The sequence below is a fragment of the Lytechinus variegatus genome, chromosome 4, assembly GCF_018143015.1.
Source record: "Lytechinus variegatus isolate NC3 chromosome 4, Lvar_3.0, whole genome shotgun sequence".
NCBI lineage: Eukaryota > Metazoa > Echinodermata > Echinoidea > Temnopleuroida > Toxopneustidae > Lytechinus > Lytechinus variegatus.
In genome coordinates this window covers 36,380,478-36,441,843 of record NC_054743.1, presented here as the reverse complement: position 1 = coordinate 36,441,843, position 61,366 = coordinate 36,380,478, and the positions used below count along the sequence as shown (strand labels likewise).

At 37.5% G+C, this 61,366-nt stretch overlaps 2 protein-coding genes across 3 annotated transcripts; both read right to left on the bottom strand.

Annotated features, from left to right (window-relative positions):
* Positions 1-8,417: 8,417 nt before the first annotated feature.
* LOC121413958 (uronyl 2-sulfotransferase-like) lies at positions 8,418-30,649 on the bottom strand. 2 transcript variants are annotated; one of them, XM_041606981.1, is made up of 8 exons: positions 30,202-30,649; positions 21,004-21,482; positions 19,341-19,493; positions 17,353-17,432; positions 14,574-14,709; positions 12,768-12,865; positions 12,131-12,288; positions 8,418-8,980 (listed from the first exon to the last, which is right to left on the bottom strand). In XM_041606981.1, exons 1-8 carry the CDS (start codon positions 30,425-30,427, stop codon positions 8,811-8,813), a joined length of 1,500 nt encoding a protein of 499 aa, XP_041462915.1. In that variant the 5' UTR covers positions 30,428-30,649; the 3' UTR covers positions 8,418-8,810. The 2 variants fall into 2 exon arrangements, with proteins under 2 accessions (XP_041462915.1, XP_041462916.1); XM_041606982.1 differs by lacking the exon at positions 30,202-30,649 and adding an exon at positions 29,961-30,148.
* Positions 30,650-40,852: 10,203 nt separating this feature from the next.
* LOC121413957 (kin of IRRE-like protein 2) lies at positions 40,853-51,219 on the bottom strand. Its single transcript, XM_041606980.1, has 3 exons — positions 50,934-51,219; positions 48,650-50,541; positions 40,853-42,867 (listed from the first exon to the last, which is right to left on the bottom strand). Exons 2-3 carry the CDS (start codon positions 49,208-49,210, stop codon positions 41,719-41,721), a joined length of 1,710 nt encoding a protein of 569 aa, XP_041462914.1. The 5' UTR covers positions 49,211-50,541; positions 50,934-51,219; the 3' UTR covers positions 40,853-41,718.
* Between the last annotated feature and the right edge of the window lie 10,147 nt (positions 51,220-61,366).

Sequence of the window (61,366 nt, the reverse complement as noted above, 5' to 3'; positions counted from 1 at the left end):
CCATACAGCCTTGTAGATTACATCGCACACTACCAGCGTGCAAATTTTTGCGTCGCTCGCGCGATCGGCGGCCGAGATCTTAAGGGGGGCCCATAATGGCCCCCCCCCCCCCCCCGGGAATGACAAGAATCAAAATACCCCGGAAGATTTAGGGTTAAGATGGGGTAACCAAGAAACCTATAAAGGGTGATTAACCTGAGCTTAATTACAGTGACATGAAATCCATAACTCTGGGCCATATCAGTATGAAAAATTCAATAACTTTATTTGTTACCCTATTTTGATGAAATTTTCAGCATTTGCTCTGTGAACCTTACTCTTATTTATATTTTCTGCCCGGACCATCCCTTTAACTTTTCATTTTGGTTGAGCTATTGTTAGTTTCGAGCAGTGCACAGTCACACAAAACCATGCTTGAAATATTGATATCCAATACAAGAATGTGTCCAACTGTCAAACATATATCACAGAAAACAATACAATAAATGATAATAATAATAATAATAAGACATTTATAATGCGCAGACATATCCACCCTATTAGGGGTGCTCAAGGCGCTTACAGTAAACTTAACTCACTACTGGTACAACTTACAATTTGGTCATTAGATAAGTTTTCGAACTGGCCTTGAAATGTTCTACTGATCTACAGTCCTTTAGTTTAGTTGGAAGATTGATCCATAGACGGGGAGCTGCTGATGCAAATGCATGATCTCCCCATGACCGTCTGGTTTTTAGAATAAAGAGATCGAGAGCAGAAGTCTTAGAAGAGCGAAGACCAGAGCGACCAGGTTTACGAAAATCAAGAAGAGATGAGATGTGTTCTGGTGAAGAGAAGGTCAGCGCACGACATGCTATGAGAAGAATTTTATAGGTGATACGATGTTGAACAGGAAGCCAATGAAGGGACTTAAGGACTGGTGTGATATGGTAAGACCTTCGCGTATAGGTAACTAGACGTGCAGCGGCATTCTGAACAAGTTGGAGCCTCTTTACTTGACAAGGGAATGCCGTACAATAAAGAGTTACAACAATCAACTATATGAATAAGACAAAAAGTTCATATGGTTTGGCCATCGTAAGGTCATTTTCTTTGACAGAAATTTGGAGAAAGGTGGTAGTGGTGGTGGGGGGGGGTCCATCATATCCTTGTTATATATCAGTTTGCTCGTGGTCACCTCATGGAGGACCCCATTCTACATTACACACGAGCTGATGTAGAAAAGTCAGTGGGTAAGAAACAATGTGGGCTTGGTTTCCTAAACATAAATAATCTGATGGAAACGCAACTATCAAAATGCTGACATGATATTGAAGATGTTACTTTCTCAAATTAATGGCCTGTTCAGTTTCAAAATTTCCTATGATTAAATACATGAATATGCTCATGTGCAAATTTTTCCAACTACCGCAGTTCTGTGTTATTTTTTAAATATGTAGCGTGTTTTTCATTGTTTGATACAATGAATACCTGGTGACAGTTAGAGAAAGGGGAAAAAAGAAAAAAAAATACTGACTTCATGAAGTGAAAAAGTACATACTCAAAAATTCTTGTAATGAACTCATGATTCCTATTGAAAGACAAAACACATGTAATGTGTTTTTCTAGGCGAATTGCCAATTTAAAAAAAATATATACAGTTACATGTATCTTTGTATCCATTTTTGGGCCATGTTACTAAGGTCTATAAACCTTTAGCAATTGATCATACATGTAGCTTTTATTTATATGATTGCTTGCATTGGTACTTTTGTATGTTCAGTTTTAAAAGTCAGTCCTATGATCAGTTACGAAGGTTTGTGGGGGGGGGCTAAGGCATTTATTCTTACTACCAAGAGCATCATCTCACAATGCTGTCAGGGTGGTTATCTTGTGGGGAGGGGGGGGGGGGGGGCAGGGAGATATGTCCCACCCTTTAATTTCAAATTGTCTGCAGGGATCTATGGGAGGTTGTCCCTCCCCCTTTCCCTCCGTTGGGGAAACAAGTCTCATGAAGCAACCACGTATGGGCCTCTCCTCTTACTATGAACATCTTGGTTCTTACTCAGAATCCACATCACATTTTCACTAAAAAAAAATGTTTACGTCTCGCTCCCTCATAAAATTGCCAGAAGCTCCTGCCATCTTTTGAGGTATATATTCAAACATCACAACTCCACAGACACCCGCATCATAGCTGTGAAATCTTATGTAAATTCCTACCAAGTTAGAAGAAATACCCCATATTTCTTTTAAAAAAACAAAAAAAAACAAACCTACAACTTCCATCTTTCTCGGCTCTTCCTAAGAATCCTCATAATAATAATAGGCATTTACTGTATATAGCGCCATCTATCTAGAAATATTCTATTCCGAGGCAGGTTGTTGTTATTATTACCCCGGCTTTAGCTCGAGCTGCCTCTCAGCGCTCATGCATTCAAGGAATTAATCCTGCCAGGTACCCATTTACCTCACCTGGGTTCTGGTGCAGCACAATGTGGATAAATTTCATGCTGAAGGAAATAATGCCACGGCTGGGATTCGAACCCACGACCCTCTGTTTCAAAGTCAGAAGACTTATCCAACTGGGCCACAACGCTCCATGTTAGACATCTCATCACATTATTACTCAAACAGTATATCTCACTTCACAGTTTCTTTAAAGGACAAGTCCACCCCAACAAAAAGTTTATTTGAAAAAAAGGAGAAAAATCCAACAAGCAAAACACTGAATGTTAAATAAGAAAGTTATGACATTTTAAAGTTTCGCTTAATTTCACAAAAGAGTTATAAGCACATCCTAGTCGGTATGCAAATTGGCAGGCTGATGACGTCACCCACTCACTATTTCTTTTGTATTTTATTATATGAAATATTCAATTTTCTTTTCCTTGTCAAGTGAAACAAAGTTTTATTTCTCCCTGAACATGTGGAATTACCAGTATTTAACAGATGATGGTTAAGTTAAGTTGGTCCTTATTGTCAAATTTGTAAAAATTGAAATATAGTATTATTCAAACAATAAAAAACAAAAGAAATAGTGAGTGATGGACATCGACTCTCATTTGCATGTCGCTGAGTTGTGCATTTACCTATTTTGTGAAAAATAAGTGAAACCTAAAAATGTCAAAATTTTACATCCGATTTCAATGAAATTTGCAGTGATATCACTGTTTGATTTTTCTCTATGATTCAAATCAACAATGTTCTTGGGTGGACTTGACCTTCAACTCTCCATGCACCCTCACTGTCAAAGCTGTGAATCTTGTGCAATGCTTAAACCCCCATTCCACAGAGAACAAGACTGCTGAAAGACCTTTGAAAGACCATGAATTTTGGTTGATCTTTCAGAGGTCTTTCAGTGACCTATAATGGTCTTTGAGGTCTTACACGAGTCCTGACCAATCTTTCAGTAGTCTTCGTGGGCTCCAAAACTTTTTGAAACGGTTCAAAACAGTTTTACAAAGGTCTTACAGGAAAATGGTCTTTCAGTGGTCTTTCTGCATAATGGTCCTTCAGCGGTCTTTCGATAAACTTTCAAAGGTCTTAATAGTCTTTCAATGATCTTTCGGCAGTCTCTCAAGATTTTTACGGGGATCACTGTAAGACTAATGAGAGATCATTGAAAGACCAGGCAAAGTCCATGGAAAGAATTCTGAAAGATCACTTGTTGCATACAAGATCTCTGAAAGACCATTGAAAGATCTCTATAGGACTAGTGTAAGACCAGTAAGACAAGAAATATCCATCAGTCTTTCAGAGTTCTTTGAGGAGTCTTTCTGAGCCATTCCACAGAGATGACAAATTTCAGTGATCTTGAAGACCGCTGTAAGACCTCTCCAATTTTAAGTCTTCAGTGGTCTTTCAACGGTCTCCGTTCTGTGGAATGGGTAAGAAACATCCCATCTTTCTGAAAGAAAACCACTAACCAACCCCCTACATCTTTCACTATATATGAAGCACAAAATGAGACAACACTCGATATTCTATTTTCAAAAAAGATAATAATTTTCTTAATTATAACAGAATAATTGTGATTCAACACTGGAAGACGGTTTAAAGGCAAGATCGGAGGTGTGAGTCACAATAATGCTTAACTTTTGAAATACACTTCTGCCGCGATTGCAGACCGATTTCTTGCACCTTCATTTATAACCATTTATTTCAGCTTTAGTGGACATTTCATTTATTATAAAGGCAAGACTTCATACATAAACTGAGTAAAACAAAATTCACACTTTTTTAAAATAATACTAATGTTACAAATGAGGTATTGTTATGAGGTGTAGAGGATGTTTCATTACAGCAAGAATGGAAGTTGGATGAAATACCCTGCATAAGCCAACCTTCAAAAATTTGATTAATCACCAAACGGCAAACCCCAAGCATTATTTCAGACCAGGAGGGTAATTCAAAGTCAAGTGTGACTTAGGCCCGTATTCTGAAGTCATAACTTAGACCATGGTCTAACTCTGTGGTCAAATTATGGGAAGCCAAGTGTTTCAAAATTTTGTTTACAATGAATGCTTCACATGTTCACTGTTCTCTTTCCTAATTCTTTATACAACTACTTTATTCATCTTTCCCAGACAGTTAATGTTTCTTGAGTCAAATGAGCTGGTAAACTGAACCTCTACTGTTAGAAATTTATGTCACAACTGGCTTTCCATAGTTAAACCACAACTTTAGGCAAGAGTTTAAATTAAACCCGACTTCAGTATACGGGCCTTGGAATCGTACATAAATGCCAACGCATGCATGTTCTTTAACGTGTAACTTGATTGATGTGTATGTGGTAATGTGCATCATGTTAGCATGATTGTAACTATATGGCGATGGTGCGTTTTACACCACACGTAAATGGAAATTTAAGTATGACTCTTCTTACGTCGTGCTCAACTTTCTGTGAAGCAGCCTCCAAAATACTATACCAAACATGTATTAATAGTATCTGCTCAAGTTGATTTTCGCCTAATTTGAAGAAATTTCTGTGGTCGCAAGAAATTTAACTCGTGCAGATCGAGTCACCTATACTTAATGTATTTCAGTACATGTACACAATTATAATATCAAGAAAATCATGAAAAGCTCTAAAAGAAGACCTTTCATTATGGCAAGATAGAGGGCTGTAAACCCGGTCAAATGTTTGACTTTTAAAACAACAATACAGGTAAAACTTAATATCATAATGCCTTAGAAAATATTGCATTATAGCAAGATTGAAGCGTGAGTCCATGGTAATAATACTACAAGTGAATTTGCATCACCCTTTTGTACATGTATGTCGAGTAATTGCCTAGGTCGAAACAAATTTAGACTAGATTATATTCCTCTTCTAAATCATATATCTCACAAGTTAAACAGAAAAAAAAACATTACAAGGCAAAGCTACAGCACATGTACCTGTAATTCAATATCTTCTTGCACAAGCTAATTAATAATATAGGATCTGTATAGTGAGCGCATCCACCTTGCTAGGTACTCAAGGCGCTCCTATATTACCCCGGCTAAGCTAAGTCTACTGATTCTGCTGCGCACAGCTTTTTTGAAGAATTACTTTCTGCCAGTATACAAATAGCGAATAGGCATGAGTGCGATGGTGCGAGATTTCGCATGAGGTGAAAGAAAGATGCTCTATTCAACGAGGCATTAGCCGAGTTGAATAGAGCGTTTCTTTCTTTCACCGAATGCGAAATCTCGCACCATTGCACGAATAAGAATATTCACTATTTGTGTTGTACAACGCCTCGGAATCTAGCGAAAATATGAAGAAAAAAAAAATTTTCTCTGCAGTAATCTATGAAAAGGGAACAAAATATTCATAGCGAAAAGCAAAATCCCAAAAGCCGGGCCCAGAAGATCTTGGACAACATTGCGCATTTAGCCAGCAGGCTGTACGCGCATTGTCCCCTTATTTAATCAATGAAATCGCATTGTGACATCACCTCCTAAAGCCGTGCAAGGGTACATTTTGGATGGTATGTCTTGTGTGCAACGGTGCGAATGTCTGACATTCAGCCTCCCATTTGCTCGCGTACAACAAGCTAAGTAGGCGTTGTACAATACCCATTTACCTCACCTGGCCGGGTTGAGTGCAACACAGTGTGGATAAATTTCTTGCTGAAGGAAAACACACCATGGCTAGGATTTGAACCCATGACCCTCTGAAAGGCGAGTCAGAACCACTAGACCACAATGCGCCCACACATAATTAATACTGGATGTGAGTCAATATTCAGAGTTATGGCCTAGTGACCTGTCTGACCTAACTCCAAAGCACAATAAAAATGTCTTTGTAACAATTTGAATTATCATTATACATGTACGATACGTACTAGATGAGGCCCGTTTTTTTTTCACCATTCTTTTTTGCATCATCATTTTCTTCGCAGTTTTTAAAGTAGATACCAATAATATGTACCACTGAGCATGTAAAATTAAGTATAGGGAGCATAGGGATATATGTATATAAATATAATATAAAAAATATATAACTAAATGTATCGGAAAAGTAAGTACACAATTTGAGGCACCCTTAACCCTAAATAGACTGGGCTATTTTGACGCCTAAGAAGACGGGGGGGGGGGGGGGGGGGCTGATTCAGCCCCCCCTTTTGATCTCGGCCGTCGATCGCGACGAAAATTGGCACACACGTTACCCATGGCATTATCTACAAAACTATATCATCAAAGTCTGCAAAAAATCTCATGTCTCATTAATTATGCTAATTTATGCGTAAAATCATAAGTTTGCTCTAATTAATAAAATAATGCCCCTGAAATGCTAATTTTTGTTTCACATACTCTAGATAGGCATCTGATCAAATCTATTTGAAAAAAATTTCAACATCACATTTATTTTCTTATGTATTCTATTGTTTTTTAAATTTCTTATGTATTTCTCTGTTTTTCGACTTTTTGTTTTTTTTTGTTTTTTCAATGGAAATTATCGGGAACTTTATTTTGACCATAAAAAAGACGAAATTAATTGATTTTAAGCAGTAAAAGGAAAAATAATGGTACATTTATGAATTTTGGTTAAAAACACTATTTGCATTGGATTTGTACACAAATTCACGTTTTTGAGTAATTTTGGGTCTGCATGCACTTACGAAATGTTGCATAATTTCGGAACCGCGTACCCGGTGGTCACAATTTTGGTCTCAAAAGTTGCGCAAGACTTGAAAGTAAAAAGTCAGCGAGCGACGCGGTCAAAAAAATTTGCGCGGCGGATTTATCGCAAAAAATGTTGGGGGGGGGCTGAATCAGCCCCCCCCAGTCTTTTTAGGGTTAAAGTCTGCACCATATCTTCCAGTGGAGATTCTGGGGGCATTTCATGAAAGCAAATAGTCCTCGATTGTCACTTGACTATTGTTCTGAGCCAATGAGGTGCACAGATTTCAGTAGCTTGTAACAGTTGTCAGTGAGGATGTACTTGTTTCATGATATACTTCCCAGCTCTCTCTTTCAGTCGGAAACATCTGTTTTTCGACTCGCCATACAGTCATCCTAGGTGAAATGTGACTGTGCTATAAAGGGTCAGTCCATCCCAACAAAAAGTCGATTTGAATGAAAAGAGAGAAACACATTGAAATTTTAACAAAAATTGGATGTGAAATAATAAGCAAGTTATGACATTTTAAAGTTTCGCTGATTTTTCAGAATTATATGCACAGAAAAGTGATACATGTATGCTGATGAGAGAGTTGATGTCACTCATTGTCTCTTATGTATTTGAATGTTTATTAACAATATTTCAAGTTTTGCCGACATGGCATTCGTTCCGTCATTTACAAACAAATCAGGAAGTGCATATAACTGTTTTGTGAAATTAAGCAAAACTTTAAATTGTGATAACTTTCCCCTTAATTTACATCCCATTTTCTGCAAATACAGCAATGAGCATGATCGCTATTCCCCTTTCCTAATCAGAGGAGCCAATAGTAAAGTTTTATAAGTAGAGAATTATAAGAAGAACATTAGTATAGTCAATGTCATGATTAATTTTTACTAATTAAAATGCAGTCTCAAGTACTGATCATTCAGCTTACAAGCAATGGACAATCAACCTCCATTAAAAAGGGTACATATATTAACACTTCTGTTTTTTGGTTTTAATTTGGAAAAAATAAAATGCTCTGCAATGCGTGTTCATATTTTGCATGTACAAAGTTTCTTTGGCACTCATCAAAGCCTTTGAAAATTTAAGAATATTTACGACCTGCATATTAATTCTTGTGTAACATTGTAGAGTGATTGATTCTTACAAAAAATAATTTGAATCTTTCAACTTCTTGAAACAAATTCATAGAGCTTATGTATTGAGAAGTTCCCCAGGGGCTCACTTATAAAGACCTACAGGCCCGAATTCACAAAGGTGGTTGTGAAAACCGAGGGTTGAATCCATGGTTTATGCAGATTTCCTGTATAAATTACGCTTAATTTACCGCGTATTGGGCGCGTGTATAAAAAATTCCAATGCTGATGCGCGCTTTTGTCACAGTGCACCAAATTCACACCTATTCCCATGGTTAAGTACGCTATTTTATTCATGAGTCCATGTACGCGGTAAATAAGTGTATTTTATACATCTGCATAAACCATGGGTTCAACCGAGGGTTTTAACAACCACGAATGTGAATTCATGCCAATATTATACGATTGTAAGTTCCATGGAAACCTTGATTGTGACTGGCTGCTCGGCTCTGTTACCACGGTAATTCCAAGAGTTGCAGCGCTTTATGAAAGGGGGGCCATGGCAGTTGATTATGGTTCCCAACCAATTACTAATGTCCATGTGAACAACCCAACGCTGTGTGCTTCAAACTGTACTACGAAATCCCAAGTTCCCTCTTCTGCATGTGAAATCTCGTCTTGATAAAGTCGTAAAAGATGTATTCTAACTCCAAGACACTCTTCATTTTCTTGACGACCTCTGGAGATGGCGGAACCTTGTGTTTTGTTGTCATTGCAGTAATGTTGTACCGCCCTTCCTGTATCACTGAGAAAGAAAGGAGGAAAACACGAGCTGTTATTACTATCATGCAATTATTGACAGGTTTACGGTAAACACCATGTATGTAATCCTGAAAAGGACTGTTTGTTATTCTTTCTTGAATATATGTTAGCTCTGAAAAGAACTGTTATCGATGTTTCGACCAGCGTGTTCTGGTCGTCATCATGAATGAAGATCCATTTGAAAACCACTTGAAAAACCAAGTTGGTTCTGCAGGGGCATATGAACCCCTGCAGAACTTGAGTTTTCAAGCGGATTTTCATTCCTGATGACGACCAGAACATGCTGGTTGAAACGTCGATAACAGTTCTTTTCAGAGCTGACATACAGTCGTCCTCAAAATTATTCATACCCTTGTTGATATTTGTGATTTTTCATGTTTGTGATGAAATGAATGCATTTTATCAAGTTTCTCTATGATTTATGTGTGACCTACTAGTGAAAGAATAACAACAATGCACAATTCAAGAAATTTCTCTTTTCAGGGGTATTTTATTCATAGATATTCAAACAATGTCATGTTCAAAATTATTCATACCCTAGGTTTTCTGAGTCCAATGTCTTTCATTAATAGTCAATAGCATAGCCTTTGTTCTTTACGACTGCTTCTAGACGATTCCTGTAAGTGTCCGCAAGCTTCCTGCACGTCTCCTGCGGGATGTTAGCCCATTCTTCCTTGGCGTAGGCCTCAAGCTGGGTCAGGTTGGTCGGGTTCCTAGCCATCACTCTGACTTTCAGGTCTCACCATAAGTTCTTGATCGGATTCAGGTCAGGACTCTGACTTGGCCATTCTAGGACGTTGACATCATGGTCCTTGAACCATTTCTTCACCAGCTTGGCGGTATGCTTTGGGTCATTGTCTTGTTGGTCCTTCCAGTTGGGGCCAAGTTGGAGTTTTTCGGCAGATTCCTTCAAGTTCTCATCAAGGATCTGGATGTAATCCTCCTTTTTCATGATTCCTTTGACTCTAACGAGGTTCCCTGTGCCACTGGAAGAGAAACATCCCCATAGCATTATGTGCCCACCACCATGCTTGACAGTTGGCACAGTGTTCTTTGGATTGTATGCTTCCCCTTTATTCCTTCAGACGTATTCAACATCCATATGGCCAAATAACTCCAACTTCGTCTCATCAGACCACAGGATGGTTGACCAAAAGCTTGGATTTTGCTTCAGATGACCTCTAGCAAAGGCCAGTCGAGCCTTCAGGTGTTTCTTCCTGAGCAACGGTGTCTTCCGAGGCCTGCGTCCATGGAGACCTCCTTTGTGCAAGACTCGCTCGATGGTGGACCGGGACACCTTCGTCCCTGACCGGTCAAGCGTTTCAAGTAGGGCCTTGGTTGTGGTCCGGGGGTTGTTGTTGACCTCTCTGCAGATTTTCCTGGCAAGTTTAGGAGACACCTTGCACCTCCTGCCACGCCCACTAAGGTTCTTCACAGTGTTGTACCTCTTGTGCTTCTTGATTATGCTCTGGACTGTTGCCACAGGGACGTCATACTGCTTTGAAATGGCCTTGTAACCTTTTCCCTCAATGTGGGCATTCACAAGACGTTGCCGTAGGTCCTCACTGAGCTCCTTCTTCTTGGCCATGATTATCAGAGACTGAGAATTACCAGAATGCTTTCCTCTATTTATACCCTTTTAGAAAGATGCTATTTTCCATCATTGTTTAATGGCTTGTTTAACAAAGAGGGTATTTAATTCATTGGAACATCTTGAAATAAATATAGAACAAAGAATAGCACATTCCCAGACAGTGAAAATAATGTGCATTGTCATAAAAGGACATTTTTGTTGAGGTATTGGCAAGGGTATGAATAATTCTGAACAAGTGCAAAAAATAACTTTCGACCCTATCTATTATTATGCTAATGAAGACTTGCCAGCTCATATGTCAAATCATGCTTAGCAACAAGCAGACAAAAGATACAAAGAAAGTTACATCATAATAGCTTTTACAAGTAAAGAATCTACCAAAGAATGTTTTTCCACGAGGGGTATGAATAATTTTTAGTACAACTGACATATATTCAAGAAAGAATAACAGTCCTTTTCAGGACTACAAACATGGTGTTTGCCATAAACCTTTCAATATTCTACCACCATGGAAACCTTCAAAGATCATCTTATCATGCAATTGTAAATTCTTAGGACGAACATCACATTACCCTTGGTAGAGAGATTCATCCGATAGGAGATTTCATCTGTTCACAATACTATGTTAGCTTTTGCCGACTGAATTCTGTAGGCTTCTTCAAACTAGCGCTGACTTGACATAGATGGGTATCGGTAGTGTGACATTCAAAGAGGATGGGAATGAACCTAGGAGATTATTTGTATACTGCCCCAATACCCCATCTACGGCAAATCAGCGATAGCCTCGAATCTGAAGAAGCCGGCAGAAACCAGTAGGCAAAAGCTGTCAACAAGATTGATGGTGAAAAGATGAAAATATCATTTTGTTTTTGTATTGATCTATAACATTTCAGAGGGAATTATTTCCAAACCATTGTAAAAGACCTAACCAGATACATGTACTTGGTAAGACCGCACCATCTAAACTAATTTGATACAATTGATTCCTTTTTATCCCTTCTTTACTATAGCAATCAGATGTTGTTTTTTCTGGTGCTTGGTGCAAATCTTCAATGTTGCCATTCCATATAATTTAAATGATCCTTATTGCCTTCGAACCTTACTTGTTCAATGACAACACCAAAGGATTAAGAAATAAAGTTCACCAAATCTCAGCATGTACTATATTTTAATAGAATACAATGATTTTATCTCCTAGCGGACCCTTTTTGAAGAATATTCATGTGCTAAAATCGATTAATTTCATTTGATAAAAGTAAATATCTTGATGAATAAGATGAGAAAACTCAAGTTACATTGACTTTGTACACAAAATCACATTTTGGAGCGATTTTGGGACTGACATGCACTTATGTATAATGTTGCATAATTTTTCAACCACATACCCCGGCATCATAAATTTGGTCTTAAAAGATGTGCAAAACTTCAAAGTAAAAAGACAGCGAGTGGCGTGGTCGAAAAATTTTGCGCAGCGGAGAATATCAAGGAGGGGTTTATTCAAACCCCCTGGCAGTCTTAGGGTTAAAGTGTCTAAAATACCTGAGGTCTTGTAAATATCTAAACCGCCATCAAAGAATTCAGGAATTAACTTCTCAAAGACCTTCAAAGTATCTTCAAGTTCTTCCAGTAGTCCAACTGCCACGTAGTTGTCCTTGACGTTGCGTATCGCTTCTTCCACAGCCCACATTGATTTCTCTCTACAAAATTAACATTTTGAGACACGGGTAAAGTTTCACAAAGAAGTTTGTAAGTTTCGAAAGATTTCACAAATGACCTACTTTGATTCCAATCAGCATATTAAAAGTTGGAATATAATTCATTTTTGTAGAATTACAATACTTGTTGGTACAAGGTATTTGAAAGCAAAGCTTATCATTTGTCAAAAGGTTATCAGGATTGAAATCAAACTTGAGTCAGTGTTAAAGTCAGACCTACTCTACAACTTTGGATTTCAGTGTTAAAAATAGTATGTCCTTCCTGACTTTGGGAGTTTGGTCTGCCCTACACAGTTTAGATTTCAGCTTTTAAATTACTAATATGATCCACTCTACAAAATTAGAGAGGCTAAGTACTAAAGTGTGACCTGCCCATCAGAGTTTGCAAGTTCAACCGGTTCAACTCGATTTGACTATCAGCTTTGAGATGATCAAGTTTTAGATAAAGCACTACTCCATACCTGCATCTAATATCCTGCCCACAGAAGTATGGCACGATGTAAAAAGTTCTGGGTCCGTAGCATTCGGGTTTGTTCTGCAATACGCATTCGTCAAATGTCTGCATTGATTGGGGAAAAAAAATATACAAAGGTGATACTCTTCCTTAATGTTAAGATGCACAAATGGTAACTGGGAAACTCTCTCTTATTTAAAGGGGAATCCAGCCTTGGCCATAGAATGTTGTGTTGGGAAGGAGAAAAATTAATTAAACAGAATGGTAAAAGTTTGAAAGAAATCGGACAAGCAATAAGAAAAATATAGCTGCTTTAAAATTGAGATCACTAATACCATGTAGATTTCAAATTGGCAACTGGGTAAGTAAATTATGACAAGGGGCAAGGACAACTTTCCCATAGGCCATGTACTTTATTATCAGGGATTTGTGGTTTTCTCCTAAGTACCCATTCCCCTGGGGCAGTAATCTAAATATAACCCATTGTAGTATATTGTTTAATGTCCTCATGAAAGAAAAATATAATTTGAAATAAAACTTTTGGGAAAAATGACATTTTAGCCATAATATGTATTGGAGTACATGGAAGAGTAGTCCTTGCCTTACATCACTATGACATCACATAAGCGGCCAATTTGAAGTCTCCATGGGTATAGTGATTACCAATATTTACAACTTTAAAAAATTCATAACTTTCTTGTTATTTGTCCAATGTTGTTCAAACTTTCACCTATCAACTTGTCTGATTTTTCTTTTTCTTATAAAAACAAGGTTTCATTTGGGTTGGATTCCCCTTTAACCCTAAAAGGAGTGGGGGGGGGGTGCATCATGGCCCCCTCAACCTCAACGCTTCGCATGGTATTTCAGAAACGCAAGAAATCTCAAATAAACCAGTCCTTTCAGAGTTAAGATGGTGCACTGAGCGGATCACCTATTGTATTGTTTCATTCCTCAAATTTTACTGACTTAAACCAGGACAGGGTCCATTAACAGGGCTTTAGATGGAAATATCTACGAAATGACAAATTTGTACAAGAAAATGATCCAAGTGAGTGGTGATACCCTTATAAGTGCCTCGAACATTTTACAGTATTTTTGAGAAATGCATTCTGGATGATGGTGTTGATGGAGTTCCAGAGTCGTAATCGACTATTATCAGAGCTGTTATCCTAAACAAGTGCATTTCAGTACTATAAAAACTGAAAATCAGTATTTTTGGTGAGGAAATCCAAATTTCCAAAGAAATACCAGAATACAACATCAGAATACAAAGCAGAATGAAAAAATAAATTTTATGAACTTATGAAAAAAAAGAAATACCACAGGACAACACATAAATCTGAAACTTTAGAAATTGGTCTTTTGCATGAAACCATCAGTATTCTCATTTTTTCAGTACTAAATACGGAAGATCCTTACTACTTCACAGCTCTGTTATATCACACTCCAAGTCCCTTAATAATAATAATAATAATAAACAGTTCTTGTATAGCGCATATCACAATTATGAATAATCAATAATGTCTTTATGCGCTTCCAAAGGACTTGGATATTACTATCCCAGCTGTAGCTTGGCAGCCATAATTACTAAGATTACAGCGCACACGCATTTCAAGGAATAAATTCCTGCCAGGTACCCATTCACCTCACCTGGGTTGAGTGCAGCACAATGCGGATGAATTTCTTGCTGAAGGAAATTACACCATGGCTGGGATTCGAACCCACGACCCTCTGTTTCAAAGTCGGGGAGACTTATCCACTGGGCCACAATGCTCCGCATTTGTTATACATGTAATACACGACACAGACATACCTGATATAAAGCATCTCCCTGGTAATTCCGGTCTTCACTCTTCCCGTCTCCAAAACGCTGAAAATAATACTGAGACACCATCCGTGACAGGGGATCGCGTATCATGTTGATGTACTTTGGTTGCGCTACTCCATATCTGCAAGAAAGGGACAAGAAGTTATATACGTTGGCCCGTATTCTGAAGTCGGGTTTAACTTCGACTCAGGTTTAAAGTATGGGAAACCAATTGTTACATAAATCACTAACGGTAGAGATATATCTCCGATCATTTGGCTCTCAAATCATTCATAATTGTCTAGGAAGTATATATAGAATATTGTCTTCACCATGGATGAATCAGGAAAGAGCACAGTAAATATAAGAAACGAACAACAACAAAAAAATTGATACTTCTGGCTTCCCATACTTAAACTACAACTTTAAGCCTGAGTTTAAGTTAAACTCGACTTCAGAATACAGGCCATTAGGTCCCTATTCTGAACACCCAGTTTAGAATCAATCATCTGTGGTCAATACAATCTCAATACATGGGTAACTACTGACATCGATCTCCAAAAGAGATTTTGCCCACAATGATCCGCTCCCTTCGGTGGGCGGGAAGAAAGCTTCAGCGTAACCCAGGCTAGTCTTGGCAGAGGATCAGGGGCCAAAGGGACGGTGCATGCTCATGATGCCAATTTGTGTGACTGAAAAAGCTTTCTGGAAAATTCTACCAGGTGTATCAATAGATGAAACCAAACTTTCATGATTGCGAGAAAAATCAATCATGAAGTATATTACTTGAAATTATTGCCTAATTACCATTCCAAAGATATCTGAATTTCTTTTTGTATGACCAAGTATCACTGAAAAAAAAATCAAAATGCAAAAGTCGACCTCCCATCTGTCAAATCTTCGCTTTAAGCAAAACAATTTTTCAGAACAGGGGAGCATTTCATGAAAGGATTTGTCAGACTTTTCATGCGACAAGTCTTGTTTTATCCGACAGTTACCATAGGAACAATGCTCAGCCAATCAAAATCAAGGAAAGTTGTCAGATCTGACAACTTGTCAGACGGGATTGTTGATGAAACGCTCTCCGGATCACTGATTATTGTGGGGCCTTTTTTAGCACTCTACATAGTTAATTCGGTGCTTTGTATGATTGGGTAATTGGATTCAATACAAAGTAGAATATGGATAGCAAGAAGAAGGGGAATTAGCCCAGTGTACAGATAGACTAGTATTATTACCCATCTTCTCCCCCTTCAACCCCTCTCCTTCCCCTCCCCCACCACTGCTGGATTTATTTCCAATTGGTCTAATGCCATTTCGTCTAATTACTAACTCGTCTACTAACATTTGGTCGCATGTCATAAGGTGGTCCAATTTCGCGAACAGGGTAAAAATGGTCAAAATTTTATTTTTTGATATGTTATAGCTATTACCATTCTCTAAATAATGAAAAAGTTTTAAGTCTCGAATACATTTATTTTTCCTTAAAATGACTAATTAACAGCTAATTATTACACAGACGTCAATGTAAATGTGAATTTTGAAATGCGTTTTTCTCAAATTGGACCTGCTGCACATAAAATGGTGTCAAAAGTTAATGCAACGTTGGATCACCCTAGTATTTTGCAGTTATAATCTTTAAACATCAATAATTAAATCTGTACCAAAAATCAAATAATTATCTATTATTATATGCATATTAATTATAATAATTAATTAACAGTATTTAATTTCACATTTTTACCCCCAAAATACCTGTCACTGTATTTATATGCTTGGCAAAATGACAATATCATGGGTAGAAATGTTTGTTGCAATGATAAACAACATTTGTACTAAAAATTAAAATTACAAATTAGATAATTAACCAAATCTCTCCAGTTTACTATTACTAATTGATTAGGCTGCAGATCAGAGCTGACATACACATGTATTCCATTGCTGCATATTTTCAAAATTGTCAAATTTTTATGACATTTAGTTGTTCCCTGCTTTAAAACACCCAGAAATATGAGGATAACAGTCATATTACATATTATAGTAAGTTGTTAATTAGGTTTAATTAATATTTTATCATTTACCGCATCCACCGGCTCCACCACCCCTGTTACTTCAAACTTAATGTGCTATAGTTTTTGTTCCTGATATTGTATTGATTTAATTCATAGTAATATATTTAGCCTATAGTTCTAGCTTCAAAATGAGATATTACTCAATAAATTTGGTCAAGATGCTGTGATGTAGCAACAATTTATCCATGGCACCGTGTGGAAAATTGTTCATACGCCACCCTTTTTGCATACCCAACTTATGAAATGCGACCATATGGTCTATCATCAATTCATCCACTATCCACATGGTCTAATTGCCATTTCGTCCAGTCACCATGTCGTCTAATTACCAGTTGGTCCAATAGCCATTTAGTCCATAAACCATCTGGTCTAATTGGATAAGTGTTAATTGGGCGAAATTAATGAAAAAAAAATTGGTATTAGACCAACTGGTTATTAGACAAAATGGTCACAGACGGACTGGTGATGATCGGACCAAATGGTTGTTAGACGAAATGTTGATGGACGGAATGGCATTAGACTAAGTGAAGGTTTTATGCACCTTGGGCACTCTGCCGAGTGGATTTGGCGCATTACGAATCACATATATTATTAGACCATGTGGTGAGAGGACGAGTTGGCAGTAGATGAATTGGCAATTTACCCCCCCCTGCTGCATACCCCTTTGTGTGTATAAATACAGACCTTTGCAAATCTAGAACAAAAGAGCTTACCTACGGAAATCCACAAAGTAAAGATGCCTTTGGTATAGGTACGGCCTTTGTACTTGATTTAAGATGGATACTAATTTTGCCTAGATTTAGGGAAAAATAGGAAAAAAGGGTTATGACTTCTTGATAACGTCAATCATGGGTTTTACATGTATTTCATAATGATCAAACCATTTAGTACATATTTTTATAGAATATCGTGGTTCATCTTCCTAACTCGAAATTCCTGAAAAGTATTACATATTATTAGATAAATTAATTTCAGATAATTTTAGTAATAGAAGTAGTAATTTCACATGGATCGTCCTTGTTGGTGTATATATTTTGTGTGTTAATATATTATAGAGTGTCTTGTGTGATGAATTGTGGAGTATTATGTCACGTGAGAGAGGCACCTGTGAGAGTCCTGGGGCCCGTTTCTCAACACAAGGACAAGTTGGTCATGTCTTTATCAACCAACCATGGAGTTATAGTTCCAATCTTACTAAACCTGTTTCTCGAAAGGCTTCCTAACTAGAATACCTTGATATCGATACTATCGGTAAAAAGAGCAGACGAGACGTAGCCTTAGTCACAAAATTGCATAATTTTCAAAAAGAAGAATCATGACAAAATTGCAAATATTGTGATGAATCGGGAAATAAATCTTTTCAAAATAATAGCAGAGGTGAATTATGCGTCATACATACTTAGACCATGAATACTGGAGCAATCAATTGCAAAGAAAGTTAAATTATGAATAATTCATTTCATGACTAAAAAATCACTTGTGGACATTGAGATGGGTACCTCGGGATATCCAATTTTAATAGTTTACAAAAATAAACCATAACGGTTTTCTTTGTAAAATGATCATAATTATACGGTCTTTTACGATTCCAAACATCATCAAAATATAGTTTAACGAAACATTTTTTAATCTTTGATACCGAAACATACGATATTTGACAAATTATATGCATGAATTAGGGATAGAATCTATCCAACTTTTAATAGGGGTCTGAAAACAACAAATACGAGTCCAGTTATGGATGGCCTGACGGGGTAGAATCTTTATCGATGAAATTATTTTACTATTTTAAAAATGAATGGTTTTGGCGTTTACCAACAGTTTTTATAGTTTCTTTGTATTACAATTATCATTTAATGCATTCACCCACTTCTTTTGTGATGTAATTTAAACCTCTATGATTGATGACGTAAGATTATAATTTTAAAATTTCTAGGCACTTTTGCATGTCATAGTCTACCCACGTGATGCCACTACATCATTAAGAAGTTATGACAGGTTCGGAGGTGTCATGAATATTTAGTGAGGTTGTTGTACCCGATCTTGGTAAAGAGGGCTTCGTGAAATGGTTAGCAGACAAGTAGCTCACTATCTCCGATTTAGTCAAGAAGTTAGACTTATGACGGTGTTGAGAAACGGGCCCCTGGAGTGTGCCTTTATTCATCTTGACCGGAATCGGATGAAAGGTTTTACCCAGATTTATCATAATCCGGACATATACGTGTAGTTTTGGGATGAAACCTATTTGAAACTTGAAGTTATACTTTGATATTTGCATTTATATAATTTTGTTTTATTTTGTTTTGTCCTCCTAAATTATCCTATGTTAATTAGTAATTGCCTGCTAACATTCATAATCTCTGCCATACATATATTTTCATTTCATAGTGTACAAGTTTGGTAAGTATTTTACCATATATAACGGTGTAGAATGTAAAATTATGCTACATACATGTATCATGAAAAATAGCCTGATGCAATGTGATATAAATAAATATACATACATACATAGCGTCAGACTATTTTTTATGATATGTAGCATAATTATACATATATATATGCAGCAAATTGCAGGTTTATTATTTTCAGAAAAAGGGGGCGGGCCATTCTGAGATCCATTTCGTCTCTGATTTATATTTATATTTTTAAACCTGAATTAGCATATTATTTTGGCAACTTGAGGGATGAATTAATTACTTACCTCATATGTAGAACTTATTCTAGTCCTATTAAAAACTTGGGAAGACAATAAATGCCAATGGTTCTTCAGTGCTAGCGACCTCAAGACCCCTAGAACTGATCTGCTCCCGCATTTACCAACTCGGTTATATATAACTGCAACTCCCTTTTGCGTCTGTTTATTGTAAAAAAATATATTTGAGAAACAATCAATTTGAGTGGAAATATGCTACCCCTAAAGGTAAAAGACATCAGTTGCAGCAAACAATTATTTCATGACAAGGTCTTTTAAATCAAGCGTAATTGTCAAAATATTATTATACATCTAGATCTGTAAACTTATCTGTCTGAAATCATGAAATATTAGCTAAAAATCAATAATTCTGATAACACAGAAAAGCATTTAACTTCCTGTCAAAGTGAATAAGTGAATGAAACCAAAGGAAGGTACCAGAATGTTTAAAATAAAACATACCACATTTTTATAAATATGATGTTGACTTAAACTCTTGTTGCCAAAAAACATTTCAATGCAAACTTTTTTGTTCAATTTGTCATACAAAACTAAGCTCCACTGTATGAAAGCACCACAGAAAATCAGGTCAATGAGGTCCCTATATTATAAGTAAAATTCCAGTTGTTGAAAAGCTTTACATGACCCTTGACCTTTTGCCACATGACCCCAAAGCAACAGACGGTGGGTTTACAGACCTCTAATATACATTTATTATTTTCTTGTATGTGAACAGGGGAATCCCCCAAGGGGGGGGGGCACTTCCATTGACGAGTGGATACCATGGGTGACCAAAAAAAACCCATATTAATAGGATCTCTTTTTCAAGATATGGCAAGTTACGTACGTAATGTAATAAGGTTGTAAAAAACACTGAAATGATGAAAAGAAAAGGGTATACATGTATATTTCGCTAGGAAAACTACATGTTTACGGTCCAATTAGCGAGGGTATTAAAAGAAAAGAATATCTTAGGATGTACTTTTTGCCCCAACACTACATGTTTAGGGTCCGATTTGAGCGAGGTGTGTGGGGGTGGTACTAAACCCAATGAAAGTAAAGATAAGCCGAACATCTGCGACATAACAATTAAGGTATCATTGTACTTGTTTATAGATCAAGTCAGGAAATACTTGTCGGGGGTATACGTATAGTTTTGTTTCCAATTTTAAGGGTAGGGTTTCACACGCCAATACTTGTTAAGGTGTGCATTTTCAGAACATGGAAAATACCTGTTTAGGGTGCTTTTTGAAACCCCATGGTCACGCATGGTATCCACTCATCAATGGAAGTACCAAGACCAGGAATTATGAGTGGGATTATGAAGCCCTATGACCAGGTATCAAACCATAGTCTGCTGTGCAAACCTTTCACTTAATTTAAGGGTCTGAATGTGCAGCCTATATGCCTTGTGTACTGAAGGCCTATGTTGAAACAGCATGTGCTAGTCTTTGCATGGAGAGCCACTTGTTGATCAAAGTTTCAATCAGGTTCTGTGCCTGCAGACTAATCAAACCCTACTGTTAATCTTGATATATATCTGATCTTTTCTTGTCAGGGTGGAAGGGAAGGGGGGGGGGAACAGCATGCATACATCTTACTGATGAATTTGAATGGCTTAGTCAAGAAATCTATGAGAGAAAGAGATGTGATTATACATCAATTAACAAACCTCTATATCATTTTGACTGGCAACCAATGGCAATGTCTTCCATGCCGAGTCATCAAATTCATTCCATTCGTGCAAGAAAGTTCTTTTCTTCCCATAATCCATTGGTCTTCCTGACTTATTTATCTCCTGCTTAGGCTCCAGCTCTTCAAGCTTTCGCAGCTTGGTGTGTGACTGGAGGACTCGGGCATGGTTGAGGGTGTTGACTACTTCTGAAGAACCCTTCTGCGCATCGATCTTGGCACCCGACTGGCTCCCCTCCTGGACATTAGCAGGGCCATCCTCCTGGACTCGTACCCGGTGACCTTCTCGACCTTCAGATTCCCGAGGGTTGCCATCCGAGGACACCCTGACCTCTCTGGCGTTGTCTCCCGTGAGGTCGCTGGGTCGCTCTCTGACCTCCGCGTCCGAGAAATCGCTCGATGACGGGAGGTAGGAGTCCTCACTGCTATTGCTCTCGACCATTTTTCTGCTTGGTTTGTCTGGGTAGATAGTGAAGGAGTGAATAGTGAAAGAGTCAAAAGCGGGAAAACGGAATGGTGCAAATGAAAAAGGTGACAGGAAACAGTTTACTGTGAACACTGAAAAAGTGAAAAAAATGAGGAGTCAAAACTGAAGTGAATCATGAAGATGGAAGATGGAAAATGTGATGTAGTTAATTTTGAGAGATGGAAATAACGAAAGTGTGATAGTAAAAACTGAAACAGTGAAAAAGTTCATTGTGAAAAAGGAAAAAGTGAAAAGGTGAATACAGACAAGTTATGTTCACTTATGTAGTAGAAATTGGTGACAAAATGAACAATATTAAAACAATAGTGAATGGTCTATGTTTAAAGTATATGGTGCCAGAACCTCAGACCACAATGTACCCATCCCATTGAAATAGTATATAGTGACAAAGTGAATTGTGAAAAAGTAAAAAGTGACAAGTTTAAAAGTGGCAAAAGAAGCTGCTGAAAACTGCTTATCTAAAAAAAGAGCCATTGGAGTAAAATAGAGAGTCAAAAGGGGCCTAAGCTTTCGATCCTAGCAGAATCTTCTTCGGAGGCAAAATGACCAATGACCAAAAAAAAAAACAATGACCAAAAATGATCATTTTGCCTCCGAAGAAGATTCTGCCAGGATCAAAAGCTTAGGCCCCTTTTGACTCTGAAGTTTAAAAGTGAATAGAATGAAAAGTGTAAAGTAAACTAATAAAAAAGTGAATGAAGAGGACAAAAATATGTCTAAAACGGTGAATAGCGAAAACACTGAAAAGCAAAATAATTAACAGGTGAAACCGACTGTAAACTTGTAAAGAAAATGAAATATGACAAATGTGGAAATATCATATTGGCACGGTGCATAAGTAGAATAGTGTCAAACTGTGCAGTAAATAGGAGAAAGTGAAATTTGATATCACTGAATAAACACATACTGATAGGGAAAAGTGGCAATAAAGGTTAATGATCCTATTAAAATGATGCAATTAAAAGAGAGGATCGAGTCGTGAAATTGCCAGTGATTACAAGTGCAATAGTGATGAGATAAATAGTGAAAAAAGTGAATCATGACTGGTCCAGTGAAAGGAAATGAGTGAATAAGGTTAAAGATAAATTCCAATTCTGGTAACGATCTCAAAATTACTTTTTAAAGAATCTAATAATATAATGACCACCCAAGTGTCTGTTTGTATGAATAAAAAATATGTGCCAAAGGATTCTGGAAGAAATTGTGTAATTGTTGAGAAATAAGCAAAATAAGCGCGGATTCGGTCACTTCCGTCAGGTCTTTATTCCAGCAATAATAATACACTGTCCCACGTGTGCCTATCTGTGTTGGTGATCTTCAGTGTGAACATTTTTCAGCGTAGATTTCAAGATTTCACAAAGTTCAGTTTATGTAACTGTACCAGATCTAGATCCTCGATGATATACTGACAATTAAGCCTGGTTTCACAGACTTTCTCATGAAATCAGTGTTTACTGCAACTACTGGCATTTCTCTTTAAAAAGTAAAGGAATAGCAAAAAGTGAAAGAGATTGAGAAAGGTTTAACAATGAGTAGCCCAAAGGTGAAATAGTACAACAGTGCAATCAAAATGAAAAAGTGAGAAATGAAAAAAAGGAATCATGAACTAGTCCATGTATACCATGAAATATTGAATAAATGGGGAATAACAATGAGCAGAATTGAAACAACCATTAAATCATGCTTTTATTCATCTTAATTTCCCAGTAATCATGATGAACAAAAATGGGAAAGTGGCTATTAAATTTTTCTATTTCATGTTCAGCCCCCCCCCCCTAGAACACTGTCACAGTGTCTGCCTATTCAAAGAACACTGTGTACGCATGGGCTGCAGAATGGTTTTCAAAGGGGGGGGTGGGGCTGAGCCAAAAGTGGGGGGCTGGCTGAAGCCCCCCCCCCCACAAAAAATCCCCCGCTTCTGTTGCCCCTGTACAATCATGTATTTGTATCCAATTTGTAAAATTAAAAATAAAAGATAAAAGAAGTGTTAAGAGTCTTAAGAGTTAAGACCACTCCCTGTGGTCCCATGTCAAAAGGTGGTCCAATTTCACAAACAGGGTAAAAATGGTCAAATATTTTATTTTTTGATTGTTAAAGCTATTACTATTCTCTAAATAATGAAAAAGTTTTAAGTTTCAAATACCTTTATTTTTCCTTAAAATGACTAATTAGCAGCTGATTATTACATAGACGTCAATGTAAATGTGAATTTTGAAATGTGTTTTTCTCAAATTGGACCTGCCGCACATAAAAAGGTGTCAAAAGTTAATGCACCATTGGATCACCCTAGTATTTTGCAGTTATAATCTTGAAACATCAATAATGAAATCTGTACCAAAAATTGAATAATTATCTATTATTGTATGCATATTAATTATACTAGTTAATTAACGGTATTTAATTTCACATTTTTGCCCCCAAAATACCTGTCACTGTATTTATATGCTTGGCAAAATGACAACATCATGGGTAGAAATGTTTGTTGCAATGATACACAACATTTGTACTAAAAATTAAGATTACAAATTAGATAATTAACCAAATTTCCCCAGTTTACTAATTAATTAGGTTGCAGATCAGAGCTGACATACACATGTATTTCATTGCTGCATATTTTCAAAATTGACATTTAGTTGTTCCCTGTTTCAAAACACCCAGAAATATGAGGATAACAGTCATATTCCATATTATAGTAAGTTGTTAATTAAGTTTAATTAATATTCTTTCATTCACCGCATCCACCGGCTCCGCCACCCGTTACTTCAAACTTAATGTGCTATAGTTTTTGTTCCTGATATTGTCTCGATCTAATTCATAGTAATATATTTAGCCTATAGTTTTAGCTTCAAAATGAGATCTTACTCAATAAATTTGGTCAAGATGCTGTGATGTAGCAACAATTTATCCATTGCACTGTGTGGAAAATTGTTCATACGCCACCCTTTTTGCACACCCAACTTATGAAATGCAACCCTGTCCCGGGGGGGCCACTTCCATTCACAAGTGGATACCATGAGCGACCATGGGGTCTCGAAAAGCACCCTAAACACATAATTTCCATATTCTGAATATGCACCCCTTAACAAGTATTGGGGTGTGAAACCCTACCCTTAACAAGTATTGGAAACAAAACGATACTCTTGGACTTGGCAAATATTTCCTGAAATGAACCCCTAAACAAGTACAGGAATGTTTTATTGTTACAGGTCCTTCGGTCGTCGGCTTTACCTTATTTGGTTTAGTACGACCCCACCTTCTACACCTCGCTCAAATTGGACTCTAAACACGAAGTGTTGGGGCAAAAAGGACATCCTTCATAAAACATTTTAATTTTGTTTTATCACCCCCGCAAATTCGACCCTAAACACGTAATTGCCCTAGCGAAATAGATACCCTTTTTTCATTATTTTTGTGCTTTTGACATCCTTATCACGTTACGTACGTAACGTGCCCTATTGTGAAAAGACATCCTTTTTACGTGTTTTTTTGGTCGCGCATGGTATCCACTCCTCAATGTAAGTGGCCCCCCCCCCCCCCCCCCGGGAACCCTGTACAAATGTAATGCATCCTCCTTTCCTTATCAAGTTACATAAGTCCCCTTCCTTCTGTTAAACGTTTCCTGAAACATTAATCTTCTTTGTAAACACATTTGCATAAATCGACCTCTCAAAGGCCACTTGGAGCTAAAGCTGTGATAGAGGGTCAGTTTTAATTTCATAAGTATCTTCTAAGTCCTAACCTACCAATCTTTCACATGCATAGCCATTTAATTGGCTCGGTGTAAAAATGGCAGAGGTAATAATGGCAGAGGTAAAAATGGCAGAGGTAATAATGGCAGAGGTAAAAATGGCAGAGATTAAAATGGCAGAGGTAATAATGGCAGAGGTAAAATTGGTAGAGGTAATAATGGCACTGGCAGAGCTGTTTTTTATATCTAAAGTTTTGCCAGGTTTACCGATACAAAAAGGAGGAAGAGTAGACATAAGAGAGGTGGAGAGACAGAGAGGGTTAGGGGTGGGAAAAAACATAGAGAACATAGTGAGGAAAGCTTAGACGTTGAAATTGTCATGAATGACTGTGGTTAAATATTATGTCCTTATTTGTATTGTTATCTGTACTATTCTTTTTAAATATTTGAATGACAATAAGCATGTGTTCCCAGGCTTGGCACTGAATATGTAACTGATTATGAAAATCAATAATAATCTTGCTTTGACTGGTAAACCAATTTGGGGTCGATCGAGGGGGACCATCTGGTTTAGATTCTTTGCATAAAAGAAGACCCTGAACCTTCTTTACCATTGCATCCAATATGATATAGGGTCGCATTTCATAAGTTGGGTATGCAAAAAGGGTGGCGTATGAACAATTTTCCACACGGTGCCATGGATAAATTGTTGCTACATCACAGCATCTTGACCAAATTTATTGAGTAATATCTCATTTTGAAGCTAGAACTATAGGCTAAATATATTACTATGAATTAGATCAATACAATATCAGGAATAAAAACTATAGCACATTAAGTTTGAAGTAACAGGGGTGGCGGAGCCGGTGGATGCGGTAAATGATAAAATATTAATTAAACCTAATTAACAACTTACTATAATATGTAATATGAATGTTATCCTCATATTTCTGGGTGTTTTAAAGCAGGGAACAACTAAATGTCATAAAAATTTGACAATTTTGAAAATATGCATCAATGGAATACATGTGTATGTCAGCTCTGATCTGCAACCTAATCAATTAGTAAACCGGAGAGATTTGGTTAATTATCTAATTTGTAATCTTAATTTTTAGTACAAATGTTGTGTATCATTGCAACAATTATTTCTACCCATGTTGTTGTCATTTTGCCAAGTATATAAATACAGTAACAGGTATTTTGGGGGCAAAAATGTGAAATTAAATACTGTTAATTAATTAGTATAATTAATACGCATACAATAATAGATAATTATTCAATTTTTGGTACAGATTTAATCATTGATGTTTTAAGATTATAACTGCAAAATACTAGGGTGATCCAATGTTGCATTAACTTTTGACAACATTTTATGTGCAGCAGGTCCAATTTGAGGAAAACACATTTCAAAATTCACATTTACATTGACGTCTATGTAGTAATTAGCTGTTAATTAGTTATTTTAAGGAAAAAAAGGTAATCGCGACTTAAAACTTTTTCATTATTTAGAGAATGGTAATAGCTATAACATATCAAAAAATAAAATTTTTGACCATTTTTACCCTGTTCGCGAAATTGGACCACCTTATGACATGTGACCATAGACGGCTTGATGGTCATAACCCTTGGAAGCGGAAATGCTGTTGGGTATTTTGTACACCATAAGCAGCACCCTCTTGGTAATTAGCTTGGTATGCTAAAAAAAAAATTATTATCTGATTGTTATTATTTTTGTTGTAATTCTTTTTTTCTTTTTCTGACCCAAAAGAACTTCACTTAGTTGAAATATTTTTGAGTCATTTTCCCCTTAACCAAATCCCCTTTGATTTTACAGTGAAAACTTTTTTCTTCTCGGCTTTTTAACACTAGGCAAACCAGCACCCCATATCTCTTACATTTTTGCTTATGCCATCTTTACCTTTGCCATTTTCAACTCCGCCATTTTTTACACTGTTAGAAAATTTATACTTAAAAATAAAAAATTCCTGCAACAGAGTCTGGAGAACACCTGTAATCTTACTGCACTGTGTAATCCTACATGCATGCAATTTGTATAAACTTACAGAAAATTGGTATTTTGTGCACGTACCCTTACAAATTTATTGTAATAAAACTGTTTTCCCCTTTTTTAAAACATATCTGTTCTGTAAAATTGTAGAAAAATTGTGGACAATCCTCCTGTTATTATAATCTACAAAAAAATGTTTTCTGTAAAACCTGTTTTTTTTATTTTTCTTCTGTAGAATCCACTGTTTTTTTGTAATAGTGTACCTCGGCTCGGCCACTTTTACAGTTTCTGCTATTATCACATCTTCCATTTTTTTTATCTCTTGTCATTTATGCCTCTGCTCTTTTTATCTGTACTGTTCTTACCTCTGCCATATTTACCTCTGCTGTTATTACCTCTGTCATTTTTGCCTCTGCCATTTTTACCTCTGCCATTATTACCTCTGCCATTTTTACTTCTGCCATTTTTACCTCTGCCATTTTTACCTCTGCCATTTTTACCTTTGCCATTATAACCTCTGCCATTTTTACATCTGCCATTTCTACCTGGCACCATTTAATTTCCATCCAATTTTGATGAAATTTTCAGCATTGTGCTTGTTTGATTTTTCTCTATTGATTCAAATCAAAATTTTTCTGAGGTGGACTTGACCTTAAAGATATTTTCAGGCTGTTATATGCCTGAATGATTAGTGATAATGCAGCACTTGGGAAATAATACAAATTCATTGCGATGTGAAAGCCTATATATCCAATGTCGTAGAATTAGTAGGTAGTGAAAAATTGGAAATGAAAAAATAACATATCCTGATGTACATATAGGATTATCAATTAGCCACTTGATGTGTCAATTTGACTACCAATGATATATATATATATATATATATATATATATATATATATGTAGTCCTTTACTTGCTGAGTTATCTATTAAAACGTGCAATGTCAATAACCAGATGGAGCCCAGGGTATGTGGATATGTAAATATTAAAGAGTGACTTTATGAATGACTGGCGATTTTTTCTTGTGGTAAAAGATATTCACTATTAAATGTTTATTGGTGATTATTCAGATGAGGTGATATGTTTTCATTTTATAACATTTTATAACATTCTGGTACCTTTCGTTGCGGGTTTTATTCATTTAGTCAAGTGAGAAAGGTTCAATAGTCATTCTTATTAAAGTCACTCTTAACTTACAAACAGCTTTATAAAACATTCACCTGGGCCCCGTTTCATAAAGGACTTTCGACCGTTTCAACTTAGCTATAATGGCAACTACCATGGTAACATGGCTCAGGAGCCAATCAGAATCAAGGTTACCATAGTAGATGTCATAATGGCATGTAAAGTTACAACAGTTGCAGTCCTTTATGAAATGGGCCCCTGGAACTTTGACAGTGGGTTGAGAATGCAAGACATATTTTCTTGTTTTCAATTCAACAACTAGACACTAGGGTACCTTATTAAAGGGGAATCCAACCCAAATAAAACTTGTTTTTATAAGGAAAAGAAAAATCAGACAAGTTGATAGGCGAAAGTTTGAACAATATTGGACAAACGAAAAGAAAGATATGAATTTTTAAAAGTTGTAAATACTGGTAATCACTATACCCATGGAGATTTCAAATTGGCCGCATATGGGATGTCATAGTGATGTAAGGCAAGGACTACTCTTCCATGTACTCCAATACATATTATGGCTAAAATGTCATTTATCCCCAAAGTTTTATTTCAAATTATATTTTTCTTTCATGAGGATATAAAACAATATACTACATGGGTTATATTTAGATTACTGCCCCAGGGGAATGGGTACTTAGAAGAAAACCACAAATCCCTGATAATAAAGTACATGGCCTATGGGAAAGTTGTCCTTGCCTCTTGTCATAATTTACTTACCCAGTTGCCAATTTGAAATCTACATAGTATTACTGATCTCAATTTTAAAGCAGCTATAACTTTCTTATTGCTTGTCCAATTTCTTTCAAACTTTCACCATTCTGTTTAATCTATTTTTCTCCTTCCCAACACAACATTTTATGGCCAAGGCTGGATTCCCCTTTAATATTAATAATCCTGACCCCTATACTCTCCATTCTGCCTTTACCCCCTTTCACTTTACTTGGAGATAAAGGTATTAAGCAGTTGCTCGAAAAACTCTATTTTAATCCAATGTTCCAGTGGATCCGACAATATCATGCTTGCTCCACCTTTATTGATATTTTTTTGAAGTGTACTGAGTCTAAGACTCCTCAGATGTGCTGGATTTCAGCTTGTCAATGCAGTTGTTACATGCATCCTCTTGAGCAGAATCCTTTGTTAAACTCCTTGAATTACAAGGAATTTGTATGTCCTATGCTAGTTTTAAAGCCAGACACAATTTACAGTGTGAGAAAACATTTACACCTCGCAAAGAAACATGTGACGAACACAAAATATTGCATGAAAGAGTATCTTCTCCAACAATTTGATACCATTACCATGTATCACTGTACTGACTACTGGTATATATGTTTTATACTTGGATAATCATTCCTGATGAATGTAAATCTATTTCTGCCAAGGCATGGCTTGAATAAATGAATCTAGAATTCTAGATGCCATACCAATGGTGTCATAATACTACATGGGATTCAGTAAATGTTATGTCCAATGCCCGGCCCCCTTTCAATAAAATTACCTTGGCTTGATTAACCAAGCATCTGTGATGTCAAATTATTTTGGGGAAACTGTTTCAGTTTGTACCAACTCACACTGTAGCTGTATATAATCCAGTCCTGACAACTAGCAATCCTACATCAACTCATCCGCTGGAAAAGCTCCATGATCGTGGTGTGTAGATTTAGGTCAGTGTAGCATACAGTACGACATGACAGTCACTTTCACTTTCTCTGTCGTCCCGGGTCTGTCGTACAACCCGCGTCCAACAGCTCCGGCCATGATATCCAGAAAATATTATAACCTTGCTGTCGACAAAAATAAAAATATACTTACCATTGCTCTGCCTCCTCCCTTCGTTTGGTCCCTGTTCAAACTTTGATAAAACTTTCTGTTGAATATTCAAGACCCTGCTATTGAGCCCATTATCACTTGCCGAACCGTGACGATTGTCTGCGGCTCCATCATTGTACAACGTAACCAATAGAACTGCGAGAGCAAGTAGGATCATGAGGAATACAGAACACAGGGACGGTCGTCTGGGAAACATTGCAAAGCTCATTTCGAGAGCTCTAACTTATCACTGCAACCCTCCAAAGAGTTAAAAGAGAAGTGCACCCTGTTTCGGGGGTAACATTTTCCTTGAGTGCCGGTGGAGAAGTTTCTCAAATTTTAATGCCGGAGATTAATTGTGTACCGATCAGCAAATCTCAAATGAGCGGGTACCGTGTGCAACATAAAAAATCACGGCCACGTACGAACGCGCGCTTAATCCTTGCCTCAGCTATACCACGGAACCAGTTCAAGAGGGTCGTAAAGGGGTATACACCTTTGGGTCCCCCCCCCCCCCCCTCTTTCCTTCGCCGCGGCTCTTACGATTTATTGATAAGGAGTTAGTTCGAAGTTTTGCAGTAATTGCTATTCCTATTGCCATTTCGGCCAAAATATATAGCGGTTTGTTTTAATGCCAGCCGGGAATGCCATAATGAGCTTTCGGATGCCTTAATTCCCCCCTTTTTGTTTCACCTGCAGTGTGAAACTATAGGCCCCGCTTTTAATTCCGACGGCGGCGGCGGCGGCGTACATCAACACCAAATCTTAACCGAAGGTTAAGTTTTTGAAATGACAGCATAAATTAGAAAGTATATAGTTCATGAAACTTGGCCATATGGTTAATCAAGTATTACTGAACGTCCTGCCTGAGTTTCATGTCACATAACCAAGGTCAAAGGTCATTTAGGGTTAATGAACTTAGACCATGTTGGGGGAATCAACATCAAAATCTTAACCTAAGGAAAAGAAAATAGAAGGACGAAGACGAGTGATGAAAAATAGGGGAAGGGGAAAATAGGGCAAATGGAAAACTCTTATAGGTCTGTATCAATATCCGAGATCGAAATAAACATTGAGGTTGAGTAAGATAATCATGATCCCTCACGCGATGATGCCAGTGCCTTGTCAAACAACTCGCTTATTATGTGTTAGTAAGTATCGGGTGAATATATGTAACAAAGCCCCTCGTAACTTCATCAGTCCTTAGGAGTTTAGGACTATGCCAAACCTGGCATAACTCTTCGAGCAGGGAAAATCACGAAAATTATGATAATCTCCCCGGTTAATTAATGTTTAATACTTTATCATTGAATTCTTATGGTTGGTGATATTTGTTACAATATTCAAATTTTATTTCCTGGTGAATACTATCCACAATGTAAATGTTATTGTTACTTTTCCATGATTTCTATAAAATTTTTGTGTATTTAGAATAAAAGAGCAAACAAAATGTACCTTATCTTGTCTATCGGTGACCATTACGAACAGATACCGAAAGGGGTATTTAGCTTCCGGTTTATCGAAGGTGTTAAAGGGATGGTCCAGGCTGGAAATATTTATATTTCAATAAATAGAGTAAAATTCACAATGCAAAATGCTGAAAATTTTATGAAAATCGGATAACAATGGCAAAGTTATTGAATTTTAAAGATTTGCATTATTCTGGTGAAACAGTTCTAAGCTTGCCTTCATGAATATTCATTAGGTGGGCTGGTTATGTCATATCCCCATTTGTTCTTTTGTGTTTTATTATATGGAATTAGGTTTTTTTTCTTCAAAATTTTACTACCAAGAACTATAACAATTTAATTGACAACTGATAAGTGCATTAGTTATTTATTGCTGCAACTTATTTCATCTTAATGGAGGCACATCTTGCACATGTATGAAAAAATGAAATAGTTATGATTTCATGTAATAACATATGAAAAGGGAAAGTGAGGATATGTCATCATCAGCCACCTAATGAATATTAATGACGATGTGCATATACCTGTTTTCACAAAATATTGATATACTTTAAAATTCAATAACTTCGTTATTTGTTATACGGTTTAGATGAAATATTTTCCGCAATTTGCTCTGTGAATTTTACTTTATCGATTTATGTATGAATAATTTCAGCCTGGACCATCCCTTTAATTGGTGTTCAGACAGGAGTGGATCAATTCAATTCAATAATCGTTAATGAAAGGATTACGCTGCATAAGTGCATACATATATTTTAGTGTCCATAGGGACTGCCTCGACAGAACATTTGCTTTGTTCTTTTGCAGTTTCCCATTTCATGTTCATTTTTTTATACATGTACTGTAATTATCCTTATACAATCTTAGCACTTTTCTAAATCTTTCTTGCATCTTGCTATGTGTCTTTGTTTCCTTGTTTTTTTTTAAATGTATTTTTGATGTTTTTTGTATGCTCAATGTATTTTAATGGACGTGAATAAATAAATAAATGAAATGAAATAAATAAATGAAATAAGTGCATAGCAGCCCGAAAGCTGAATTTGCATGCTGAACAGTTTTACAGTTTTACATACATTTACATGTAATATCTAGGGCGTAGGCTGGGTGTAATAGGTGCACGTGCTCCCTCCCGCTGAGTCAAAGGAGTTCCGACACTTGTAATAAAAATTTGTACGTTGTATCCCTTCTTCTGCTTTCAACACAAACTTAATATTCATGTCCCCAAGATGTGCACCAAACGCCCCATATACCAATTCAGCTCCACCTCCCCAGGAAGTACACCTCCCCATGCTCAAACCAGCCTACGCCCTTGAATATTTTAAACATTTTTTTAATAATAAAAAGCAAAAAAACATTATACATGTAATGTTGCTCAAGGTAAAACCATCAAGTTACAAACGTAGTGATTTACCATAAAATAAATAGGAGAGGGGAGGGATTGGGCAATTAAATCACGTGAGGGGACTTTGGTGGTGAATCTAAGTACATCCGCCCCGTGTCCCTCCCCCTCCCTTGAGAGGCACAAGCAATTTTTTTTAAAGGGAGGCGTGCATACGGAAGTGAGGTTTCTTTTTTTTTTTTTACTAGAGTGTCAAATTTTTCCTGAAACAAAAATGACCTCCATACAAAATGGCCTTTATTTATTTAGTCAAAACCCTTTTTTTGGCTTGACAACTTTTTCCTGTACAAAATGCCCCCGGGAACGCCGTCGCCCCTCCCCCTTCTGGAAATTCCTTGATCCGCCCCTACATCTGGCATGGGAGATGGGGGCAAGGCGAAGTGGGACGGTCAAAGTCATAATTTACTGATCGAATGTACTTTTGAGATAGGGAAATTTCTTTTTAGCTGGCCAAATATTTTTTTCAATCTCTTGTTTCATTTCATTCGTGGAATTCTGTCAACTTGGAATAGATAGAAAATTGTCATCTAGATTAATTGTATATTCTTTTTTTTCATATTCTATTTATTCATTTGGTATTTCTTTCAAGCCCTTTAATACTTCTTAATTTTTCCTTTCTCATCTTGTTTCTTCTGTTCTTTTTACTGTTATGTTTCCTCTTATAAAGTTTTCTTTATCGTTGACTTCCGTCTTTATTTCCTTATCTCATCCGATCATTTCCTTATTTTGTCTGAGTATCTACAAACTGCGCATATTTGTTAAGTTGTTTAGGTATTTTAGTTCAATTGTAAAGCCTACTATTTAGATGTACAGTCCTTTTGTAATTGTAAATAATCCAACGAATTAAAAAAAGAGATCTATTCCTCTTCCTTGTGTTTAGTATATCGTTTCCATTGTTACAGGTTAGGTGGGTAGCCGGGTACCGGTACTGACGTGTGTTACGGTCTTGTTTAAACCGATGTTAAACTCGAATCGTTTGGCCTGTATGGAATAGAAAAAGAAAAGGAGCTTCGATCATAATGGAGACCGTTCCCTAGACTCCCCCCAAGAAAAAAAGACGGAAAAAAAATAATCAGCGAATAAACTACCGTTTTATGAAAATGTTGCAGTTTTTTTTCTTTGTATGACCGAAGCTTAACAGCCTACATAGAGCGCCATCTATCGTCCAAGGCACACAGCTTTAGCTTTTGCATTAACAATGAGATTTTACGCAACAAAATCGATTTAAAACTCTTGGAACTGATGTATCAATATAATAATTATTTTATCATTCAATTGATATATTATATACGTAAGTGAATACAAACTTATTATAATTCCGGTGCCGGTCGACAATGTTTTAAGTGAATCAATATTACGACTTGGCCAATATGGGTAACTAAATTGGTATATGGCTCTATCTAATATTGGTTTATCATTTTATTTTCATTGTGAAAAATATACGAAATAATGAAAATGTAGTGAAAAGGTGATACGAAATCGCCATTGTAATCGTCATTAGAAGCAGCAGCCGCAAGTTCATCACCATTCATACGATTCGTCATCATCATGAAAACCATTACCATCTGCCATTATCATCATCATGACCATCTTTACCATCACCATAATCATCGTCGTCGTCTCCTGCATCATAATCATCATCAGCAGCAGCAGCCTCATTATAATCGTCATCATCATTTACATTATCACGCTCATTTTCAACAGCACCACCACTACCACCATCCTCATCATCTTCAACATCATCTTCCTCATCATCATCATCATCATCACCATCATCATCTTCATCATCATCCCCATCATCATCATCATTTGAAATATGACGCCCATTTTCACCACCATCATCATCGTCACAATCAGTATCATCATCATCATCATCATTTGAAATATGACGCTCATTCTCACCACCGCCACCATCATCATCGTCACAATTAGTATCATCATCATCATCATCATCGTCGTCATCACCATCATCACCATCAGCATCATTATCATTTACATTATGACGCTCATTTTCACCACCACCACCACCGTTATCATCATAGTCACCATCAGTATGATGATGATGATGATCATCATCATCATCAAGTACAGCTTTATCCTCAACTTCATCATCATCCTCTCACCGCCTCTGCACCAACTCCTCCTCGGCAGTTTTCATCAAAATCACCGTCATCGTCAGCAGCTCATACTATCAAATTCTCCTCAAACGTCATTACATCTACATTGTTACTATCATCACCATCATATTGATGCCATGCTAAGCTATTTTAAGCGGTATTTATTATCAGTTGATCTTCCTTTCGATTACATTTGTATCATAATACTCAACGAGAGGAGCGAATATTCGACAATTTAATCATGCTAATTAATGATACTAACTGACCTTTCATCGTTCCGTGCAATCGAGCAATTTCGCCGAAATGTTTGGCGTTACATGAATGCATAATTCATTAGCAATATCCATGCTAGTAGAGGATTATCAATGTAACAAAGAAAATGTCACAAAATAGTTCAATAAGCGCTAAACCTTCAGATAAAAAAATGCATATGGAAAAGTGATATAAAGTGTTATTCTTCAAAAGTGATTAGTATAATCATCTATCATTTTATTATTATTATTATCATTTATGTTATAAATATTATTATTATTATAACTGCTGTTGTTGTTTATGTCATTTATATTATTGGTGTTGTGGTTATTGTCATTGATATTATTGTGAAAGTTTTTACTACTACTCCTCCTCCTCCTCCTACTACTACTACTACTACTACTACTACTACTACTACTACTACTACTACTACTACAACTCTTGCTGCTACTACTACTATACTACTACTACTACTTCTACTAATTTTTCTTCTACTTCTTCTTCATCATCTCCTTCTTTTCTTCTTCTTTTTCTTCTCCTCCTCCTCCTCCTTCTTCTTCTTCTTCTACTTCTTCTTCCATTTCTTCTTATACTTCTACTACTACTACTACTACTACTACTACTACTACTACTACTACTACTACTACTACTACTACTACTACTACTACTTCTACTACTACTACACAACAACAACTACTACTACTACTACTACTACTACTACTACTACTACAACACAACTACTACTACTACTACTACTACTACTACTACTACTACTACTACTACCACCACTACTACTACTACTACTACTACTACTACTACTACTTCTACTACTAACTACTACTACTACTACTACTACTACTACTACTACTACTACTACTACTACTACTACTACTACTACTACTACTACTACTACTACTACTACGAACTACTACTACTACTATACTACTACTACTACTACTACTACTACTACTACTACTACTACTTTACTACTTCATCTTATATTACTATTACTATATTAATACTACATTGTTATATTATTGTTGTCGTTATTATTATTCCCCAGGTAAATTAACCATTGGTAATTCTTTTTTTCCTCTACTTCTACTACTACTACTACTACTACTACTACTACTACTACTACTACTACTACTACTACTACTACTACTGCTACTACTACTACTACTACTACTACTACTACTACTTCTACTACTACTACTACTACTACTACTACTACTACTGCTACTACTACTATACTACTTCATCTTATATTACTATTACTATATTAATACTACATTGTTATATTGTAGTCGTTATTATTATTCCCAAGATAAATTAACCATTGGTAATTCTTCTTCTTCTTTTTCTTCTTCTACTACTTCTACTACTACTACTACTTCATCTTGTATTATTACTACTATATAAATAATACATTGTTATATTGTTGTCGTTATTATTATTCCCCAGGTAAATTAACCATTGGTAATTTCTAATCCTATTTTGTAAATATGAAAGGGAAACCTGTCCCTGCATAATTTTTACACAAAATTGGATTTTTTTTTAATGAACGAATTTGCACTTATATGTATCTCTGCATAATTCCAAGGGCACAGCAATTGGCATGATTGGACGATATTAAAAACGGAAATAGGGCATTTGAGGGTGACTAGACCTTTGGCAAATAATGAATTTCGTTTCCTTTTTCCGTCACTCCCGATATCAACCCCATATCTTACCCCACATGCACGTAACTCCTGTTCCATGCTATTGTATTCATCTCTTTCTCTGCCTCTCCTTATCATTCAACACCACTCTCATTTTCCCCAAACACAATACATCACTCTCCCACTCTCTTCCTGTCTCCTATCCCCCCTTCCTCTCTCGTTTACCCCACGTCGCAGTTATTCTATCTGTATACATTGTTACGTATTACCCCCTCCCTACTCAGTTTGGTCCCTCGTCCCTCCCCCGCCCTGTCTTATACACTGTAAAAACTGTGGTGTTAAAACTGACACCAATTGGTGTTAATAGAGGACCACACCCTGAGGTGTTAAAATAACACCCTAGAGATTGAACATAACACCAAAGAGTGAAAATGTAACCATAGGTGTTGTAATAACACCTATAGGTGTAAAACTAACACCACCAATTTAACACTGGTGTGAAATAACTGGTGTGGTCCTCTATGTACACAGGTTAACACCACAGTTTTTGCTGTGTACAACCCTGAAGTGTTACTGCACAGCAAAAACTGTGGTGTTAACCGGTGTGCCAATTTAACACTGGTGTAAAATAACTGGTGTGGTCCTCTATGTACACAGGTTAACACCACAGTTTTTGCTGTGTACAACCCTGAAGTGTTACTGCACAGCAAAAACTGTGGTGTTAACCGGTGTGCATAGAGGACCACACCAGTTATTTTCCACCGGTGTTAAATTGGTGGTGTTAGTTTTACACCGATAGGCGTTATTACAACACCTGTGGTTATTACATTTACACTCTTTGGTGTTTTGTTCAATCTCTAGGGTGTTATTTTAACACCTCATAGTGTGGTCCTCTATCAACACCAATTGGTGTCAGTTTTAACACCACAGTTTTTACAGTGTGTATTTGATTGCACCGTTATCCTCTTACCTCTTTCCGTCTTTCTTCTCCTTGAAAATGTGATTTCCTTTCGATATCCCCCCTCTCTACCCCGCTCTTTCCTTCTCTCCTCTCCTTTTTTCTCTCTCTAGCTCCCCCACCTTTCTTTCTTACAAAAAGTAGTGGACTCGATCACTACGAACAATCCATGTTATCGTGCTTCAAAATAGACTCAATTTTATTTCCAATGCACCAGCTCAGAAAATAATCGTGAAAGATCATATACCCAGGCAACATAACCTTTATACGAATAGATGTTAATCGATGAAACCGAGTAATATGATATTCATATAACAAATATTTCACACCCTAGCCCGTTGCAGAAAGAGTTGCAATCAATCGCAACTCTAAAAATCATGCGCAAGTCCCGAATGCGCGTTGTTGATTGGTCGAAAATCAAATTGCGCGTGATTTTTAGAGTTGCGATTGATTGCAACTCTTTCTGCAACGGGACCCTGGTGTTTATACATTGCGCCGAGCAAACACGCGTATGAATGTTATTGGAATAGTATTGGGTGTAGAAAAATTATTATTATACAGAGAGAGAGCGAGGGTATCAATATTGTGACGGGAATACTCGTAACCGTAACCAGATATAAAAATGTATTTTGTATCGCGCCATTTCATGTACCAATGGGGGTAACATGTCCATGCGTCTGAGGCCAATAGCGGTTAGGGAATGCCATAAATCGACAACAAACTAATCAACGAATTCACGTCTTTCGATATTGAATATAAATTAATATTACAAATTCTCGTTTTATTTCATTATTTCCTGAATTATGCACGAGAAGGAATGACTGTGATATTAGTCGCGCTAGACGACGACCTAATGTACATGATATAAGCAAGATACAAAAGGAACGGCATGAATATTTTCAAATTCGTTGTTTTCATTTTCATATGAAAAATGAATGAAAAATGACCAATTAATATTTTCGTGAAATGTAAAAGAAACATTAGTATGGCACAATACGGCTGGACTTTCTTGGAAACGTTTTTGAAAACACACACAGGCAGGATCATATAAATCAAGAAAAATTGTAAAATTCTGCGTAATGAAATATTTTCACAACAAAATGTGACACAATGGCAATTTTCGTCTCCTATCATAGTTTTTATAACCATAAAAATGCCTTAAATTTTCAAAATAAAGTACCATAGGCCTATATGTAAATGATAAGGTTTATGGCAACATTTTCAGGAGACGTCACCAAAGACTGGATACATAATTATCCTTCGGTTGTATCGTTTATCGATAACTTTAATGAAATCCATTGATCTCGTTTGTAAGAGGAAAACGTTCTTTCACTATCAAGACATTACAAACCTGACAGCAACGAAAACACTCACGTATAATATTTTCAATAGGCGAATTGTTGAACGATTATCACTTTCAGTTTTATTTTTTTTGAAGCGCACACGAGCCGACTTGAATACAGTGACAAGGGCGGAAATCTCACCCCAAAGGTAGGGGGACCACGGGCTGGAAATTTTGACAAGCAAAAAAAAATCATTTCCATCATAGAAGACCAAAAATAGTAGGGGAGACATTTGGTATTGTGTCCCCCCTACTATTAAGGGTAGGGGGCGCGTCCCCCTGCACCCTCGTGATTTCCGCCCATGCGCAGTGAATACCTTTGGAGCTCTGTAGTGAGTCTTAAGCCCGGCGCACACAATGCGAATTGTAGGATTCGAATTTCAATGAAATTTACTTTTGAAAACAAGTGCAATACCTCTGGCCGTCTCACCTGCATCACGCGGTTCAATATAGCAGCAGTGCTGACTTTGAAAACTACTCTAACTCGCACAAGATGTTCAGTGATACATGGTTACTCTTACGTCCACTTTTTATGAACTAGACCAATAAACTTACAGAGATATGATGGATATTCAACAAAAAAATACCATCATGGCCAAGTGCATTGGCCTTACATGACCTTTGACCTTGATCATGTGACTTGAAACTCGCACAGGATGTTCAATGATACTTGATTACTCTTATGTCCAAGATTCATGAATCAGATCCATAAACTTTCAAAGTTATGATGGTAATTCAACAGTTACACCCAATTCGGCCAAAGTTCATTGACCTTTGACCTTGGTCATGTGACCTGAAATGCGCACAGGATGTTCAGTGATACTTGATTACTCTAATGTCCAAGTTTAACGAACTAGACCAATAAATTTTCAAAGTTATGATGGTAATTCAACAGATACCCCCAAATCGGCCAAAGTTCATTGACCCTAAATGACCTTTGACCTTAATCATGAGACCTGAAACTTGCACAAAATGTTCAGTGATGCTTGATTACTATAATGTCAATGTTTCATGAATCAGATCCATAAACTTTCAAAGTTATGATGGGAATTCAACAGATACCCCAAATTCGGCCAAAGTTCATTGACCCTAAATGACCTTTGACCTTGGTCATGTGACATAAAACTCACGCAGGATGTTCAGTGATAATTGATTAACCTTATGTCCAAGTTTCATGAACTAGGTCCATATATTTTCTAAGTTATGATGACATTTCAAAAACTTAACCTCAGGTTAAGATTTCGATGTTGATTCCTCCAACATGGTCTAAGTTCATTGACCCGAAATGACCTTTGACCTTGGTCATGTGACATGAAACTCTAATAGGATATTTAGCAATACTTGATTAACCTTATGGCCAAGTTTCATGAACTAGGTCTATATACTTTCTAAGTTATGATGTCATTTCAAAAACTTAACCTCAGGTTAAGATTTGATGTTGACGCCGCCGCCGCCGCCGTCGGAAAAGCGGCGCCTATAGTCTCACTCCATTACGCAGGTGAGACAAAAAGGAACATTCCAACCAGTGGAATTTTAGCAAACAGAATTCAGAATTGCGATAAGACTACTGGAGTGCGAAATTCAGTCAATGTCGAGCCTCCCTGTAGGAATGAAAGCAAGATCAATTCCACAAATCGTAACGACGTCGTAATCGCCTGCGACTTAAAACCGATTTGGACTTAACTCCGAAAACAGCAAAGCAAAATTATGATTTTGTTATTCTTCACATTATGCCGAACTTCAAATGAAATAAGTTTGCTGCTTGAGTGCTTGGAAATGTCACATTTAATGCGAAATGCGATTTATCCCCCCCCCAAAAAAAAAAAACGCTTCGTATTGGACCGTATAGTGTGTGCCGGGCAATTACACTTTCGTGCATATACCTATGTACGATAAAAATAAAATCAACGAAAGTAGAGGGCAGCAAACACACGGCAAAGTGTTGCTGCCCTCTACGTTCGTTGATAAAAATATTGTTTGCTACCACAATTCGGCATAAACATGGTAAATATAGGGGGAAGGGTGGGAAGAGGGGGTCATCAGACTGATCATTTGACTAAAGCTACGTTCATAGGGGTGGACGAAATATCACCTTTAAGGATGGTTGAACAGAAAATACCATACAGTAAAAAAAAACTTCACAGTAACTATAGACTCCATAAGACAAAGAACAATCATGACTGACAGTTCACACCAAAATGCATCAAAATGTCCATACAAATATTTACGAAAAGGCAATAAGCAAGTGAAATCGTACACGTCGTGCATTTAAGAAAAGACCGGTGCATATTGCACAGTTTGGTATAGAAATAAGGCCCATCATCATAGTTGGTCCATTATGTTTTGCCTTTCTTGAATACTAGGCCGAGATCCTCCGATACGCGATGCTCGTCCACCTCGCCGTACCTGGGCATAGATCGGCGTCGAATCCGCCCTTGACGTTGGGCTCCCGCTTCCGTCCAGTGACGACTGGTAGTCGAGACCGGAGTCACTGAATCCCGGGCTTGTGTTCCTTTCGGGTGACGTGTCATCGACTTCGGTGTATCCTTCCATCTTGGAACCGACGGGTTGGTAAGGGCTTGTCGATGCGTTGCGTGGTCGCTGCTTCCGCTGCTCTACTCCAAAGCTACCGTAATCGGGACGTGTCTGGTTGATGTTGTCGATGGCTGTTTCTTGGATGTACCTCATGTCAGCTCTTTGGTTCCGCTGTTGGCTGACTCTTGACGGCGCTCTCGCTGGTGTCGCGATGTCCCGCGCCATGAAGAAGTCCGTCGTTGCGTCGCTGTTGCGTCGTTCAGGGACGTGCAATCGAGTTTCCATGATAAACTGTTCTGCGGACCACCCGTTTGCTGTGAGTTTCTTTGTACGGACGTACCTCTTGCAACAGCATCTGCATTCAAAAAGTATCGATACGATGATCAAAATGATCAAAATAATCGCCACAATTATTGCGATGGGAATGACCCATGTATAGATGTTACTCTGCGGTGAGGATGTGACGAGTTCTATAACCGCGGTGGCTCGGCTTGATCCTACGTCATTTACCGCTTCACACGTGAGTTCCGCGTCACTATCGTCATCCCCGATATCAGAGATAGAAACCTGCGTCCCCCTTGCAATAATCTTCTCTCCGAAGCTATCTAGCGGTAATCCTTTGTACGTCCACGAGTAGACGAAATCCGCCGGATACGACGACTTAATGAGGCAGGTAAAGTTGACGCTGTCACCGCGGCGTACCGACGGCGCTGCGGGCGTTATCATCACGTCGGGGGCGTGACGAACGACGATGAAGCCCGTCGTGCAGGAGCGAGCGGACGGGAGATCAGAGCTATCGGCGATGCATTGGAAGGTCGAGAGATGATCATCTCGTGTGATGCTGTGGTAGAATTGAGTGACAATAAAACCATCACGGATGTGTGTTTCTGGGCTTGTAGGCTCGAAAGCAGCGTCGTCTTGTTTTGTCCAATAGAGCTGAAATGAATAATCATACAGGAAAAAACATAAACGTTATCTAATATGCAACAGAGCTGGAGGTCGTCATACAAAAAGTTGTGGTCGACTCAGTCATTCTCAAATATGGAAAGCATCTATAACATTCTTTATCTCGGAGACGTATGTATCACTGGCGTGAATCCGTGTTGATGGGTGGGGGGATGACTGAAATATTTTGGCATTTTTTTGCAATCATGTTTTTAGATATGCAAGGAATTGTCATTGATATGTCCACAGAGGCGTACCGTGTGTCACGGCATGGGGGGGGGGCACCAGTAAAATTCTTTAATCACTGAGTGTGCGCGCTCAGTTGCCAGTTGTACTGACCTAATAGAGACATTTAAGGACAATTTCATATGAAATTCATACCTAAAAGGGACATTATAATCAAATTTGCGTAATCATGATAGGTACCTGTCTCTCTAAACAATGCGAGCGCGAAGCGCGAGTTAAAGTGTTCGTATATTTTGGCCCCAAACAGTGAGATTTTAAGGAATATATTTTAGGAATCCATTAAGAGTATGCATATTTCACCATAGTCATCTAATGCGAGTGCCAAGCGCTTGCTGATTTTATTAGCATTACATCTGAACACATGGAACACTTTTTGTAGTCATTGCAATGATGATTATCATACGCATCTCAATAATCAAATATTGCGAGCGCGAGCTAAAAATTCAGAAGATTCAGACCTGAAGTGGGGCATTCTAAGGTTTCTTTGTAGGAATTAACTAGGATCCAAATCCAAAGAATGAAATGAAATTGTCAATTTCTACAGCCCCGTCGTAGAAGAACACTTCTCGTATTTTCTATATATTCTCAGAGAAAACTATTGAATCTATTATCTGCAAAAAAAATGAAATCCATGTTTCATTGTTCGAAATGAAATCTGAAATAAAAAAAATACTCCGAATTTTTTTCTTCCAATTAATCGTTGGCCCGGCGACCACTGTGCTCTATCCCTGATTGTTGAACGTCAAACAGGGAAGCAGCAACTCCCATCTTTTAACGTCTTTTTGGTGACGCGACCGGGACTCGAACCCCCGACCTCCCGCTGTGAGATGGACGATCTACTAACTGAGCCAACACACATCTGTTTGTATTAGGACAACTGCGTGCAGAAACAAATGGATATTCTAAGGATTTAATATAAATCCAGGGAGCCGTTTCATAAAGCTGTTCGTAAGATAAGAGCGACTTCAAGAACGACTGGTGAACCTTTCTTATGCGCTAAACCATCGCCAATAATATACCATTTACCACAAGAAAGGATCACCAGTCGTTCTTAAAGTCGCTCTTAACTTACGAACAGCTTTATGAAACATCCACCTGATCGGCTGTGAATGGTGACCAGCCAATTTTTTTTATTTATCTTTAATGTGTAAGATTAACTTTTAAATCTCAAATGATTAAAATTCAAAACTTTTAGCTTTCTGTTTTAATCATAATGGTTTAAATCTTAATCCAATATTCGGATTGGTTACTATGCACAGCCGATCTTGGTTCATTTTAAATCCTGGGGAGTTTAGAGTGTAATATCATTCTTTCCTACCGTATAATATTCTCAAGCATATCAAACTTATTAATGTTATTTTATTGTTTTAACAATAGTTTAGTATAGACAAGTAATACAGGTTGATCGCTGTACTAGTCAAATCATATATGAGTGTTGAAAAATCGGGATATCTGGGCTTCGGTATATGATGGCCATAGGTCACTCTCGTGGATAGCATTTTATTATTAACCTTCTTAATTAATACACTCTATTTTCACTCAATTATCTTTCTAGACGAAAAATTAGACCGTTCATGGTCATTGCTATCACACGTATGTAAAAAGTGGGCTCTCCAGGCAAAACCGATGTCCTTGATGCTGCTGTACTCTCATCGCCGTTTGCCCACTTTGAAATGGCACCAAAAGCCGACAATTATCGTATACAGCTTTGCATGTGTGTTCATCGGCGTGTTTCATTCAAAGGGTGAAGGATAACATGTTTAAAAACATAACTGTAAGCAAGGGAACGAAGCGTCCGAGCTTATCACTTCACAGTTGTTGGTCTTTATGCATTTAGATTGAAATATGGAGGATCTTTTGTACAACTCTCCGGGAGGACTTATGTGAAAATTTTTGATTAAAAATATCCGGCAGGGCCGGGTTCCAAAGATTTTCCACTTTATTCCCGAGAGCTCACTTTGAACAAGCGCTATTAATTAATTTTTTGAAAATAATTTTCAACTCGTTTTTAAACATTCGCCTATAGAATTCATGGAAATGTGAAATGTGTAAGGGGCATTTTCACATTATCTATCAAAATCTAGGATAGTAAGAAAGGCAGGTATGTGACAAAAAATTGAGACCGCATGATACCAGCAATGTCAGTGAACTCATGGTTATGAAAATTTGTTTAAAGAACCTCTAGGATATGCACTCTTTTAGGACAAGGGCGCGGGGGGGGGGGCGAAGTCAGAATACCCTGACGTACGTTGCCCCTGGTGTTATGATCAAAATATTGCATTCTAAAGGAACTCTGGTGAGTGTAAATACTTCAGGACTATAATTATGAGGACTGGGTCTACTCACAGTGACTGCGATATTGCCTTTAATAATTATATTCGTTGTCTTTCCTTTCAAATCTCTAAATGAAATTTAAAAGGCCCTTGGGATCTTCTACACCCCATCTAATTAATTTTTGCACTAGAGAACTCGCGCCCTGGGTCTGGAATATAATATATCTCATTTTCGGTAACAGCCTATAGGCCTATATCCTATATACCTCTGGCTAATTTCTTTTCAACCACCCTGATACTGACTGAGTATATAGATAATAATCTTGAGTGTTATCGACGTCCGAGTCTTTTTCTAAAATCTGCGTTCTGTATTTGCTCCGCGATACATAGTGATGGTCATGATTACCAGACTATTGTGTAAAGTAAGGTTAAATACCCCTCCATGCCTTTTTTTCTGCTGCAAAGGCATATTGAAATGATTATGATTAGAATATATAGTAATAATAACGATAAAGCTGATGATGGTGATGATGATGATGAAACGATGATGATGATAATAATATAAATGATAAACAATTAAGTTATCAATAAAAAGCAAAATGATAATTATAATGATAATTATAAATTATAACAATAAAGTGATAATGTTTATGTAATATAAATCATACAGGGGCGGCGATCCGAGAGGGGGCGGGGGGCACAGTGCCCACCCACTTTTGAAGCACTGAAAAGGCGCCCTTTTTACGCCAAGAAAAATGCCCCCTCACGTCTGTGTAATGTGCCCCTTTAACCTGAGGAGGACACGTTTTAGGTGTTATCAAGTGCCCTTGCTCGTATAAGTGCCAATTTTTAAAAGCATAAATGCTCCCTCTCGATCGTGTTCTGTTACCCTTTCACCTGAGAAGGACCCGTTTTGTGTCTGGGCAAGTGCCCCTTGCCTTCTTGTAAGTGCCCTTTCTCGAATCGGTGCCTCTTTTTACCCAAGAAAGGTGCCCCTCACGAACGTGTTCTGTGCCCCTTTCACCCGAAATTGTTTTCCCCATTACGCCACTGTGGATCAGTATTATTTTTTTTTTTCTTTGTTTTGAGATAGTGCCCTTTCAAAAGAAAAGGTGCCCTTTTTCCCTGTGCCCCCTCCCCACTTTCAACTTCGCTCCGCCGCCCCTGCAATGATAATCATGAGATTGCATGGTAATGAAAATACTAGCATAATCATAATCAAGATCGAAATTCCTTACTTTCGATTATATGTTTCTATTCAACCCTTTTGCACAAACACAAATGTTGCAAATTTATATGTTGGGAAAAGAAAATTAATAATTTTGTTTTTCCCCTTCACCATGTTCACCTATATACCAGAGAAAAAAAATACTCAGCGTGTTTATAAACGATGACCATTATCTATGGTTAAATGGAAAATAAAACAAAATTCAAATTTAAAGAAAAACGAGAACATATTTCATATAAATCCTTTCGAAAGTAATTCAGCGAACACAAAGTTAAAGAAATGAGAAATTAAACATTGTCTCAATAGCTATAGACCATCACATATTTAAATGCTTATATGCAAATACGTATTTTCCATTATGTAGTGATGAAGCATTACATTATCGTTAGTGTTTGCCAAGAATAATAATGAAAATAATGAAAATACAATATGTAATTTATTCTTGTTAGGACAAATATCAAGGTGATATATCACACATATATTATTCTGATCCGCCTTGCATGTAATGTTGATCTAGCAAATATTGATTATCTATTGATTGGCAGTAATTTGAGAATAAAAACTTTGATATCTGTACGAATCATTTTTCAATTGTAAAGCCTCTCCGATATATAAGCTAAGGCGTGGACTTACAGATAGAGGGGGGGGGGGGGGCTTGGGGGCCATGCCCCCCATACAAAAAGTTTCGCGACGAAGAAAAAGGGAGAAAGGGAAAAAAGGGAAATGGAAAGGGAAATATATGTTATTTTCTGAATATCAAGCCAGAATCAGATGTTTGTCTTGAAAAGGTCAATTTGTTTAGCTTGCTCGCTTCGTTTTTATGTTTTTAGAACTTTTACTCTATCCGTCATACCTGCCCCCCCCTGAAAAAAATGTTTAGCTCATTGCGCCAATGAGCCAAGGTTCATGCCAGCCGGTCTGGTGGAAAAATATATCCGTACGTTGTAAAAACAACAAAAACAACCAAACATTATCCACATACTAATTTTGTACTTCAATGAATATTTGAGTGGATTTTGAAGGTTGCCCTTTCAACTGTCACGTTCAAATGAGAGAGGAACTATATTAAACCTCGGAGAAGTGTAGGATGAACGATACAAACGGACAATGGCGGAGTTTTCGACACAATACCTGTATACGATGGGATGAATAGAGTGCGCCGTGGGTATTGTTCTCTTTCGAGTCCGTAATTGTAATAAGAAACTCATAAAGATCACTGATATTAGTTACATGTCATTGATGGAAGAGATGTCATTGATGAAGGAGATGGCACTGGGTGGAGATTGTATGCAGAAATACCTTTATCGATACCTATACCTAAATGTATCGATATTACATGTATCAGATCTTTCTGTCCGTTTGCAAATAGCATCAATGTTGTTTACTTGAATGATGGATTGTTAGATTGTTTATATTTCAATAAAAGGAAGCGCGAGTGTGACAAATGAAAAAAAAAACATATCAGACAAATTTATTTCAAAACGTATGTGTTAAGCATTTAGTGGCATTTACTTCCTAGTCAATTAGGGATGCTTTTGTGAGCAAGCTGAAAATTTCTTTTTGAATTCCTCAAAATGATATATTCTACATTAAATGTCAAAGACGCATCTCTTCTATTTGAAACACTTTTTCTGATATATAATGAACTTAACTTTGAAATACCACAATCAATTCATCCTGTGAATAAAAAAAGTTTTTTTTAATGCGAGAGAGCTATTCTGCCGACCCGTGACAAAAGGAAGCAAATATGATATTTATCATTTTTTTCCTGACTTTGGATATTTTTTTTGATATTCAACATGTTGCTAAGAAAAATGGAGCCACCCCCCCCCCCCATTTCTGAAATACAGACAATTCAGAAGTAACGACGCCGGTATACTCTAAACAACGTTTCAATAAACATTGACACATTTTCTTCCTTTTTTTTTACAAAGAAACTCATTATCCACATAGAATTGCGCTTCCTTTTGTCAGTGAGTGCCTTTTTGCGGTGCTAAACAAGACATTTTATTTCAGGAGTACTCACCTGAACTTGGTGCGTGCTTTCTGTCTTATATGCACAGGTGAACTCGACAGCCTCCCCGACGTCTAAAGTACCTTCAATACTGATGAGACACACTGGGAAATCACCTTCGGGCGGCGGGAGAACGTGAAGGGCTGCGGGCTGGGACGACAGGTACCCACTAGGCAACGACGACTGGGAAATATTACACGTGTAGACACCGGCGTCCGAGTCATCCACGTCTACGATCTGGAGGTTGAACTCGCCCGCCGACTCGTTGCCGAAGATCGCCCATCGATGCTCGCCGGCGTCGCCGGTGTCGTCGATGGGCTTGACGGCGATGATCTCGCCGTCTTTTGACCACGATGGCACCCCCACTTGGTTGGCGATGGTGCAGTAGAGCGTCGCGAGCTCTCCGCGTATGGCGTTCGTATCCTTCGGGTCGACGGTGATTTCTTGCCGATTTCCTACCGCCTGCGCCGAAGGACTATCGTAACCGAAAAGGCACAGCAATGACATCAGAATGAAGTACATGAACAATATATATTTGCCCGCCATTTTATTCTTCATAAGCTTACTTCCCATTAATATCTATTCAAGAAGTTTATGGCGATCTACCAAACAGAATTTGTGTCAATATGAAAGATTATTTCAACGGACGGACAATCTGAAGAAGGTTCTTCTCCAAGCGAATGTAAACACCCCCGAGCAGAGCGGTATTTAGTTAGTTTAAACTTCTCCTTAAAACTCAAATAAATCCTTTGTGTTTGGTTCTAGAGGGAGAGTTGCAAACAGCGTCTTGAGTCCGTAAATGAGACGAGAGGTTTATTGCTGTGTGTAGCCTTTATTGATCACCATATGATTCACACATAATACGACTGCTTAAGATGGTAGTTTAAGATCTTTAAAAAACATCAAATGGCGGGGATGGGCTGAAATTATAAATTTTGGGTGCAGTTCCTACCCAAAATTATCAAAAGTGCAATATTTCTTCTATAACTTCCTGCTTTGTCATGAAATGCGATATAGAACTGCTTGGTATCCAACTAATGCAAAACAACACAACGGAGATATGATGACGTGCGGCGTCAAGATGTTTTGTCCAGAAACTAATTCCAGCGTCGCCTTAATGATGTGATTCCTTTCAAAAATATGATGTCCACGCTTCACAAAGACAGATGCAAAGAAGAAAGTAATTTAGTCTGTGATGTCAATGGAAGAAAATGTGTACTTTTCCCGCGTAAACTAATCTGAGCAAGACCTTCGATAACTGCAGCCGATACCTCGATGTCGCATTTACGAAAACATACATTGAATCCGATTTCGCCACAGCCTCGGCGCGAGGGGAGAAAAGTTCATTGTATCTCGGCGTATTCAACAGGTGTACTTCTATTATGAAGCAGCCCCTTCATCTTTGTGGAAATATGTTTCAACAGGTTTGCTCAGGAACGTTTTCCCACGTTCTACAGTGTGTTTTTACCCCCCTTAATGGATGGTCCTTTTATCTGGGGTTCCAACACAAAGATTCGTCACCCCAGCAACCGATGTATGGCCGCGACGCCATTCATAAGAGAGAGCGAGAGGGAGAGAAAAAAAAATGAAATTATTATTGTTTGCGTTTGTATTGTGTGCTCGTTCATCTGTGCGCTGAATGGTCGGTTAAACCGCACGCAGTGATTTGCTCACGATGTATGCCTTTTCTTTCTTCTTTATTCCAACGATGTGATGATGCTCAATCATTTATGGCAGGAGAGGAAAAGAGAAGCTGGATATTTCTCTTGAAGTTTACACGAAAGAGGCGAATCATGGTCACACACAGGAGCAAAGAGTCGCAGGGAAGATTCGCTCAGTACGTGTGATAAGAAGCAGATTGCCAAATCGAGCAAACACGGATTGGGTATGATGATGGCAAATACCTGTTGAAAAAAGAGAGGAGATAAATTATACATCCCCGTAATGTTCACTATTTAATAACAAACGCTAGAAAACCTTGAATTTATAAATATACTGTATATTAATACGTTTGATTGGAAATGATATTGATCCCCATACGTTGTTCCCACGATGTCATGTAGCAGATCCCTTGAATGGTGTGTGACGTGGAGTATGAACATGCTCTACTTCAATGAATGAGAATGAAATATTAAAGTTGATCGCTTTATTATATCGCGAAATAATGATATACAAACAACATTTGTATCTATCCCAATATACGCAAGCAGTAATTAGCGTAAGATGCTACTTTTCTGTGTGAAAGAAACAAAATGTATCACAATCCAAATTGTCATTGATATCAATTGCAACATACCTACACATACATTCTGAACAAGACAAGAAGCAGAAGTAAAAGCATGCACAAGAAACACAGTTGCGGACGACTTGTATAAATACAATGTACATCCACGAGACAACGACCTGCACAAAAATGATACTGGTATTATGCACTCTTCCAGTATTTTTTAGCCAATTTTACGCATGATGGCAAGGACAAGCTTTCGATTTACTTCCCTTTATTTTCATTTGAAAGGGCTTGAGCCATCAAAATGTCCAACAAAAGAAGATGGTGGTGTATTAAGCGAACAAACAGTTAAGTGGATGAGACAGATTACAGCATGTGGATAAGCCGGTATAAGGAAGTGAAATGGCTCAATTATCTCGCTTGGAAAAATTTGTCTTCTTCTTTCTTTATTTCATAATATAAACAGAACAATAACGAATCAAATAATTTTACATAACTCTTTCACATACAATCTATTACATACATTCATTTTTTTTACATGTTGTCGCTGGGAAAACTTAGTAATGACGGAATAATTTCTCGATGGAGCAACAAAGGTCTCTCCTCTTGCACGCGAAATCGGTGAAAATATTGATGTAATGACTTAAATGTAGCAGATATTTGGAGAAAGGGACTTGCTTGCAGGTATAGCCTCGTATCAATCTTTATTGTTGATTTTTGGCAAGCCCCTCCGATTTACTTTTATATTCAACTCGGTTTACATTATTTTTGTTGCTGGCTTTTGCTCAGAATCTATCATGTATATTCTACAAACTAAAGTCTGATTATTGTAACATATTTTACTATATGTTATATGTTTATTAATATTTTGTTAATGTGAAATGAAAAGGAATGAAATGTAAATCTTTTTTGGAAGGTAATGAATGTTTCCATTGTGGTTTTGCACTTTGATTTAATCGGCGGAAGGTTGTTAAAAAAACACCTCGGCATTTTATGCTCTTTTCAGGAAATTGTAGATCTGTATTCCAACATAGCATATAGAGGAAAGGATTGATACATAGGTCACCATGGAAGAGTGCGACAGATGGAGAAGTCGTAGAAGAAGAGGGTAGGGCAAACCTTCAGGAAGTAAAAAGTAAATTGCAGGGTATTCGAAGAATAGTATCGAGATCTTTGGCGATAGAACAACTGAAAGAGAGTGGGATTTGGGGAGTTTAGTCCGATTAAGCATGTTAAGAGGTACAATCCTCTCATAAAGTGGTATGACCAGCATTCAATCCTATAGTATGGACTGGCAATCCGATAATCCCTGGTCGGTTTAAAAGCACAATCGGAACCGGCGTTTGCCACCTGGGGTCTCCCCGCTGGTTCTTCCTCTTGGGTCGGTCCTTGGTGGCTCTAAGAGCCCGTCATATACCCTCCACCATCTTCATCAATGACAAAGAAGTTTCATATCTTCGGTAGAAGGGCCTTTTTTCAGATCAAAGTATTACATCAATGGTAAAGTGTTGTAAGGTTTGAATGATTGACAGTTTCATCCTTGTAATGGTGTTCTTACATGGCTTCCTCTCCGAAGGCATCAGTATGAGGTCTCGAAGCAGATACCGCATTGCGTAAAAAAAGAGACAAAGGATGAGTGGGTTGTCAGAAAATGCACTGATTGCGGGAAAATTTATCACTTTTTGGGTACATTTGTTTAGACTTGTGTAGTTTACCATTATGTCGGATCACTTGTAAAAGCGTTTTAATTCAAACAATTTTTGTTGTCTAGAATTCTAAATTGAGATAAAAAATCATTAATTTTGTAGGATATTTCGATCATCGTTATAGATGATAACAAAACTATTTGTAATGTTCCCAAATATAAAATACTTCTAAGTGCAAGAAAAATAGAATAAAAGATAAGAATATGAAGAAGGACATGTGAAAACTAGACCGACCTGAAACGTGTTTCATGTCGGTCTTTATTCATTTTCATGTTATAGCTCGGGCGGCTGCTCGCCCATCCCGATGAACTGCCTCTGCAGCTAAAGCTCTCATCTCTACGATTTTCATAACATTCTTTTCCTCGTAAGTGCAGGGATGACGCCGTGGTGTGATGGGAAGAGGGACGGGGCTCTAAAGGTGACGCCATTCTTTTTATCAATGAAATGTATCATATACATGTAGTTGTAAGAACGAGTAGCCCCCTATCACTATAGAAATTTCTCTTCCCTTTCTCATTATTATTATTTTATTTTTCCCTTCCCAGTTTCAAATACCCCCTTTTCCTCTTCAGTTACCAAGGGGTCACCCCCTGCAATCGTTGTGGAACAAGAATTGCATTGCCCTTCGCATTAATATTTCACTGATTGATTTATGTCTGTTTGAGCCAATACATATAGGAAAGCAATGCAGGTGAAAATTACAATGGAGAGAACACGGACATGTGATCTGAAAGTAAACAACCTCCCTGAGAAAATATCAGATTCATTATGAAACAGGATATTTGGAACATTCTCCCAAACTCTAAAAACGATCTACTCTAAATTGATTAGATATGACCTAGAACGTGGGAGTCTATACGACAGGAATAACTATCACTGAATATTATGAATATTCTTTCCACACGAAAGCAATGATGGTGAGTTTGATATCATGTATGATATCAAATTGGATATTAAAGGGTAGTATGAACATGATGAAACGATGGGGGGGGGGGGTTAAGGGCACATACAAATATGATAATGATTTTTTTATATAAATATATTTGCACCAGTTTGAAACACTGTCAAAATATATCGTTAATAGATTGTCTGAAGTTTTCTGATCAAAAGAATATCAAAAAAATATTTAAACAACAACGGCAACAGCATTAGCATGGTTTAAGATCTGTATATGAAATTTCCATGCATTTCAACAAATGCCTAACCAGGGACAACCATTCCCAATGACCTTTTGATAACTTAAACGAAATACCATCGTAAAAACGCAAACTAGGCTAAGTAAGCCAGCGACATGTGATTTCAAATCATATTTATAGATCCATCTATAATCCCTTTAAATCGCGCTCTGATAATATCGCGAGGAATTGTGACGTCGACCGGCGGGCAATCAGAGCTGCTGATCGATAGCTACAATTCGAATCGTTAGGATAGACAATGAACATAACGATACACAATAGGATACAAGGTCAACATGAGCTACAAACAGCATTTGCGAGGGGGGGGGGCAATCATTTTATATGCACTCTTTTGCGAATATAGATTCGAGACATAATTGCAACCACAAGCAGCGATAACACAGAAAATAGATTTAGCCTTTACATGCCTACATCATTCTCAGAGAGAAAATGGGTTGGTTAACAATTTTCTTAACAAGGTGAATCTACCAATTATATTAACTTTTAGCGTGTAAAGTGGATGGGGATTTATTCATTTAATCACCGTTGGTTGGTTCATGTTAACCAATCGCTCCCCCCAAAAAAAATTAAATGTGAGAGTTCATACAGGGGGGGGGGTGGCCGTCCAACCCTTATCAAGTGAATCGGGCAACAGAGGAGAGTGAAAAGGAGATGGGGCAAACTGCCGGTCGTTACCTAATTCTGCGTCACACTCTGAACAGAAACTTTTTTCATTCACGGCTTTGTTTTGTATTAAACAATTGAGCGAGAAGTTGACTTTATAATACCCCCATGCAAGATAAAGGATTTTCCTTATTTTGTCACCAACATGAACTCCCTCAACGTCCCAATATTTAACACAGTGGTTTAGAGCCGGATCTTGATAAAAGGAAAACCCTGTTTGCTTACTTTCCTAAATTTTTTGACACCACAACGTCAACATCTACCCCTGAAAGAAACAACGTATCGACCGTCCTTGTTTAATGGGAGACGCACTGCTAAAGGATGCGCTCTGGACACATAATTATCTTCTGTCGGATGCTCGGCTTCCGTCCGCAGGTATCAGCCCGGTTGTTCCCCCACACCGCATCCGTCTGATTTACCTACCAGGCCGAAGGAGTAGGAGGCGGTATTCTTGGCAATCCCATCGACTTTCTTAACATGGAGGTGAGAAGAAGACCTGCTCAAGTCTCCTTTGTTTCTCACCTTCCGCTTTGTTCAACCCCGGCCCTCTATTTCTAGTTTCACTAATGCAGATTAAACATAACCCCGCTCTCATCAAGAGTCTCATTTGCCCCCAGCTCCTTAATTAACTGAAGGTGCAGCCAGGAAGGACTATAGGGACCTCTTTACAGAGAGTATTGCAATTAATCGCAACTTGATGTTCTGACCACTTAGGAACACAATGATATTAACGTTTTGTCCTCTTCGTCATCCAAGTATAGTTCTGTCACATACATCGGCAACGGAGGCCTATTTATAATCAAAGAAATGGCAGTGAAATAAGTAAAAGACCAGGGGCCGATTGCACGAAAGGGTCTTTCCAAGGACCGTCTTTCGTGTCGCCCATCTTTTATGATACGCTATAAGCGGGGGTGTTTCTGAAATTTATGATAAAGAATAAGATTTGTTAGCTTTCTTTTAAATCAAATTTTATACAATTTCATGATATATCATATCATTTTATAAACAAATATTCTGTTAATTTTAAAGGACGAATGAAATATGTTTGGAGATGATTTATTTAAAATGCGTATCACAGGGCGCATCGTAAAAGATGGGCGACACGAAAGACGGTCCTTGCAAAGACCCTTTCGTGCAATCGGCCCCTTCTCTATAATTATTTTCAAACAATCTACTCAAATCTAAATGGAAATCTTACCACAAAGGCACGTATAGAAGATGTTCAAAAGATAAAGATTTATTGTCAATGAGACAAGTATTTTGCTATTAACGAAGATAATATTTTCAGTTTTACAAAATACTCAATTTTCACACAAGATTTGTAATTCACCTAATCAAAACTTGGGTTTAAATTCGTGCTCTTGACGAGCTAAAAGATTCTGAAATATTTTAATCAACCCCACCATGGCCATTTGGCACATGTTTTATTTATCTATGGCTCTTCTGATGATGATGTTCGATCAGGATGCGGCAGTGTGACTTGGATTCAAGAAGTGTTTGCTAAAATCATTGTAAAGTCTCCTTAATGAGATTTTTCAATTAAAGCACACTTAGTAATTGTAGTCCTTTGTCACTTGTCTGTTTGGTTTGCCGAGACCCTCATTCTATTTGCACGGTACGTTCCGATGCGCGACTTAACCCATCCAAGTGTTCTCTTCATTTTAATTTCAAGTTTCGTAGATCTCTCTCTCCCTCCTTTTTGTTATTTCATCTCTCCCATCTTTTCTCCTCCTCTACATTTTCTTTAAACATAAAAAATAGTTATACACAACTAACACGATACAGGATACTAAGTGGCATCTTTTTCTTATTTTCCTGTGTGTGTACACTGCAAAAACCAGGGTGTTAGATTCAACACCATAGGTGTTAATATTAACACCATCCCGGTATCTATATCGGAAAACACCAGTTGGTGTTATAGAACACCAAGGACTGGAATTGAATATTTTAATTCTACTCTTGGTGTTGTAATCCAATTCTATTTTTGGTGTTAATATATAATCCAACACCATTTTCTGGTGTTACAATAAATCCGATTTCTGGTGTTATTTAACACCAAGGTCTGGAATCAAATGATTTTAATTCTATTCTTGGTGTTGGAATTCAATTCTATTTTTGGTGTTTTTGCAGTGTATGTTGTCGTGTGTCGCATAAAGAGACCGGACCCCATGCCATCACCTGGTACCACCACCCTTCTGTTCCTCCTCCCCCTCTGCGGCTTCACCTCCAGCAGCAGTACCCCCCCCCCTCCCCACCCCATCAAGCAAACATCGACACTACCTTATGTTCTTTGTCTTCCTCATTTCACATCCCTTCTTCTCCCCTTATTCCTCTCTGCCATTTATACCAACTTTTATATTTCTTCACTCAAATTTTCAAACCAAGAATACAGGAATTTCTTATATAGAACCATTTCCATCATTTTATTTACCATTAATGTATACTATTTACAAGGAGCTTCCAACACAGCTCCTTGCTATTTATCACCTGGATATCAGATTATCAAAAAATTATCATGTTGATGATGGATGCATATTCTTTATTTCTTGGATATTAAACAAATTAAGTTATGCGAAATGAGAGGTTGAACGAGGATGTTCAAGCAGGTGATTTAATTTTCAAAACACTATACAAACAAGACCAAATTAACTGATCACATCCGATAACTGATAAACCAAGAGGCTACAATACAAGGGCGACTTTTCAATAAGAAAAATGACGGTATGCCAGGAGAAAATACGCAGAAAATATTTCTTACATAGGTGGAGGGTTAATATACATTGAAAATAATACACTGATAATAAGAAGGAAACAGACTTAACTCCATGATGTTCTGCGTATTCTCTATCTTTTAACTTATGGCATTAGCTAGTTTTGGAATATCGTTTTCTGTTTGCGAAGAATCGACTTTCAAAACGACAATGCGCTTGGTAATTAAGATGAGGGTGAGAACAATGACACTCAATTAGCAATTGCAAATACTACTGGTACAGGGTAATACTTATCAGAAAGAATGAGTAAGACATGGTCGGGGAGGCAATGCGAATACCAGTAATTACTTTAATTATGGTGGTATATATAGATACTATTGAAATGAATTTCAAAACAGATGACGATGATGATGATGATGATTATGATGATGGAAGTAAAGTGATGGTAATGATTATTTTCACGTTTCTAATGATGATGCTGATGATGATAAGGAGCCGCGGAAGCGGGGGGGGGGGGGATAAAACCCCCACCGTTTTCTAAAACTGTGTATAAAAACGTAAAAATGACCATAGGATTGTGATTTTTGCATGGTCAACCCCCCCACTTTGAAAACCGTTCCACAGTCCCTGTTTTATCTGTCCGACACAATCATATTCACCAATAGATAGACTGTCACTGTGTCCTACTTTCTTTTAAGTCATATCTTTGAAATCTTAACAAAAGAAATATTCAACTTACTTACCTTCCTGTTCTTGAAAGAGTTCATACGATTAAAATAACCCTTGATGCTCTTGGTATGCGTTGATTGAGCAAACTCTGAACCCCAGGCCTTTCCACCGCATCGAGCGAACTCCCGTGAATAGAATGAACCTTTTTCTTTCGTGGCGCCTCCTCAGTCGCTCTACGTGCTATTCCATCGGCATGGAGCAGAACATAAAATAACAAGTTACCATGGTAACAGGCGTCGCATTTGAAACTACACGTGCTCACAGAGTCTTTTCTACCCCCGTCGAAGAAGCAGGAAGGGTAATTCGCACTCGTAGACACTCCATCGTTGTGGTTTTATTAGATGAGAGGGTATGGACTAAATAAATCTATATACTGCAAGGACTGCCAATGATTTAGTCGATATACCCTTACCGCCGCGCTATTGTGGAATCCATAATTCTCACGCTTTTCATTTGCAAATGAGGGGAGGCGTCCGTGACACCACGATGCAGCATACGCACGCACCGCCGTGCGTTCTAACAATCGAATCACTTAACCCTACCTTTTTGTAGTTATGTACATCATGGCAAAAGGTGCAAATTGTTCATAATTTCATATGGCCATTTTCCTGGCCACAAATCTTGCTATGGTAGAAAACATGCAGAATACACAGACAAAGAAAGGTTATAATGGCGTCAGTTTGCTCTAGCTGTACCCCCCCCCCCGTAAATGGATCGAGTGCGCACTATTCACTATATACTATTTTAAGAATGGGTTAGCGGCCGACAGTTACATAGGTTTATTGAATAATCAATAGAGCTTACTATCCATTGTACACACCTTCAACGAGCTAATGTTTAGTTTCAACACATATATGAGGACATGATTTGTCTCATTTCTTGGCTCCGACGTACAAGGAGAAGGCAATAAACATAGCCCCATAAAGACTATCATGGCCCGTATTGTGAACTCGTATTCTAAACACTGGTTTAATTACCTATGGAGAGCCAAGTGGGGTAAAAATCCATAACAGTACATATCCAGTTTATTAACTCATAATGATTGCAATGTTATAAATGATTATTTCGCTAGTATAGGCAAATAAAATGTCTAAGGGTCTTGATAATTCATATATATTCTAGATTGGAAACACCCTAAATGTATTCGAACTTTTGAAGTCGAACAAATTAAATCTAAAAAAATATCAAACTATTTGAGTTGTCTTGATACTAGCAGTCATCTCGTCATACTGGATTTCGATACTAAGTTACTAAGTTACTAAGTGACAAACCCTGTGATTGGAAGATTGCCCGCAGTACCCCTGTTTACAAGGGCAAGGGGAACAAAGATGACATTATAAACTATCGCCCTATATATGCCACGTATCTAAACTGATAGATAGAGAATTTCAATTGCAATTTTTAAATTATCTTAAAGAGAACGATATGATCAATGTCGATCAATATGCATTTCTCCCTCACCATTCTACAATCACCTACCTTAAAGGGTAATTGATGATTTTCACGAGGCTGTTGATAATAAAGAATTAATTGGCTCATGTTTTCTGGACATTTCCAAATGTTTCGACTGTGTTAATCATGAATTACTCTTGCTTAAGCTAGAGAAATATGACAAAGAATCAAAGTGGTTTTCTAACTATATTACTGAAAGAAAACAAATAGTTTCTTCTAAAGGTAAAGACTCCTCTATAAAGGAATTATCAGTAGGGGTACCACAGGGCAGTGTACTTGCTCCTGTTCTATTTTTATTATTAGTTTTAGTAGTAGGAGTACTATACTTCTACTTCTACTACTACTACTACTACTACTACTTCTTCCTTTTTATCTTCTTTTCGAAGAAGAAGAAGGAGGAGGAGAAGAAGATAATTGTCAAACAATTTTGCCAAATCAAAACATGAGAAAATGCAATTGATTTAATTCATATAGTCATCATTTCTATATACCCTTTGTCTTCATTCTCATTTAACATGTTTAGCTTAATTTCACAAACATGACAAAGACTGTTTCGTCTACAACCATGCTTGTCTACATTTCGTCAATCTCTGGTTTGCATATATGGTTTCGTTGGTGCATGAAATAAAATTATCTTCAGAGGCGAAAGAAGCCATGCAATGATTTGTTTTGTACCATTCCTTGGGCGTTTCTTAATGAATAAAAGAAACCTTACAAAATTCTTTGCTGCATCGTCTTAAGGGATTCGATGAAAAGACATCAAACGTCTGCTTCTAAAACATCATGAGATATCCAGTCAGTAACGAATCAAGGATGTGGAGTGGGGTGGGGTGTCCCTTGCTCCTTGAATCCGTGATGCTCTCTTTTTTGTTGGAAACTTTTTTTTAATTTCCTTTGAAAAATACGTCATTTCCGGCCAACGGTAGCATTTTTTTTTTATAACTTAAGCAAAAAATGGAACCCTTTTTTACCCCTCCCCTTCAGGGACCCCCGCATGTTCTGGATCGACAGTCCTTCCCCTTTCTGTCTCGATAATGATGAAATATATTTTAAGGTCTTTTGAAACTTGATTTCCGCAGAGCAGCTGCACAGTGGCAAGGCTCCATCATACGTTTACATCCAGGCAAAATAATTTTGACATTTGAGTAGATTTGGAAGCATTTTTTTTATTGAACATCACATTTTTGGATTCGAGCAAATTGGAATACACCATAGAGCAACTGAAATACTCTGTTATCATGGTTATTGCAAAGGAGTTCATCTGGGCCCTAGTCACACTCCTCTCAGAGTAAGATGAGGAACCAGTCCTGATGGAATGAGATTTCAATCTTTCAAGAGTGATTTTTACCTTTTTTTAGTGAAAGTGTAATAAAGATGCACTTTCACTCCAAACAATGACAAATTCACCTTTAAAATATTAAATCTCACTGCACCATGACTGGTCCCTTATCTCACTCTGAGAAGAGTGTGATAGAGACCAGGCCGTGTTTCATGAAGGACTTGTCGGGCGTTTTATCCGACAAATACCATAGTAACAATGCCCCCTACCCAATCAGATGCAAGGAAAGTTGTCAGATCTGACAACCTGTCGGAGAAAAATGTTGATGAAACTCATCCCGGATTTGCCCCCTTGTATTGAGAGAGTATTATAGGAAAAAGAATATTGTTTTTAAACTCCAGCTTCCCACTCTCGTCAACGCCAGCAATTATTTGATAAACAAGGAAAGTATCAATGTGAAGGAAAGGCGATTTTTTTAGTTTTAGGGAAGCAAAAGTTGTATACTAGAAACTTTCTTCCACTAATTTTCATCGCTTAACAGCCGAGCCTTCTGTTTCAGTATTTCCGTCCCTTTAACTTTTTTGGCACGAAAGTTGTAAAATTGTATTGAATAGTTAAGTCGTAATATGTCGAGGTTTTTTATACACGAGAAATTGATCTAACATCGAGTACTTTAACGGGCACATAACAAATACATCTTAAATGGGACCAATGTATGAAACAAGAAAAATGAAATTCAAAGAAAATATGAAAATATCAAGTGTCA

Excerpts from the sequence above, each read along its gene's own strand:
- LOC121413958 (XM_041606981.1), bottom strand. The coding sequence starts at position 30,427 with ATGAGCTTTGCAATGTTTCCCAGACGACCGTCCCTGTGTTCTGTATTC. Across the intron at positions 17,433-19,340 it reads GAATAAGTTCTACATATGAG|GCAAAATTAGTATCCATCTT; the intron begins GTAAGTAATTAA and ends CCCTAAATCTAG. Across the intron at positions 12,866-14,573 it reads AGGGAGATGCTTTATATCAG|ACATTTGACGAATGCGTATT; the intron begins GTATGTCTGTGT and ends CAATCAATGCAG.
- LOC121413957 (XM_041606980.1), bottom strand. The coding sequence starts at position 49,210 with ATGGGAAGTAAGCTTATGAAGAATAAAATGGCGGGCAAATATATATTG. Across the intron at positions 42,868-48,649 it reads AAAGCACGCACCAAGTTCAG|CTCTATTGGACAAAACAAGA; the intron begins GTGAGTACTCCT and ends TATTCATTTCAG.